Here is a 70,895-nt window from a genome sequence, read left to right on the forward strand (position 1 = left end):
GTCTGGGAACCATGTATTTTAATGGATTTGCTCTTCCCTGTTTTAATCAGCAGAGGGCAGAAAAGTAATATAATTAGCAAATTCAACCCCCTATAAATAAGTCCTCAATTTCTGCCATCTATTTCCTGTCTTTGCTCTAGCTTTTTTTTTTTTTTTTAAGTGAGCTCTACACCGAAGGTGGGGCTTGAACTCATGACTCATATCAAGAGTCACGTGTTTACTGACGGAGCCAGCCAGGTGCCCCTTTGCTCTGGCTTTTCTCTAGGCTAAAATTCCCTACCTGCAATCCCCTTCTGCATTTGTCAAAAACCTACTCTCTCTGACTACCCATAACAAAAGCAGCCCTTCTTCTTTAATTTAGATGGATTCACTCTCTCCTTTCAGTTTCCCTGTGTATTCTGTTGATATCTATGGGAGTTATCACGTTCTTCCTTTCAAAACAGCTATTGATTTAATTATTGTTCCAGGAGGCCTTGGTCAATTACCCATATTAATCACTGCATAATTATTATTTTTTTGAAAGATGAAAATATAGGTTGTAACTAAACCAATCATTTTCAAGTAAGGTTCCAAAAGATCTGTGTGTCAGAAGATAAATTTCACATCACTGCAACAAGACAAAGGTGATGGTTGCAAAATATATGATAAGTTTTTGCCCTAAAACAATGGTACCAGCTTGCTGTTTAATGTTGCTAAGCAAACAATTAAACAGAAAAAGTAAGAGAAGGCAGGGCTCCCGGCAGACCCACGGATCTATCTTTCCAACAGTGAACAGAACAGACCCAGGGACACCCCTTCTACCAGCCTCTGACCACCCTCCAAACTTTTTTTCAGTTGCAACCTTGGGAGCCATCTTCTCGGCCACCCTCTGCCTCTGGGACAAGTCAACATCCTGTTTTGAGCTTACCTACCCCAAGTATTCTACTCACAAGCTGAGCACAGAAAACTCTGTGATAATACTTGAAGTGCTTAATATTGTTTTGAGTAGAGAATAAATTGGTGAGAAAATAACCCTTGAATGACCCTTCGTGTCCTGATATTTATGTCTCATTTCCTATTTTAAAAGAAACAAAATTAAGGCCTGACTTGATTTTGGAATGCATCATTTTATGGCAAACGACCAAAGGCAGACACTGTGGCTTTCTACCTTTCAAGGCCTTCAATGAGCATCGAATTGAATTGAAATGAATTAAACTGATGGTGAAGTTTCAAACCAAACTGGCCTGTAAGTGAGTGGACAGACCTGCCAATAAATAAGATCACTGGTCTTGAAATGCTCTGAAATAGCCATACGACCCATCGGTTCACAATCTATTTATATTTTGGAATAAGAAGTCCTCCCCTGTGCCATCCTGCCCAAATCAGAGCATATAACTTGACTTACAGGGCACATGCCTGTTTGTAGACCAATTTGTCAGACATTAAATGTTCTAGTAGAGAAAGAGGATAATGTGTGTCCCAAAGCCATGAAGCCAGTAATGCATGTTCTTCTCTAGCCCTGGGCATAATGGCCCCAGGAGAAAACTTGATTAACTGGGGAGTGAACAAACCTGCCAACAACAGAACTGCAAGCAGAAGGAAATAGCTACCCTTTTAATAGTTTTAAATAACTTTTTAAAATAATATAGGGGCGCCTGGGTGGCTCGGCCCATTAAGCAGCCAACTCTTGATTTCGGCTCAGGTCATGATCTCAGGGTTGTGGGATGGAGCCCTGTGTTGGGCTCAGCATTCAGCAGAGAGTCTGAGATTCTCTCTCTCCCTCTTTCTCTGCCCCTCCCCCCTAAAATAAATAAATCTTCTAAAAAATTATATAAATGTATTAAGCACAGAACCCACATCAAAATTCTTAGTGGACTAGCATAACAATTCCATTCAATTCAGAAGTAAATTAGCAATGCAGCCTCAGGAATCATGGTCAGTTGGGCTTTTGATATATCTTGGCAATGAGCCCAAAGAGCTCAATGTGTTCAGTAAGAAAGGCTAGGAAGGGAAGACAGATCCTCCACAGGCTGGTGATCGGAGAGCAGGAGCATCGAAGTCAATGCTGTACTCAGTAAACAGGAGCCAAGTCAGGTCCCAGGAAAGTCTTCAATAAATCATAAGCATCAAGGCTTTAGGCAACCACGAGCTCCTTGAGGAAGGTCACGCTCTGCATGTCTCAGGTCAGTGGGCTGCAAGCTGTAAGGAGATTTAATTTTGGCTACATTTCTCTTGTCTTTGTTCTCCTCATCAGGAGGACAGATTTGGGGACCTGAAACAGAAATTCATATATATATGAGTGGACTGATGTACTGGCCTTTTTCATACAGCTGACCAGCTTCAGCTTTGTTCCTGTTCACTGGGTAACAGCTCTCACTAGACTCTTGTTTTCTTTTTTCTTTTTTTTTTTTTTAAAGATGTTACTTATTTATTTGTCAGAGAGACAGAGAGAGAGGACAGGGGGAGCGGCAGGCAGAGGGAGAGGGGGAAGCAGGCTTCCTGCTGAGCAGGGAGCCCGATGCAGGACTCCATCCCAGGACCCTGAGATCATGACCTGAGCCGAAGGCAGACGTTTAACCTACTGAGCCACCCAGGTGCCCCTAATTACTACTATCTCTGTTCTAATATTTTAATGCCAGCTGATTTAAAGAATCCATTTTGATTTTGTGTATCTCTCTTCTAAAATCTCAAATTATCTCCTCAACACTTTTGGATCAGATTACCTTTTATACCAAAAGTAGTCCTTACAGTAAATTTCTATTTACATAGAACTCAATCAAGTAGAAGATTGAATAACCAGGTTTTATCCCCCAAATACTGTATAAGTTATTGTTATGCTGATACTAAAGTTCAGTAAGAATATTTTATAGTATCAAAAAATGATAGTGTATAAAAATAAATATCAATTCAATGAAATAAAACTGTAGAGATAATTTAGTTCAGAAATAATCTGCACTACAAGTTGATTTGTTTTTGTTTTTTGTTTTGTTTTGTTTTGGGGGGGTTTTTTGGCAGCAAAGCAGGTTTATTGAGCGATAGTAAAGTGATGGTACAAAGCTCCCGAAGAGGGAGGATACCAGAGAGGATTGTCACTACAAGATGATTTGTAATGTTTTTCCAACATGATTTGGGATCATCCCAATCAATATGAGCAGCTTATTTACTCAATAAAACAAGCTTAGCATGTGATATTATAAATAAGAAAGCCATTATCCAAGCAAGCATACTGTTGCCTGATTAAAGAATATTAATAGCAGGGTATGATCTGAAATGACTAGAATTCCTCTAGTATCTGGACCTGGAGGTTAATCAAACTTGCCATTTAGATCATTTAACTAATTCGCTTCCTCTGATTTCCCTATACATATTCTTATGATAACTTGTTTTCGATGCGCACTTTTCCATCAAACATACAATGCTGGCTAACCCTTTTCACTTGGCATCTTATTGTAAGCCCATACATTGATGACTGGTTTGCAGGTGAAATTTTATGAATTTTGTTTATGCTAATCAGACTCACTTGTTCAAGGCTGAATGCACTACCAAGAATGCTGGGACGGCAGTAAGCCCCCCAAAGTATTACCACCTTTACTGAAACAACCATCTATCTTTCTTCTGTGACATTGATTTCTTAGCTCTTTCTTCAACAAATACAATTTGAAAGTGCTTCTGTAAATGTATTGACGTAGGTTATTATTGTTGGCAACATCCTGATTGTTCCACTAACTTGTTCTAAATGATATATCTAAAGCCAATCTCCCCCTGATGTCTGTCAGAACAGTGTTTCTGGTTCAAACAATGCATTGGACAAGGTGCTTTTTATAGATCACTTTTGTTTGTGTTCAAGGATATGCAATCAGAGTTGCTACAAGTTCTGTAGCCTTTTCTCCATTCTCCTTATAAATTACCTGCTCATTGCTGTGCTACATTGAAGTCCTAGCTAGAGGAGGAGATTGCAAAAAAGATTTGTGTCCATCCTATTGAAATGATTGTAGCAGTTTGTTTGAATGCCCTCAGTGTTCAATAGCACATAAATCTACTGTGAAATATACATGTAATGGATTACTACCCCAGCAGTGGAGGGGGAAAAATCAACTATATCCCTATCTGTATCAACCAGTAAGAATCTCTGAAATAATAGAGGGGAAAAAAATGGTAGAAAAATATACTCCAATATTGTTTCTATAAAGTTTACATATTTATGCAGCAATGCTTTATACTATTTATGGTTCTAAACATATGTAGTAAAATTATCGAATGGGAATGGGAAAGACGCATCAACTTCAGGATGGTGGTTTCATTTGAATGGGAAAAGAGACTGGCATCTTTATGTGTATTTATAATATAGTTAAATTATAATAATCAACATTTTTAAAAACCTAAAAATAAAAACAAAAATTAGGTTAAAAGTTGTGGCAGGGGCGCCTGGGTGGCTCAGTCATTAAGCATCGGCCTTCGGCTCAGGTCATGGTCCCAGGGTCCTGGGATCAAGCCCCACATCGGGCTCCCTGCTCCGTGGGAAACCTGCTTCTCCCTCTCCCACTCCCCCTGCTTGTGTTCCTGTTCTCGCGCTCTCTCTGTCAAATAAATAAAAATAAAAATCTTAAAAAAAAAAAAAGTTGTGGCAGTAATCCAGGTGAGAGTGGTGAAGTTGACAGAAGACAGTGACAAATGGCATTAAAGAAAGGACTAAATAAAACAGTGATTCACAAACTTCCACTTTAGCTCTCCCAACGGGGGAAATAAGTGAACTCATACTTCCAGGTACAACCCAAAGTATCCTACCAAATCTAGAGTTTTGTATTTGAAGTCTGTATAAATTTTGCATTTTATCCCATATCATATGCATGTTTATTTTAATATCAATATATTTTCTATTGATTATAGAAGTCAATTTATACCTTTGACTCTGTAATTCCATCTCTAAAATTTTTCTAAGTCAGGACAAAATATCGACTGACATATGAACAGAAAGTCGTAACACTATTCCACCATGAAAACTGCAAACAATATAATGCCCAATGATAAACACTCTCTTAAGTAAAATATGTATCTAAATATTCGTATATAATACAGCCTTTAAGTGAACTATGTAGATGTTGGTGATTTGAAAAAAATTCCTATGGTAACATCGAGTACAGAAAGATACAAAATTATATATACAGTGTGATCTGAGCTATAAAAATCATATGTAACAACAATAAAAGACCAGAAGGAAATGTAGATATCAGGTACTGTTTTGATAATATTTTTCATATTATTTTGTATTATCGCAAAATAATTTTTTGAAGATTTATTTATTTGAGAGAGAGAAAGAGAGAGTGTGTGAGTGGGGGAAGCATTTATTTGAGAGAGAGGGAGAGAGAGAATCCTTAAGTAGACTCCCCGTTGAGCGTGGAGCCCGACTCGGGGCTCGATCCCAGAACCCTGGGATCATGACCTGAGCTGAAATCAAGAGTCCACCACTTAACCAACTGAGCCACACAGGTGCCCATCAAGATAATTTTTTTTAAGTAACATTGTTACCCTGTGAGATCTGCCAGGGAAAGTTGATAAATTTAAGGAAATTTGTTATTTCCCTTCTCTATGAAGTATTTCATAAATAATAAGGCCTACCTCAAGAAACAACCTGAAATGATGTTTATAAGTAACACATAGAATAATGCCTGCCCATCCTAGGCCACCAATAAATGCAATTCTTCTATCTAGAGTCTAATATACTGTCAAGTGCATCATGACTGTTAGATTATTAGGGCTGGTGTGTGTGTGTGTACTTAGGGAGATCATTAATCATGATGGATTTTCCAGGAAGACAAATTGTGAACACAAATATATTGATATTGCAGATCCAAGAAGTCATAAACCACGTTGCTAGTTTTATTTATTTATTTATTTATTTATTTATAGAAGGTTTACTCTGAGAACACCGCTCCTATTTTTTTTTAATTTTTTAAAAGATTTTATTCATTTATTTGACCGAGAGAGACACAGCAAGAGAGGGAACACAAGCAGGGGGAGTGGGAGAGGGAGAAGCAGGCTTCCCGCGGAGCAGGGAGCCCGATGCAGGGCTCGATCCCAGGACCCAGGGATCATGACCTGAGCCGAAGGCAGATGCTTAACAACTGAGCCACCCAGGCGCCCCACCCCTCCTATTTCTAACAGCCTACGCACATCCACATTCGTCAACCACCATGTCTTCATAATGTCGTAAAATGACATTGTCATCATTGTCCTGATAGAGCATGGAAATGGGAGACAGCTTGGTGGGGATACAGACAGCCTGGGGGATCTCTGGGTCAACTGTATGCATCAGTGCTTGCATGAAAGCATAATTGGAACTGTTGAGGGAGGTGGTCATCGAGAAAGGACAATCTCCATGGCAATAGTTTGCCATGAACCCTTTGGGGGCAATAATCCACTTGTGCCAACCTAAGTCCTGGAAGTTGATGAATAGCTGGTGATGATGGCAGAGGTTTCTGCAAGAAGCCTTAGGGGCCAGAATGGCTTCCCTCCTTCTTCGGGATGAAGGGTGGCATTGCTCAGGGTTGAGACTCACCACCAGCAGGGAAGCATGGAGGGACTGTCTCAGTCTGGCACAGGTGTCCTGAAGCTGAAAATTCACCCCCCAGTCTCTGGCCCCTTTGACCAGTATCTCTAGCAACAAACCTAAGTTCTTCTGGGGGTTGTTATTCCAATCCTTAGCCACGTCCAGCAGGTTGAAATGCACAACACCTTGAGGCCATGGTACTGACTGTAACACAAGTATTTTACCTGGTTTGGGGGTGGACTGGCTCCACACGTGAGGCTCCTGAACCAGGGACAGAGCCAACTCCAGTTCTGGTCCCTGCTTATAGTGAGTGTTGGGCCCCAAATCCAGGCTGAGCTGGGCCATTGTTAACTGCTCCTTATCGTGAATGGCGGACAGGTTAAAGTAGAGCCGCTTCTGTAGGCAGGAGGCTTGAGCAAGTTTCTCGGAGTAAAGAAAGAGACCTAGATGGGAACAGAGATGTGAGAGTCACCAAAACATATTTCACTTCAGATCCACCTATATGATATAAATGTCAAATGTTATATGACATCTACATATGCAAACTAAGGGCAGGAAATTATCATCTATACTCTAAACCCTACCACTGGGAGGATTTGTTTCTCTCACTCCTCATTCAAGGCCAGAGGTCCTTATCTTCACATCTGCTGGTTCCCAAGGGGTCCTGGATAGAATTTAGAAGGTCCATGAATTTGGATGGGAAAAAGAATTACATCTTTATTTTCACGGAACTCTAAATGAAATTTAGCATTTCTTTCAACTATGAATATGGGCAACAAATCCCAATAATATTTTCAGGGCCTATGACACTGTTACCAATAAAAATCCTAGGTGTGTTCATAGATTAAGCTGTTACAAATATCTTAAAATAACATTTACACTCACGCTACTTTGAATTTATGGTAAATATAGTCCCATCCCTGGATCTTGTTATTTGTTGCATTAATAAATGCATCCGTGTATGTCACTGTACACACATTTGGTTTAAAATATTTTTATAAATGTATTTAAATATTTAAATGATTTCCTTGGAAATCATATTTTATTTTATTTTTCTTTTAAGATTTCATTTATTTGACACAGAAAGACACAGCGAGAGAGGGAATACAAGCAGGGGGAGCGGGAGAGGGAGAAGCAGGCTTCCCGTGGAGCAGGGAGCCCGATGTGGGGCTCTATCCCAGGACCCTGGGATCATGACCTGAGCCGAAGGCAGACACTTAACGACTGAGCCCCCTAAGTATTTTATTTTAGTCATGTAAACCATTACTCTGAGAAGGAGTCCATCACCTTCAACAGAATGGCCAAACGGCACAAAAATGTTTAAGAACATCCTAGACAGTCAGGTGTTGCTCGCCAAAAATCTAACTACTTAGATTGACTTCAAAACAAACTCTTATCATCTAGCCAAGACTGGCCCTCTGAAATCCCATATGTTTCATCCTTAGATGATTCCTTATCTAAAGCCCCCAGCTGTCAATGTCAACAATTTCTGGTCCGGGGTCTCTGCAAACATCATCTCCCACTTCACTGAATATTGAAGTGCAGTGTGATCCTCCAGTTTCTCCACATGGACCCCTCTCTCTTATCTTTTGCCATTGTAGATGTAGTCTCCTTATTTTCAAAGCTGACTTCTCTGCCCAGATTTTCAAACCTTACCTATTCCTTTACAAAAAGGCCCAGTAGAGCTTATTTTTACCTTTTTATCCCCCCAGCTTCCATTTCTCCCTCTCCGCAAATAATTTCTTTGGCTTAATGCCACCATATTGTTAGGTAGGGTGTCTCCACCCTAGGTAGGGATTTTTTTTTAAAAGATTTTATTTATTTATTTGAGAGACAAAGAATGAGAAACAGAGAGCATGAGAGGGAGGAGGATCAGAGGAAGAAGCAGACTCCCTGCTGAGCAGGGAGCCCGATGCGGCACTTGATCCTGGGACTCCAGGATCATGACCTGAGCTGAAGGCAGTTGCTTAACCAACTAAGCCACCGAGGTGCACCAGGGATTTGGGGTTTTTAGGGGAAGTGGGGGGCAGAGGGAGAGGGAGAGAGAGAATCTTAAGCAGGCTCCTCACCTAGCACGAGCCTGACGCAGACTCCATCTCACCACCCTGAGATCATGATCTGAGCCGAAGAAATCAAGAATCAGATGCTCAACCGACTGAACCACCCAGGTGCCCCAACCCTAAGTAGGGATTTTCTAAGACCATTCAGCTTATGAAGAAATTACAACAGAAACCCAAACATTCCAATGGTGCCTGGCTGGCTCATTCGGTAGAACACGCGACTCCTGGGTTGTGAGTTCAAGCCCCACATTGGATCTGTGGAGATTACTTTAAAAACAAAACAGAAAGAGCCGCCCCCCCCAAAGACATCCTAACATTCTAACCATTCCCCCTTCATTCTCAAGTCTCATTTAAAAGACAATAAAATTAAGAAGCATTTGAAATTACCCAGCATATTCTTCAAGACTACCTTATCATCTTTCTCTTTCTTTTCATTGACCATCTTTTGAAAACGTAAGTCTATATTTGCTGTCTCTACCTCTTTATATTCTTCTGTTATTTTCCAACTCTTTACCCCTCACTATTCCACTGAAACATCTTTCTTAAAGGTTGGCTAACTGTCAAGTGCAGAGATGTCTTCATAGTACTTATCTTCTCCACTTCTCTGAAAAGTTGACCTCTCCTGTTCCAGGCTAGAATTCTAACCTATCCATCTCCCTTCCTCTTCCTAGCACGAAAATCAGATTCCTTAAGCATAAAAGAAAATCCAAAAGCCAGAATGGAAAGGATGGACAGATTTGAGAGCATGAAGATAAAAGAACTTCTATATTCAAAAGACATCATTTTTTTTTAAAGATTTTATTTATTTATTTGAGAGAGAGAGAGAATGAGAGATAGAGAGCACGAGAGGGAAGAGGGTCAGAGGGAGGAGCAGACTCCCCGCCGAGCAGGGAGCCCGATGTGGGACTCGATCCCGGGACTCCGGGATCATGACCTGAGCCGAAGGCAGTCGCTTAACCAACTGAGCCACCCAGGCACCCTCAAAAGACATCATTAACAAAATTTAAAACCACAAGGAACAACCAAGAAAACTTATAATATTCATGAGTTTAAATTCATAATTAGAAAGAGCTTTTACAGATGATCAAGAGGGCTTACAAATCATTAAGGAAAGGAAGACTCCTCAGTAGAAAATGGCCAGTGTGTATAAATAGGCAATTGTTTGAAGAAAAAAAAAAAGAAAGATTCATTATCCCTTTAAAAATGCATTCCACCGTATTAAAGAAATAAAAATCAAAACAATGAGATCATGTTTTGCTACCAGAGTAACAAAAATTAAAAACTAAAGAGTATTGTTACTCAATGGTCTTCACAGAATGAAATACTGTAAGCAATGAGAATGAGCTACAGATACACACATCATGGATAAATCTCACAAATACAATGTTGAGTGAAAGAAGCCAGATAGAAAAAAAGGACACGTTTCACATTTCCATTTATATGAAGTTCAGAAATAGGCAAAACTGATATGTAATGTTACAGGATAAAAATTACTCTTGCAGAGGAGTAGTGATTAACCAGAAGAGGGCATAAGGGATCCTCTGAGGGTTGTTGCTCTGTTCTGTTTAGGATCTGGATGCAGATTATTCTGTGAAAATTAACTGAGCTATTCTCTATGATTTGTGCACTTTTCTGTATGTATGTTATACTTCAATAAGTTTCTATAATATTTCTATAAAGATTGTTGTCAAATTGTGGGAGAGTGAGAATTCTTTTTTTCTTTTTTTAAAGATTTTATTTATTTACTTGCCAGAGAGAGAGAGAGAGAGAGAACACAAGCAGGGAAGCGGCAGGCAGAGGGAGAAGCAGGCTCCTCACTGAGCAAGGAGACCGATGTAGGAATCAATCCCAGGACCCTGGGATCATGACCTGAGCCGAAGGCAGACACTTAACTGACGGAGCCACCCAGGTGTCCCAGAATTCTTTTTTTTTTTTTAAGATTTTATTTATTTATGTGACAGAGAGAGACACAGCGAGAGAGGGAACACAAGCAGGGGGAGTGGGAGAGGGAGAAGCAGGCTTCCCGCGGAGCAAGAAGCCTGATGAGGGCCTCGATCCCAGGACCCTGGGATCATGACCTGGGCCAAAGGCAGACGCTTACAACTGAGCCACCCAGGCGCCCCGGAAAACTAGAATTCTTATATATTCATGGTGGGGTATAAATTTTGGAAGACACTTGCTATATATAAAAAGTATGATTGTGTCTGTCAAATAAATAAATATAATATTAAAAAAAGAAAAAAGAAAAAAGGTTATTCTGTTTAATTGGTTTTTTTTTTAAGATTTTATTTATTTGACAGAGAAAGACACAGCTAGAGAGGGATACAAGCAGGGGGAGTGGGAGAAGGAGAAGCAGGTTCCTGGCTGAGCAGGGAGCCCGATGCGGGACTCAATCCCAGGACCCCGGGATCATGACCTGAGCCGAAGGCAGACACCTAACGACTGAGCCACCAGGCGCCCTGAAAAAACGTATTTTGTATCCTGACTTTGCTCACGCGCTCCTGATCTTGAATAGCTTATGGGTTAATCTACTGTCTGAGTCTGACTTTCCTTAATTGTTAAAAGCTGATAAGAATACCTGCCTTTGGAATCTCGGGATGTGGCCAGGATCATGAGACAAAATATGTAAAAGACCAGCACAAGGCCTTCTACAAACCCCTCGGTAATTGTTACCTTCCCCTTCTTTTCTTTCTTCATGCCATCGAATTAGCACTCTAATTTCCTTACCTTGATCCAGGAGAAGTCTCAGTATGTTCCCACGGGTACCAAGATCCTTTATGTAGCATAAATCTTGGGAGTCCCCACTGGTTGCCGCTGCCTCTCGATCCCAGAAAATTTTCTTCAAAATAGAAGGCACAGGTTGGAACTTCTGGGGTGAAGGCACTTTGTCTAAGCCCAGAAATTGGAGAAAGACATGTTCTTGAAATTGGAATGTCTGGCCCAAAGCCACAGTGACCAGAAGGCGGAGAGCCAAGGCAGTCAGGGAAGGAATCATGGCCTCTGAGCGGAGACAAAGCGGGCCAGTCGGGCTGGAGAGACGTCGGTGGCCTGACTGCCTGGCAATTCAGACGCCGCCAATTTATCTGATGGAAGATAATCAAGTGTGAATTGCTCTCTTCCCAGCTCCTCAAAGGCAATTGGATGTCAGAGGACATAGAATTTTTTTCTCTTCTTTTGCTCTGCTCTTCCCCTCAAAAAGTTCACAAAGCAAAGATTACCAACGCATAGACTTAACTACAAAAATCTGAGGTTTGTCTGCAGTAGACAGACTGGAAAGGAGACATGCATTTATTCATGTAACAAACATTTATTAAGCATCTATTACGTGCAAGGCTCTGATAGAGGTGCTAGAATAGTAATGAAAAATGCAGAGTCTTGTCACTGACAGTCTATTTAGACAAATACATAGGCAGATTTCTGTTAGACTGTATCCACAGTGCTGTGGGAAGCCAAACCAGGAAGAGAAAACTCCACCCGAGGAATTCAATCTACACTCTGTTTTCAGCTCTAAGAGGGACTGAATTTTATTCACCTAACTTTGCCCTTCCTTTTTATTTAAAGTTGTATTTATTTAAGTAATCTCTACATCCAACCTGGGGCTTGAACTCACGACCCCAAGACCAAGAGTCCCATGTTCCTCAGACTAAGCCAGCGAGGTGCCCCTAATTTTGCCCTTCCTGATTAAAAGTCAAAAATCAGACTGACTGGGTTACTTCTGATTCTACTACTTTTTAGTTATATAAAACTGGGCATGTCACTTAACCTTCTGAAGTTTTTGTTTTCTCAACTGAAAAGAAAAACTGACCTTTTAATTTGCTATAGGAATCTGATAAGATGATGTATTTAAAGTGCTCTGCATGCCTGCCAAATGGCAAGCACAAAGTGTTCGCAGAGGAGAAAGCTTCAAAGTTGAAGTAAGTAGACGTTTTTCGGTAAGACAATCGCGCGTTCAAGGCTGAAGGAACTGATGTGGAAAGGCATGGAGGTTATTGAGAAGTTTATGGCAGCATATATCAATTTCTGGTTTTGCATTTTGTTGTTTTACCAAACTCCTAGAAGATTTCCAAATGCTATAGAAGAATTAGCTGGTTTCTTGCCAAACTAATTTTCATGCTTTTTGAAAACAGGGACTTTTTCATTTTACATTCTTTTATACCACCTATTCTAAGACCTTGTTTCCCCCAAAGGGAAAACAAAATATTGTATCTAATATATAATAGTTTCCCATCATCTACAGCATAAAGTCAAGACTCCTTAGCTTGGCATTTCTTTTTTTTTTTTAATTTTTAAAAGATTTTATTTATTTATTTGAAAGAGAATGATGGGGGCAGGGGAGGGCAGAAGGAGAAGCAGACTCCCTGTGGAGCAGGGAGCCTAACGCCGGGCTCAATTGATCCCAGGACTTCTGGGATCATGACCTGAGCTGAAGGCAACCACTTAACCGACTGAGCCACCCAGACACCCCCTTAGCTTGGCACGGAAAGATTGTATTGATCTGGCAGTCATATTGTTGCAGGATTGCAGGGTTCTTGTCCCATGGAGTCGAAGAATGAATCGAATGAATCTTGCGGACACAAAAGGGTAAAGTGAAGTGAACGTTTATTAAGTGAAGGTGAGAACAGAAAGGAAAGAAAAAGCTCTCTAGAGGGAGATGGGTCCCAAATGGGTGCCACTGAGGGCTGTTAGTGGCAGTCTTATTGAAAACTTGACCGGGAAGCTTGTGGCCTTGAGATTCTTGTGCCGTCTTGGTTTGTTTCCTCATCTCTTATTCCACTCTGTCTCAGCATCTCCACCTGCCGGAATAGTTCCGGAACCTGGTCAGGGGAGGCAGGGGGCCTCCTATCTCTCCTGCCTATTCCTTAACCCCTTCCCTATTCATGGGACGGGACCTGTGGGCAGAAAGAGCTACACTGGATTGTGAGGAGTGACTGATTGCATACTTTTTAATTAGTGGGGGTGGGGGATAGCGCAAGTCTCCAAGGAATCTGGAAGCAAGGCCTTCAGGAACTTGAGGGGCCAGCTGCTGCCAAGATAAGGTTACTTTTTTTCCTTTTTTTAAAGATTTTATTTATTTATTTGACAGAGAGAGACACAGAGAGAGAGGGAACACAAGCAGGGGGTGTGGGAGAGGGAGAAGCAGGCTTCCCACGGAACAGGGAGCCCGATGCGGGGCTCGATCCCCAGGACCCCGGGATCATGACCTGAGCCGAAGGCAGACGCTCAACAACTGAGCCACCCAGGTGCCCCTCACTGTGTCTTTTATCCCTGTCCCTCCCAGACGATATACTTCTGCAGAATGGGAGTCATGTGTTTTCATCTAAATCTCTCCACTGTGTATTTTCCTCTAAGTATCTCCACGGCCCAAGGAAGTGTCTGGCAGGTAGTAAACATTCAGTAGATATCTGTGCAACAAATAAATGTACGAAATGAATTGGTGCTATTTCCAGAGGTCTCATTCTTCTAGATAGCCAAGTTTCCCCCATTCCCATTTCTCCTATGTCCTCCTGCTTGCATCCTAAAAAGCTAAATGTTAACACCTTTATATTCATCTATAGGGGCACCTGGGTGGCTCAGTCAGTTAAGCGTCTGCCTTTGGCTCACTCAGGTCATGATCCCGGGGTCCTGGGATTGACCAGAGCCTGCGTCGGGCTCCTTGCTCAGCGGGGAGCCTACTTCTCCCTCTCCCTGTCCCTCTGCCTGCCATTCCCCCTGGTTGTTCTTTCTCTCCCTCTCTCTCTTTCTGTGTCAAATAAATAAATAAAATCTTTTAAAAGAAAGCTTTAATTCATCTACAATCTTCACCTGTTTTCAACAATAAGTGTGGGTTGCGTTTCATTTTTCCTTATTCAACTTTTCTGACTTCAGAATTAGGGGTACCTGGGTGGCTCAGTCGGTTAAGCATCTGCCTTTGGCTCAGGTCATGATCTTCAGGTCCTGGGATTGAGCCCCACATCTGGCTCCTTGCTCAGCGGGAAGTCTGCTTCTCCCACTCCCTCTGCCCCTCCCCAAAGCTCATGCTCTCTCTCTCTCAAATAAATAAATAAATAAATAAATAAAATCTTAAAAAAAAAAGTCAGAATCAGGCAAACTGGTTTAAATTCAGGTTCTACCACTTACGAGTTGTGTGATCATGACCAAGTCACTCAACTGTAAAGTAACAATAAAACATTCTTTGCTACGGTGCTGAGGAAATCTGATGGGATGATGTGTACGCAATGCTCAGGACAATGTCTGCCATTGAAGCATTTGATAAAGTCCATTACTATATCAGTACCCACAAAATGGAGGCCACCCAAGTAGCCTGATGCCCATGTCACAAAACTAAACCTAACTTAGCCTGCATTTATGGAAACACCTATTAGGAAAATTTAATATACATCAATCACCGTCCTCCAACTCAGCTTTAGCTAGCTCACCTTTCCCTGGAAAATAGGACTTGCTAGCCTTCTAAGGAAATCCCCAACCTAGCCAATCATGCCCTGTTCTCATGTTGCCTCTCCTAAAGCTCTATAAGACTTGCATCAAATAAATCCCTTGGGAACAGTGTCCCTTTGCTGTGAAGCACTGTACTCTCCCAATCCATGGTTGTTTTCTCTTAAATAAAGGACATTTAAAAAAAAAAAAGACATCGGGGCACCTGGGTGGCTCAGTCCTTAAGCGTCTGCCTTCGGTTCAGGTCATGATCCCAGAGTCCTGGGATCGAGCCCTGCATCGGGCTCCTTGCTTGGCGGGAAGCCTGCTTCTCCCTCTCCCACTCCCCCTGCTTGTGTTCCCTCTCTCGCTGTGTTTCTCTCTGTCAAGTAAATAAATAAAATCTTAAAAAAAAAAGACATCAAACTTGTTACTAAATTGTTTTAGTTTTGTCATTTACTAAATTGTTTTAATTTTGTCATTTGACATACTTGATAAAAGTTAGCTGGTATTAATTATTGTTATTTTTGTTTATTAAAAGGGAGTTTAATCAAGGGAAAGAAAATAATTGAGAGTGTTTAATATAGCGATATATATATATATATAGCAAGAAAAAGCACCACATCAAGCAAGAGTCAGAAGATCTAATGTAATCACAGTTCCTCCAATGACCATGTAATCCTGGTTGTTTCACTCAGTGTCAGTGTTTTATGATACCTACCCAAGCATGGAAATTTTTTAAATAGAAAGATTTAAATGGTCTGCAATGTCATAAATTGTTAACCTATCTGGGCCTCACTTTCTTTACCAATAAAATCACAAGATTGAATTGGATTGTCTTTAAGGATTTTTACAAAAATATGTGATTCTGGATTTTCAGCCCAAATCAGAAATTCAAAAGTGAGGCAATATGGGTAAATAGCATAGAATTGGTTCTGTAGTCAAGGACTTAGATTAAAACCCCAGCTCTATCATTCCCTGTCTGGGGAGTCCTGGACAAATTGTTTCTCTGGCTTTCAGTTTTCTAATCAATACAACAAAAAAGATATCGGTCCAACAGAATTATTGTGATCATAAGTATAAAAGATATTTAACCTCAGTAGGGAAAAAAAAGCAGATTAAAGCAACGAAATGTCTATCAATTAGCGAGATGAGAAAGACAACAGCAGAGCACCTGGATGGCTCAGGGGATGGAGTGTGCGACTCTTGATGTTTTTATTTATTTATTTGAGAGAGAGAATGAGTGGGAGAAGCAGAGGGAGAGGGAGAGAGAATCTCAAGCTGACTCCCCACTGAGCAGGGAGCCCAACCTGGGGCTCATCTCACAACCCTGAGACCACAACCTGAGCAGAAACCAAGAATCGAATGCTTAACCAACTGCACCACCCAACGCCATTATTTTACTATGAAGTATATTATTTATTTATAGTTATGTTTAATGGGTGAATGAATGACAAGAACTATAGTCTGAGTAGGACTAGTAATAGAATGTTGGGGGGAAAATCCAGAAGGTAGGGGCGCCTGGGTGGCTCAGTTGGTTAAGCGACTGCCTTCGGCTCAGGTCACGATCCTGGAGTCCCGGAATCGAGTCCCACATCGGGCTCCCTGCTCAGCGGGGAGTCTGCTTCTCCCTCTGACCCTCTTCCCTCTCGTGCTCTCTATCTCTCATTCTCTCTCTCTCAAATAAATAAATAAAATCTTTAAAAAAAATCCAGAAGGTACACAGGGTTAATATTTTTAGTATTTTTCTATATCCTATAAGACCTCATTCTTGCCATTTAACAGTCTGAATATTTTATCATATTGCCAAAAACAAAAGCAAAATAATAATGAATAAAATCCCTTAGAATCACATTAATGACTATAATAATATCACTTTGCATGCACTATATTTTACTCATTTAGGAATATTTTTAATTTTTAGACACTAAATAATTATGCTGCATTTCATCACATGCCAATTAAATTTTATCTGCAGTTCATATTATATTCTTATTAAATTATAAGTCTAATTATTACTTCATTGCACATAAAGACTGTTAAGGGTCTTAAATCTTTTGGACAAATTGTTTTAGATAATGTTTCAGTTTATACTGCCAACAGTTGTGGGCACCCCTATTTATATTCCTTTAGAAATATACAAATATAGAGAATTATTGTTTGATTTGGTTTGTTTTTTTTTTTTTAGATTTTATTTATTTGACAGAGAGAGCAGGCAAAGGGAAAAGCAGACTCCCCGCTGAGCAAGGAGCCCAAGGAGGGAACCTGTCCCAGGACCCTGGGATCATCACCTGAGCTGAAGGCAGCCGCTTAACCGACTGAGACACCCAGGCGTCCCAACTTCATTTTTTTAATGGCAACACCCTATTCAGTTCAATAATTTTTCATGTTACAAACAACTCTGTTTATTAGCACAGACCTCAAGCGGGAATCACACTATATTTCCTGGGTTAGGTCTTCTCCCAGTCTCTTAACATGTTTCTGTCTTTCCTAAAACTTCTATCATCTCTCTCATCCTCACTCTCATCTTGCTCCTTAAGTCCCTTAGAAAACTGAAGGAAGCAAGAGAACTTCCAAAGCCTCTCAAAACCACACCGACCTACTTACCCACATATGCACCCACACACTGTGCCTTCCTCTTACTGTGAATGACTATCCAAAGCCAGTCTCTTGGCTTGTGTACTGACTGCATCCCTCTTGCTTATTCCAGTTCATCACTAAGCTATTCTCTTCTCTCTTCACCTCACCCATTTCTCCCATCTTTACTGGATCCGTCCTAGTGGTATATGAACATGCTATCATTTTTCCCATCTTAAAATATAAAAAAAAATTGGGGGGGAGGGAGGACCCCTGGGTGGCTCAGCCCGTTAAGGATCTGCCTTTGGCTCGGGTTGATTGAGCCTGGCTCAATCAAAGCAGGCTTCCCGTTGAGCAGGGAGCCCGATGCGGGGCTCGATCCCAGGACCCTGGGATCATGACCTGAGCCAAAGGCAGACGCTTAACGACTGAGCCACCCAGGCGCCCCAGGTCTCTTTTCATTTATAATTACATTCACTATCTTGGTGACCGCATCTAGTCTGTGGCTTCTAATACCATATATATGCTGATGAATTTTTGTCTGCTCAGACCTTCTCTCTATTCCAGAACTATTTTACGAAGCTATCTGTTCATCTCCTCTTGGGTGTCTAAAAATCATTGTAAAAGTTTATATTATTCAAAGTGGAATTTCTGATCTCCATACCATACCCTACTTTGCATCACCACATGCAGGCTTTTCTACCTTAGCTAATGCCAACCGTGTCCTTTCAGGTGTTCAGAACAAAGCCTTGAAATTCTCCTTGACTCTGTTCTCTCATACCCCATATTCAGTTCATCAGGAAATTCTACTGGCTCTATCTTCAAAATATTTTCAGAATCTGTACTCCCCTGAAGCCACTCTAATCTGAGACACTACTATTTCTTCTCTAAATTATACCGTAACCTCTAAATTGATCTCTGCCTTTATATTAGAGAGAGAATGCATGTACGTGAGAGGGGGGAGGAGCAGAAGGAGAAGGAGAGAGAGAATCTCAAACAGACTCCCCACTGAGTGCAGAGCCCAACACGGGGCTGGATCCCACAATCCTGAGATGAAATCAAGACCTGAGATGAAATCAAGAGTCGGACGCTCAACCGACTGAGCCATCCAGGTGCCCTACATCAGCCAAATTCTTTAAAAAGTTCAGTTAACTCATTCATTCATCTGCTCAGAAACCCTCCACTGGCTCTCTGTTTCACCTGGGGGAAAAGTGGTGTCTACAGTTGCCTTATCTACTAATGTTGCCCCTTGTTCATTTGGCTCCAGAACAGTGGTTTTGCTTCTACTCTAGTGTGTGTGTGTGTGTGTGTGTGTGTGTGTGTGTGTGTGTGTGTGTATGTGAGATCTCCCCTCCCCCCAAGCTGGTGCTACTCCAAATTCTCTATGTACTCACTGCTCCCGCTGCCAGGAAGACTCTCACTAGATGTCCCCATGTCTGACTTTCTCACCTCCCTCAAGTCTCTACACATTCTTCCCACTGTCCTTAAAGCGTATTCTTACCATTCCATTTTACTTTCCCACTTTGCTCTTCTCCCACACTTGCAATCTCCTTTGCCCTGTTCACAGCATGTATTTTTTTTAACATACTAATAATTTCATTCATCTGTTCAACGGATATTTGTGCCAGGCATTGTTTGACACATTTGGGATGTACAGGTGAACTAAGGATAAAAATCCCTGACTTCAAACAACTTACGTTCCAGTGCGGCAAGACAGTCAGTACACAATAAATATAATAAATAAGTAAATATTATTTGTTGAATAAATAAATAGAAATGTCTTAGGGCACTTATTCAAGTACTTCTACAGAACAGTTTTCTAGAAGTGGAATTGCTGGGTCAAAGAATATGCATACTGTAAGTTTTTGTACAATATGGCCAAATTGCTAATCAATAACCAACAGGTAGGGGCACCTGGGTGGCTCAGTAAGTTAAGCGTCTGCCTTCGGCTCAGGTCATGATCCCAGGGTCCTGGGATGGAGTCCTGCGTCAGGCTCCTTGCTCCGTAGGGAACCTGATTCTCCCTCTGCCTGCTGCTCCCTTGCTTGTCCTCTCTCTGTCTCTCTCTCTTTCCCTGACAAATGGATAAATGAAATCTTTAAAAAATAATAACAATAACCAACAGGAAAAAATTGAGTCAGGCACACTTATATATGCACACATATATGCATATATTCTTACCTAAGTATTTGTCATCTAAGTACTAGCTGTCTTTTCTAGGTGTGGCCTGCAACTTAATCTGAGAACATGTCTCTCTTTTATATTTTATGAAGTGATAGTGGGAATAAATGGTGGTATTTTTTCATTAATTGTCTTACTGGGGAAAAAAATATTTGGAATGTTTTTGTGTGTAGAGAAATGGGAAATGATACTGGTTTTTTAAGTCATAAGGTCTGAGAACCACTGACTTAGAATACTTGGTATTACCAATCTTTCTCTTTCATAATTAAAATGAATTTTAAAAATGAAGACTACTGGGGCACCTGGGTGGCTCAGTCGTTAGGCGTCTGCCTTCGGCTCAGGTCATGGTCCCAGGGTCCTGGGATGGAGCCCCGCATTGGGTTCCCTGCTCGGCAGGAAGCCTGCTTCTCCCTCTCCCACTCCCCCTGCTTGTGTTCCCTCTCTCGCTGTGTCTCTCTCTGTCAAATAAATAAAAGCTTTAAAAAAAATAAGACTATTTAATCTTTTTTTTTTAAGGATTTTATTCATTTGAGAGACAGAGAGAGAGAGAATGAGCAGCGGGGAGAGGCAGAGACAGAGGGAGAAGCAGGCTCCCCGCTGAGCAAGGAGCCCGATGCAGGACTCCATCCCAGCATCCTGGGATCATGACCTGCACCGAAGGCAGACACCCAACCAACTGAGCCACCCAGGCATCCTTAAGACTATTTAGTCTTATCAATGAAATTGCTACCTTAAATCCATAAATTTATATACTCAGTAGATTTTCATAATTAGAATGGCTTACCTCAAAGTATTTGTAAAAACTAATCTGGAATAAAAATAAATATAAACATATAGCAATAATCAATTATATATTTTAGATAGGATAAATATAATTAATAAATAAAATAAATACTTAACAGAGTTGAATAACCTTGTAAATTAAAATTAGGTGAGAGATAAATGATATTTCATTATGAAACTTTATATTTAATATTTTGTACATTATGATTAAGAAATTGCTTGAATGGTTATTTAAAATTTAAATAAATGGTGGGCGCCTGGGTGGCTCAGTTGGTTAAGCAACTGCCTTCGGCTCAGGTTATGATCCTGGAGTCCCAGGATAGAGTCCCGCATCAGGCTCCCTGCTCAGCAGGGAGTCTGCTTCTCCCTCTGACCCTCTTCCTTCTCATGCTCTCTATCTCTCATTCTCTCTCTCAAATAAATAAATAAAAAATCTTTAAAAAAAATTTTTAAATTTAAATAAATGGTTGTGAACAATTTCTCTTCTGGATCTTTTTGGTTTCTCCAAGTCAAGGAAAGTAAAATATTAATACTATGTCTAAACTGTGGATTTTATCTAAAACATTACCCTGAATGTCTGGGCCTAGAGCAAAGAAAACAAAAAATAGTCTTCCTTTCCTCTAAGGGTAAATATTTGCAGTTGATAAAGGTCACTGGGGTCATTCTTATTGCCTTGGATAACAGTATTTTCTAAGCCTTGCATTCTTAGATAACAAATTTTTATTTTTATTTTTTTAAAGATTTTTTTATTATTTATTTATTTATTTGACACACAGAGAGAGATAGCGAGAGAGAGAGAGGGAGAGAGCATAAGCAGGGGGAGCGGCAGGCAGATGGAGAAGCAGTCTTCCTGCATGAGCAGGGAGCCCGATGTGGGGCTCGATCCCAGGACCCTGGGATCATGACCTGAGCCGAAGGCAGCGGTTTAACCAACTGAGCCACCCAGGTACCCCTTAGATAACAAATTTTTAAAAGTATTCTTGTTTAAGAGGGTCAGATGATAATAGAAAAGATGTTGCTCTTGACCTTTACTCTTAGGATTAACCTCTTTAACCTGTTGAGATTCAGGAGCTCCAAGTTTATTTTTGTTGTTTCAAGAGTAGTAGCAGAATTTACAAATTTTAAGGGAGAAGAAGAAAGAACAAAAACCAAAACAACCTTGAAAATGAATGTATTCGTTCTTTGAATACTTGTGATTTATTATATATGAGTATGAAATATACGTGGCAAATTGAATTAACAATGAACAAATGGTTAAACAGATATTATGATGTCTTGACTTTGTTCCAGGCAAAGCACTAGGTGGGTGTTTTTCAACCTTTGAGTCATTAATGAATAGCAAAATAAATTTGTGTGTCAGCATTGAAAAAAAAACAAAACTATAGATAATATCAGAATGCATTGTACAATGGCTAATGATTTTTTCCTGACATTTTTAGCTTTTAATATTTATCTGGATATGTTACTGGGTATATTTCTTTTCTCTTTTGGGGGGGCGCTTTCAATTTTTTATTTTTTAAATTTTTTTTTTTTAAGATTTTATTTATTTATTTGAGAGAGAGAATGAGAGAAAGAGAGCACGAGAGGGAAGAGGGTCAGAGGGAGAAGCAGACTCCCTGCTGAGCAGGGAGCCCGATGTGGGACTCGATCCCGAGACTCCAGGATCATGACCTGAGCCGAAGGCAGTCGCTTAACCAACTGAGCCACCCAGGCGCCCTATTTTTTAAATTTTATACTGAGTTTATTTCTTCTTTTTCTTTCTTTTTTTTTTTTTTGGAAGATTTTGTTTTTAAGTAATCTCTATACCCAATGTGGGGCTCGAACTTACAACCCTCAAAATCAACAGTCTCATGCTCTACCAACTGAGCCAGCCAGGCACCCCTATATTGGGGTTATTTCTTAATGTGGGTCACTGGCAAGACAGTGTGAATGCCACCATACTAATGATGTTCTTGAACGACTCCTTTCTTTCATGGAGTTTACACTCTGGTGAAGGGACTGATAAGGAACCAACAGTGATGATGTGATAAGGTGAGTACAGCGGCGGGGAAAGCAATGTGAAAAGCGCCTTACCTAGAAATGAGAGATCAGGGCTGCTTCCTGGAAGAAATGTCATTTCACTAAAGCCTGGAGGAGTGGCTAAGAACACGTACTCTGAAGACACACCGCCTGGATCCTTCCAGGGCACCATCATTTTTGCCATGTGACTTGGTGCAAGTTACTTAACCTCTATGCCTTAGTTTCCTTACTGAAGAAGGAAAAAAAGAAAGGTCCCTATCCTATAGGGACATGGTTAGGATTAACTGACATAATAACAGTAAAGTGCTCAGCCTGACTCAGCCGTAACAAGTATTTACCATTATGTCATGGGATCTGGGGGACCGGCGGGGCAGGAGGGAGAAGGGCACATGTGCCCCCGCGTGTGGGGCCTGAGGGCCCCTACAACTTGGGATGGGGCTGAGAATGGAGCAGAGCATAAGACAAACCCTGGGAGGGGGCGCCTGGGTGGCTCAGACGTTAAGCGTCTGCCTTCAGCTCCGGTCATGATCCCTGAGTCCTGGGGTCGAGCCCCGCGTCGGGCTCCCTGCTCCGCCGGAAGCCTGCCTTTCCCTCTCCCACTCCCCCTGCCTTTCCCTCTCCCACTCCCCCTGCCTTTCCCTCTCCCACTCCCCCTGCTTGTGTTACCTCTCTCGCTGTGTCTTTCTCTGTCAAATAAATAAAATCTTAAAAAAAAAAAAAAAAGACAAGCCCTGGGAGAAGTGATAAGGTGGTAAAGTAAAAGAGAGGTTAGAGTATGAAAGGCCTTGTAAACCATATGGAAAATGTGGACTTCAATCTTCGGACAATGGGGACTTTGAAGAGTTTAAAGCAGGCCTGAAGGAAGACAGGAAAGAAAAAGAAAGGAAGGAAGGAAGGGAGAAAGAAAGAGAGAAAGAGAAAGAATGAATGAAAGAAGGAGGTGTTTTTTGTAGGCAGGGTCTTAACGCATGTTCAGACATATTCATGGGAAGGAACAGAGTTGAAGACACAGGAGGAGCGGGGGCAGGAAGGGGAGGGGCTTATACGGCTTGCCCTCTTCCCTTGGTCATGGCTCCCCAATCACTTCGCCTTTCTGCCCTCTGCTTCTGTTGTCACACGGTTTTCTCTGTGTGACCCTCCAGCCTCCCTCTTATAAAGACCTTTATGATTATCTTGGGCCCACCTGGATTATCCAGGATCATCTCCTGATGTCCAGAATCTTAATCACATCTGCAAAGTCTCTTTTGCCATGGAAGGTCACATATTCACAGGTTCCAGGGAACAGAATGTGCACATCTTTCAAGGGCCATTATTCAGTCTGCCACATGTGACTTCAGAAAGACCTCACGCCCTGCAAAATTATGTGTGTGCATATGCACACAAGCAGAAACACACACACACACACACACACACACAGTCATTACGGAGAATATAAGGTAAAGGGACAAAAGCACTCAAAGTCTATGAAACTGCACAAAACATTAAGAATTCTAATATAGGGGCGCCTGGGTGGCTCAGTCGTTAAGCGTCTGCCTTCGGCTCAGGTCGCGATCCCAGGGTCCTGGGATCGAGCCCCACATCGGGCTCCCTGCTCGGCGGGAGGCCTGCTTCTCCCTCTCTCGCTCCCCCTGCTTGTGTTCCCTCTCTCGCTGTGTCTCTCTCTATCAAATAAATAAACACAATCTTTAAAAAAAAAAAAAATTCTAACACAAACAGGGGTGCCAGGCTGGCTCAGACGGTAACACATGTGAATCTTGATCTTGGGGTTGTGAGTTGGAGCCCCATGGTGGGTGTGGAAATTACTTAAAAATAAAATCGTAGGGCGCCTGGGTGTCTCAGTCAGTTAAGCCTCTGCCTTCAGCTCAGGTCATGATCTTGGGGTCCTGGGATTAAGTCCTGCATCCTTCCCCAGGAGCCTGCTTCTCCCTCAGCCTACTGCTCCCCCTTCTTGTGCTCTCTCTTTCTGTCTGACAAATAAATAAATAAAATATTTAAAAATAAATAAATAAATAAAATCTTCAAAAAAGAATTCTAATATAAATATACTATCACTGTTGGAAAGATATACAAAATTCCTAATAAAGGTGAAGGTAGCCTGAGGGAAACAAAGGTAGAGAAGGCTGAAGCTGCTGACTTTACATAAAGGATGAAAAGTCAAACCACCAAGAGCTGTGCCCTGGCTGGAATAGACCTCATTTGTTTTCTAATAGCTTTAGATTTATAGGAAAATTGAAAAGCAAATACCGAGTTCACATATGCTCCACCCCTGGTGTCCCCTATTACGATCTTGTTTTAGTATGGTATATTTGTTAACATTAATAAACCACTATTAAGGGGCGCCTGGGTGGCTCGGTGGTTGAGCGTCTGCCTTCGGCTCAGGTCATGGTCCCAGGGTCCTGGGATCGAGCCCCGCATCGGGCTCCCTGCTCGGCGGGAGCCTGCTTCTCCCTCTGCCACTCCCCCTGCTTGTGCTCTCTCACTCTCTCGAATAAATAAATAAGATATTTAAAAATAATAAACCAATATTAATACATTATTGTTAAATACAGTCATAATTTATTTAAATTTCCTTTAGGTTTTTGGTGTTTTTTTTAAGATTTTATTTATTTATTTGACAGAGAGAGACACAGCGAGAGAGGGAACACAAGCAGGGGGAGTGGGAGAGGGAGAAGCAGGCTTCCCGCGGAGCGGGGAGCCTGATGCGGGGCTCGATCCCAAGACCCTGGGATCATGACCTGAGCCGAAGGCAGACACTTAACAACTGAGCCACCCAGGCGCCATGATTTCCTTTAGGTTTTACCTAACTTCCTTTTTCTCTTCCAGGATCCCATGCCAGATACCACATTACATCTAGTCGTCGTGTCTCCTTTATCATTCTCTTGGTTGGGCAATTCCTCAGACTTGCCTTGTTTTTGACGTCCTGGAGAATTCTTTTTAAAGATTTTATTATATATTTATTTGAGAGAGAAAGAGAGAGAGAGCAGGAGCAGGGAGAGGGAAGAGGGAGAAGGAGGGGGAGGGAGAGAGGCAGGCAGAGGGAGAAGCAGACTCCCCACTGAGCAAGGACCCCAACTCTGGATCATGACCTGGTATCATGACCTGAGCCAAAGGCAGATGCTGAACTGATTAAGCCACGCAGGCGCCCTGACAACCTTGACAATTTTGAGGAGTCCCGGTGAGGTGTTTTGTAGGATACCGCAGTACTGGAATTTGTCTTTATGTCTTTCTTGTGGTGAGAGCAGGGTTATGGGTTATTGGAAGGAGCCCACAGAGGCAAAGTGCCACTTTCATCATAACGTATCAAGGGTACATGCTACCAATGTGACTCATCACTGTTAATGTTGGCCGTGATCATCTGGCTGAGGTAATGTTTGTTAGGTTTCTCCCCCATAAAAGTGTCCTTTCTTCCCCTGCTTTCCACACTGTACACTTTGAAATGAAGTGACTATGTGCAGCCCATACTTAAGGAGGGGGAGATATGCCCATTCTCCTTGTGGAATGGGTGAAAACAAAACTTATTTGGAATTCTTTGCATGAGAGATTTGTCTCTTCTCCTCCATTTGCCAATTTCTAGAATCAGTTATTTTTATCCATAGGGACTCATGGATATTTATTTTATACTTTGGGTTAGAATCCAATATTACTTCATATTTTCCTTTTACATGCCCCTACCAATGTGTGCATTGTGTTGTTTTTCTTTTTTCTTTTTATTTTAAAGATTTATTTATTAATTTGAGAGAGAGAGAGCACATGAGTGGGGTGGGGGGCAGAGAGGGAGAGACTCTTAAACAGGCTCCGTGCCCAGAGGAATCCGACGTGAGGCTTGCTCTCATGACCCTGAAATTATGACCTTAGTCAAAACCAACAGTTGGATGCTTAACTGACTGAGCTACCCAGATGCCCCTCTTTTTTTTTTTTAAACACTTCCTTACTTTCTGGCACTACAAAGTGCTCAGGATTTATTTTATATATTTCCTGCCGCAATCCTAGAAATAACCATTTCCCTGAGGAGCCTTGGTTCCTTTTCTATAGAAAATGGTATTAGAAACCAAGATCCAGGGGCACCTGGGTGGCTCAGTTAGTTAAGCGTCTGCCTTCGGCTCAGGTCATGATCTCAGGGTCCTGGGATCGAGTCCTGCATCGGGTTCCCTACTCGGCAGGAAGCCTGCTTCTCCCTCTCCCACTCCCCCTGCTTGTGTTCCCTCTCTTGCTGTCTCTCTCTGTCAAATAAATCAATAAAATCTTTAAAAATAAAAATAAAAAAAGAAACCAAGATCCAGGCATGAGGCATGCTCAGTGCTCATTGACATTAGAATTCTACAACACTTGCATCCCATGGGTCCTGATGTTTCTTCTTGGGGCAAATAAATAAAATGGAATAAAAACGAATTGAAATCAGAAAAGCATTCAAACTATACAGCTGGCTTGTGAAATGAGGATAATGACACGAGAAAGACAGAGCTGGAGGGAAAAGACAAGGAATCATGGAAACTGTACTATGGGAAGTTGAAAAGCATTGGTGTCCAATCTTCCTGCCCTGTTGTCCTTCTGGAACAGGGGATGGGGGCTTGGTACCAGGGCTGAGGCCCTCTGCCAGCATTTCTGAGCATGCGGCTGGTGAAAGGAGACAAAGTAAATAAAATCTGTAGGGTGAAGTGCCTCCTCTGGAAGTCCCTTGCCGCCTGCCCCCCAAGTCAGATATCCTCTTTAACAAGGAACAATGGACTGCACCAGAGGTTCTTCACAGGTAAACAAAGGAAAGACAACAAGCCTTTGTGTCTGGGTTCCTTTTCTCAAAAAGAGAAGTCAAGGCAGAAAGTCAATGAAACAACAGGAACAAAGACACAGGCATTCCTTTGATCTCCGGACTGGGTTTCCAAAGCTGAAATACAATGTTCCACTTGGTTTGTGCCTCACCAGCATTACCTCCTTGTCTTTCCTGAAATCTCGTCTTTAAGCAAACTTGGGAATGCCGGCAGTATTTGCTCCTCTCTTCTGATAGGCCTAACTTACTAGTTAACCAGTACTTTCATGAGTCCCATATCTTCATTCAAACCACAAATGTTGGGAAATTTACGGCCCCAGCGCATACTGAGCTCTTTCCATCAGAACCCCGTCTGGGAGGCTGCTCTTTAGCCGACTCTCATATTGGAAAGTCGTTAAATGTTTTCCACTAAGCTGTTCAATAATTGATCATAGACCCAGGATTCGACCCCGGGGAGTACTGATTCTTCCTTGTGGAATTTCAAGAACTAAAGTGGATTCGCGGAAAGGAAGGCAACGGCAGTCGGTGCGGGGAGAGAGGCAAAGCGCAGGGCGCCTGGGCGCTCGGCAGGCGCATGGGGCTGCAGAGAACCTCGGTCCCGAGGTGGGTGCAGGTGCTGGGCACCCGACCATTTGTCCCCACCCCGTGTGTCAGGCCTCAAGGCCCGACTCCCGGGCAGATGGCCCTAGACGCCAGTGGAAACAGGCTTCTGGACTCGAGGCGCAGTGGAGAACCTGAGGGAAGGCAGAGGAGACACACTGGCGGGCACGGGGGTGCCGCCCACGGGGCAGAGGGACCAAAGCAAGGACAAGGGCCGCAAGGGGAGACCCGCCCCACCAGAAGCGAGCCCAGAGCAGTACATCGAGTAATTCATTAACTGTGTGTTTGGGAAACAGCAGCTTTCCCCTCTCCTTTACCAGGCTTTACCTCTCTTTGGAATATGTTTCACTACCTACCCTACCCTATATTTTGGATCTGCGGTTTGTTGTCTCCATCCACCAGAATGTTTGTGCCCTGAGGGGCAACACTTTAATTTTGCCTGCGGCTCTGTTGCCTGACCTGAAACCAACCTGGCACAGTTGAAGGGAAAACACTTCTGAGCTAGAGAAGCCACCTGGAGGGAAAAGGTGGGCTCCACAGATCAGAGAGAAAGGACAGCCAAGATTCCAGCTTCATCAGTTCAACCCCTTGGGGCAGATTAGAATTTTAAAAATTCCATTCATCCGATCTTAAAGACTCCATGTAGATGAAGACCTCCAGTAGATGAAGCTATTTCACTGTTTATCATCCCCCTTTCCAGAAATGAGTCTGGGGACTGGAGCGTCCTGTACTGTTAAAGCTAAGCTTGGGCGGGGCGGGGGAATGGGGTGGCTGGGTGATGGACACTGGGGAGGGTATGTGCTAGGGTGAGCACTGTGTATTGTGTAAGACTGATGAATCACAGACCTGTACCCCTGAAACAAATAATACATTATATGTTAATTAAAAACAAAACAAAACAATAAGCTTAAGCAAGCAGTGTGGGGCAGTGGATGCAGACCCGGCTGTGGTGCAGGGTAGCAGAGGGTGCTGGACCCGCCTGGGGGGCTGCCCGCTGCGGGGTTGGCGGAAGGTGGGACAAGCGTTGGGCCCCACCTGCCTGACTCCAGAACTCGCACGTGCCCTGCACTGCGGCAGTGGCCCTACTGAGCCGGCGGAGGGGCAGCCAGCTTGGGGCGCCCGGAGTCAGGCACTGCATATCATTCTGGCCCTAAATTTGACATCGATACGCTGGTTTTGCTTTTGAGACTAGAAAATGCAAGAGACGTTTGTGAGATTAAGGGTCCAACAGAAATGAAATATACAGATTACTTCGTGATTGGTAGTAGAAAACCCTTTCAAGTAGAGAACTTCTTTTCACATTGTGAAAACGTACAAATGCCCGAAATATAAAAGTGAGTCGCATAGTAAGAGAAGGGAAAGACCCTGATGATTGGCTCTGTGTGGACTTTGGCAGCATGGTGATTGATTTGATGCCTCCAGAAAAGAGAAACCTCTGAATTCGAGGAATTATGGACTCTACCTTCTTGTGATGACCAGTTAGCTCAGGTAGCACCTGAGATGTTACCTGAAGACTTCATTCTTGGAAGGAAAGATGACACTTCATCACTGACTCCAGTGGAGCTCAAATATGAATAAAATGATATGAACTGATTTAGTAAAAAAAGATGAATTTAGGCATATTAAAATGTGTAAGAGTTTATTTGAGCAAAACTCAGTTCAAACGGGGAAACATCCTATCTAGCAGATAGAAAGGAGCTCCAAAGGGCTGTATAAAATGAAAGACTTTCAAGGCAAAAGGGGGCAGGAACAGGACATTATACTTAGGCAAAAAGCAGATTGGTTATGGCAAGGTTATTTACCCATAGGGGATAGCAAGAGTCTATCAGATTACCTAACTAGTGCTGATCAGGTGATCCCTGGTTGACTGGTTTGAGATTCTGTTTCTAGGGAGAACCAAAATTGTAATTAATTTTTGGTTTGGCGAGGTGGGGCTTAGCACAAGTGAGTCCATTTTGGGCCTGTTGTCTTGTTCTTAGCGATGCATAGTTAACATAGTTTAACAATGTTGTTCACCCTTAACAAATTTTCCCTTTGCCCTCCTGTTTTGCTACAAGAAGGACTTATACTCCTGCTTCCGGCTTGAAGAGCTGTACTTATATTCCTCCTTCAAGGACTGGAAATTAATACAAAGAATATGACATTTCCCATTGTCAAGACAGGGGTTATCATGGGGCACCTGGGTGTCTCAGTTGGTTAAGCGTCTGCCTTTGGCTCAGGTCATGATCCCCAGGTCCTGGAATCGAGTCCCATGTCAGCCTTCCTGCTCGTCAGGGAGCCTGCTTCTTCCTCTCCCTCTGCCTCTTCCCTGTTTGTGCTCTCTCTCTCTCAAATAAATAAATAAAATCTTAAAAAGAAGAAGAGGGTTATCTGGCTTATCTCTGTCTTGTCAAAAAGAGGTTTATCGGCTTCTCTGTGTCTTCCTGTTAATTTTCTTCCCTGCCCATCTGTGAATACTCCAGTTCAAGGTAAACTTCTATGGTGGGTCCATGGAGCTCTAGTCACAGCTTGAAGTTCCACCTAGATCTGAACAGATCTAGGTCTGGCCTCCTCCCGGAAGTCCGGAACAGAAAGATGATATTTTGCTTCAAGTTGATCTGAAAAGAACTTCAGCTCAATTAGAGCAGACTTCCAGTAAAACGGTAGGTGGGACTGTCCTAGAAATTCAATTCTTACCTCCTTTTAGCCTATCAAGTAAACCTATCTGCCAGTCCAATGAAAAATAAATGAACCATTGACTGAAATAATTAGGTGGGTGGGTATTGAGATTAAATTAGAACTGATATGCTTCCAATTCCATTCTCTCACCAAAAAAAAAAAAAAAAAAAAAAAAAATGACAGCTTCTACAATTCTTTTGGATAATTTATTTATTTATTTATTTTAAAGATTTTATTTATTTATTTGAGAGAGAGAGAATGAGAGATAGAGAGCACGAGAGGGAAGAAGGTCAGAGGGAGAAGCAGACTCCCCACTGAGCAGGGAGCCCGATGTGGGACTCCATCCCGGGACTCCAGGATCATGACCTGAGCCGAAGGCAGTCGCTCAACCAACTGAGCCACCCAGGCGCCCCTCTTTTGGATAATTTAAAGAGCCTATCTTTTCTAGTTGTATCTCTTAGAGATTGCCTAAAAATCTCCCTGCTCTGCAAGCTAGGCCTGAGTGTTACAGGACCAAGGGAAGAATAATGGCAACCGTCCCCAACACATAGAAAAAGTTGAAACCAATCGGGATTGTTTCTTTTTTTGGGGGGGGCAGTGGTGCACCTCAGGTACATTTATTCATGCCACGGGGACACAACACGTCTACAAGTGTATGGCAGTGCTCCACGTTCCCATCTAACAGCGCGCTGAGATTTACAGACTGATGCTCCATGGGACATGTGCTCCAAGTACAGCCGGTCAATGATGGCCATGAGCAGGCTCAGGACTGGAAGCTTTCAAAGCTTTACTTCTTTTATCAGCACTCCTGATTTTATAAATGATGACAGTCATCAACCCCATTCCTAACCAAATCTCCTGGTAAACCTGGGTATAGTAGGGCTTCATGGGGATCCAAACATTTTTAATAAGGCTTTGAAGCATCTCGGCGCAAGAACCCCGGCTTGGCCCGCCGCAATACCCACTGCCAATGACTTGGAAACCAATTGGGACTGTTTCTATCCACTGAATGGGACGCTGTCCCATTGCGTGGATCATTGAATAAACCCAATATAGATCTTTAAATTTTACTCAGTCGAATTTTGGTTTTTAATAATAATTGTCTAAGTAGAGATGTTGGTATGATGTTTTGATTCACTCAAGCGTTTCATGTCCATGGTTCCGTAATGTGTTACGCACTAGAGATAACACGAATTTAACGGTTTACCTGATCTCAAATCTCATGTTTTGTATGTATCTATTTTAAAGCTCTTAATATCTATTTGCAGACAATATTTCAAAGATTTGGCTCACAGCTACCAGCTATAGCTGCCAACTATAATCTCACCATACATCTTTCCTAGTTTTTCTATTTTAAAATTGCCATGCAAAAGTTTAAAAGCTATCTTAATTAGGGTTTTAAAACTCAAGTAGAAGTGAACTGTTTTATATGTTACTTTACTCATATTTCCTCAAATGAGAAATCTTTGCTTTTTTTGAAATTCATCTAATGGATTTTTTTTGTTTTGTTTTATTTATTTAAGTAATCTCTACACCCAACATGGGGCTTGAATCCATGAGACCGAGATCAAGAGTTGCAGGCTTCTCCAATTGAGGCAGCTGGGCACCCCCTCATGGATTTTTATTCATTAGTATTATTGTATTCTTTATTGGACATATATATGCTGCAAGTTCCTTTTTCTTTCTTTTTTTTAAGATTTTATTTATTTATTTGAGAGAAAGAGAATGAGAGAGAGAGAGAGAGAGAGAGAGCATGAGAGTGAGGAGGGTCAGAGGGAGAAGCAGACCGTCCACTGAGCATGGAGCCTGATGTGGGACTCGATCCTGGTACTCCAGGATCATGACCTGAGCCAAAGGCCGTCGCTTAACCAACTGAGCTACCTAGGTGCCTGAGATATGAGCTTTTTAATATGGTCTGTGAGCCTTTCTGTTTCATGACCTTAGGAGTAGTTGCCTGGTAGTGTTCTTGTATCAAGTTAATTCCCCACAAGACAAAGGAATCTATCCTGGTGGTGACATTTTTGAGAAACTGAGTATCTGGGAATGTTCCACACTTGCTCAATAGTTTGACTAAATATAGATTTCTAGGTTGGGAAGTATTTTCCTTCAGAATTTGGAAGGTGTTTTTCCCTATCCTCTGGCATTCAATGTTGTTGAGGAATCTGAGCCATTATATTCCTGATATTAAATGCTCTTCTTATATTTTCTCTATTTTATATCTGTTTGTGGTTCTGCTTTACTTAAGAGAATATCTTCGATTTTTGTCTTCAAACAATTTTTTTTGTTTGTTTCTAATATCAAATGTCTAAATCCAGGTACTCTTTTTTTTTTTTTTTTTGCTCTTTTCCTTCTTTAAAAGGGGCATCCTGTTTGTTTCAAAAATATTACAAATGATTTCTTATCTCTTGAGACATTAGGTATCATTTTCTTGATGCATTCTTTTATAGTCTGCGTTGTTTTGTTTTCTTTTTTTTAAAAGATTTTATTTATTTATTTGACAGAGAGAGAGAGAGAGCACAAGCAGGTGGGAGTGGCAGGCAGAGGGAGCGGGAGAAGCAGGCTCCCCACAGAGCAGGGAGAGCCCGATGCAGGACTTGATCCCAGGACCCTGGGATCATGACCTGAGCCAAAGGCAGTCACTTAACCAACTGAGCCACCCAGGCACCCTGTTTGTTTTCAAGTTGCTTCATTCTGTTTGGTTTTTTACCTCATCTTTCATACGATAAAGAGAAAAACATGTTAACTAGAAAGCTGTTATAACTTTTAAAGATTTTTTATTTTATTTTAGTTTATTTTTTTTAAGATTTTATTTATTTGAGAGAGAGAGATAATGAGCACAAGCAAGAGGGAGAAGGAGAAGCAGGCTCCCCACTGAGGAAGGAGTCCGATATGGGGCTCGATCCCAGGACCCTGAGATCATGACCTGAGCCGAAGGCAGATGCCTTCTGTTGGCTCAGCTTCTGTCATGTTGAAGAAAACTGCATCTCCACCATCCATATTCCACACCTTCCTGTAAGAATGGCTCTCTCTAAACCTGGATTTTTTGAGTGAGAGTCTATGCCAGCCCTTTTCACTGTCTTACCTCCTAATCTTACACCCCTGCCATCTGATATTTGCCCTCATGTCTCCTGCAGAATTCTGAGAGACGGCTAGGGGACAGGTATCCATGGCAAAGGGGGAACCGCTGAGAACAGACCAGGAGTGGAGAGTTAAGCGTGCCATAAAGCAGTGCTTCTGATTCACCTGGGAGGCCTGCTAAACTGCTGGATGCCTCTTTGATTCAGCAGATCTGGGTTGGAGCTCAGTGCTTTTTTAATTATATCCTACAAGTTACCAGGGGCTGTTGATGCTGCCTGTCTGGAGGCCATATATTTTGAGAACCATTTGAATAAAGTATTGTAACCTAATGTGTATTTATGGCTGTTCTTCATCTCCTACAAAAATATTTCTTAATCAGAACTTCGACTTTTGCTTTTTAGTAAAAATAAGCGAGATTGCGTTTGAGTATTTTCTCATGATTTCCAGCTGAAGCCGGTGTAGGGAAGCTGTACATTAAATAGGAGATGGGAAAAAACATGCATTTTGCCAGAGGGGGGAGGGACTTGTTCTCTACCTCCTGCAGAAATCAGCAGTTAATGTTGGTGCTCGTTGCCAGAGTTCAGTACAAGTATTGGGGTGGGGGTGGGAATTTATAAATTTAATTTCAGCTGCTCACAAAAAATGCAATTCAATTAATAGTCTAGAAAACAAACTAAAATTACAGATCCAAAGCACACGTCCATAAAATATCAAGCTATTGAAGTGTTTCCAACAGACATTTTATTTCTCCTCTCTGTTCCCTTACTAGCATCCACAGGTTTAAGATGTCAGGCAAGGAAAACTTTTAAGGGAACTTTCTCAATTAATTTAATTGGGAATTAATTAGCAGTTGTGGGGGGACCACCCTTCATCTCTCTGCACTAGAACACTGTAGAGCCCAGTTCACAAACCAGTAGCCATTTCCAGAAGTAGTTTGGAAAAACTGATTTTCAAGGCAACCTTAGGGAGATACAACCACAGAGGCTCTTTTAAAATTTTCCAACCTACGTGTAGGAGAGTATGATTGTTTTAATGCGGAGCAGATGAAGCATCACCCTATTAGTCCACTAATAGGGTTACGCCCATTCACCTTATCCCTTTAACCATTAGCATTTACATTAAAATAGGCTGGCTGATTGGCTTATCTGTAGTTTTAAGAGGGAACCTGATGGGAGCTTTGAGGTTTGTTCTTTCTCTTGCCACTCCAAAGGAGTTTGGGTTTTTCTTGCTCCTCCTGGCCTATAAAGTTCTTCCCAGGGTATTTTGTAGCAAGTTGAGTCTTGAGCATCACCTCCCACTGGACCCCGAAGATCCAGGAGGAGCTTCGGTCTGTGACCAGGCTTCCAATGGATTCGCCAAAGCAGCTTTACCCAACCTGGGCCCTGGGGTCATCTCAGATGCCCAGTGAAGAGAATTCCCAGGAAGGCTCGGGTAAGCCAGATGGTACCCTTTCTGATGACAGGGGGTTCGAGAGCGAAGAGGTTGCCCTCCTTCTTATATTGACTTCAGTCTTCCAGGCAGGAGGGCCAAGGTTGTGTAGGTCTCCCCAGTGAAGAAACACGGAGGGCAGGGGGGAAATTGGGAAAGGGGTGTTGAGAGCTGCATCGTTTACTTCCTATGTTCAGGAACACTTAAAAATGTTTTCAGTTCTGTTTCTGGGGAAGAGCAATTGGGATTCTCCTAGGTCGTGGCTCAAAATGTCTGCCTATCAGCAATACATGTCAGGAATGTGAAAAGGAACAAAATACAAGAAACCTAAACTCTTAATTTAACCTAAAGTTTTTCTTAATCTCACCAGCATTTTCTGGATTGGTTTTCCAGTTAAATTTACCCTTTAGGAATGTTAAGCAGGGAGATGGCTTTTCAGAGGAAATTGAAAAAAGGGGAACACTTAAAGCCAGTGAATGTGCTCTATAATGTAAATTAGTAGGACAGACTCTGGAGGGCTTTCTGAGGAACAGTGCTCCAGAAATATTGCCAATTAGGTCCTCTCCTGGCTTCTTCCCATCGCAGAACCCAACCCCAGGCTTGGCCACAGAGAACCACTCAATGGATTTGAAACCTTATTGCTGGGACTAATGGGTGGGGCTGGATGGTGGTGGGTGGCTTTGAGCCAGTCCTCACTGGGCAGCTAGAAAGCTGGGTGGGAAGCTTGCTGATATTTTCTATTCCGTCAGCATCTTCTCCCCCTGCCTCTCCCCAGTCCAGACCTACCTCCCCCCATCTTTGAGGAAAGAACCTGGGTGGATGTATACAAAGGGAAAATTAACAAAGAGAGGGTGTCTGTATAATCCGAACTCAGCTTTCCCTGCCTTAGTACCTGATGATTCCCAACTAGGGATCTTTACATGTGCGCAAGTCCCTGGAAGTCAAATGGATCCTGACTCTTTTACTTAGTGCTTTCACACACGGGCAAAATGAATGTAAACTGCTTTATATGAGTCTTGAGAGTGTACGGGTTATGCATAAGGGTTTGGATCAAAGAGGCAAGTGAGTGGCTGATTTTGGAGTTTGAGTGGAGAGATTTTGTACCACGGAAAGGTTGGGTATAAGTGAAGAGGGTAACAGTCAGTTCAGCTTCTTAGTTCTGTTTAAGGAGAGACGGTTGTATCTGGGGTTTCCTTGTCTATTTCACGGACCTTTACCCCCCTAACCCCACTCCCCCCGCCAAGAAAGTTTAAGAGATTTATAAGTGTTATCAAGTTGAACTGCTGAAAGTTGTTTACTGATTTTTGATTTGCGTAAATGCTTTGTTGTGTGTCTCTTCCCCCCTTCTATTACAAATTAACACAAGTGAAAATAGGAAAACTGCACGTTTTTCCAGGTGGAATCACATGTTTTTCCAGTTGGAATACTAACATTTAGGTACCTTTTGACCCTGTGGAGGGAAAAATGTCTAACCTTCAGAACTACCAATAACAGGAAAAGCGGGAACAATTTTTTCAAGAACTGTTTCCCATCATAGTGGATGATTCTTTTCTTTCTTTCTTTCTTTTTTTTTTTAGGGCTTTATTTTTAGAGAGAGAGCACAAGAGGGAGGAGGAGCAGAGGGAGAGGGACAGACTCCACCCTGAGCGCAGAGCATGACAGGGGGCTCGGTCTCAGGATGCTGAGATCATGAGATAAAGACCTGAGCTGAGATCCATTTGGCTGCTAAACTGACTGAGCCACCCAGGTGCCCCCATCATAACGGATTCTTTTTAGGATTTTATTCATTTGACAGAGCACAAGCAGGGAGAGCAGCAGGCTCCCCGCTGAGCAGGGAGCCCGATATGGGGCTCAATCCCAACACCCTGGGATCATGACCTGAGCCAAAGGCAGGCGCTGAACCGATGGAGCCACCCAGGTGTCCCATCATAGTGGATTCTTAAGCATATTCTCAAACGTACTGTCTCACCACATGCAACATGTTAGGTTAGCAGAGTAGGTAATGTGCTCGCTATGTGTGATCTTCCATGCTGAAGTAACTCCCGTTGTCCATTGTCAACCTGCTTAAGAGCAGACCTACGTGGAGCATGAGACAAGTGACTTCTGGATGATGCAATGCACTCTAATGGATCTTAACTTTTCTCTTTTCTTACAGCTGCCTCTCAAACTATCTCCGAAGTATTAACAAAGAATCTTGGTAAATTGACTCTCGACTCTAGTATCAAACTCCCTTCCCCTCTACCAGAATATCCATCCCAGCAGCAGGGCAGAGAGAAGAAACCACAGGGGCTGGTTGAGCGCATCCTTAGCAGCAGCAGCAGGAGGAGGACTGGAGTAAGGACTTTGTTAACTGCTCGGAAAGAAAGGATGGCAAGGATGATTCGAATGATTCAGTACCAGCGCTACCTCAGCCCGGGGCCCCAGGTAGGTTCATGGGATCTGGGCAGACAGCGCTGCCCCACCAGGGCGCTCAACAGCCACTAGGAATGATAGGCAGCAGTCAGTCAATCATACTGATGAGCGCAGGGTGTGAGTAACACTTGTGTTTTTAAGATTCTCCAACTTTTTACGGTAGATGTAATGTAATAATAATGTTAGTAATCCAACCTTTTTGATAGTTTTCAATAAATATATTTTTTTCTTCCCATAAAGCTTCAAAAAGATCTACAGCAGAAGGAAGCTGAGGAGGTAAAAGATTTTCTCAAACTATACATGTGGGTGGCTGTCTGGTTTCTATTTTTTGGTTTTTGTTTTTGAGAGGAGGAAAGGGGAATTTGATTTTGAATCTCTGGGAACTCTGGAGAAATCAGTTCATGTTTGTAATTTTTAGTTTTATTTTTTTAGAGCAGTTTTAGATTAATGGCAAAATTGAGTGGAAAGTTGAGCGTTCCCATATACCTCCTGAATACACAGTGTCCTCCACTATGAACATTCCATGCCAGTGATAAATTCATACAGTTGAACCTACACTGACACGTTCTCACCTCAAGTCTATTGTTTACATTAGGGTTAACTCTTGGCGGTATATTTGTACTTTTTCAAGTCCTGTCAGAAACATGGTCATGACGATACTCTAGTAAGGGCAAACAACCTTGAGTACTGGGTCCAGAAGAAGTTACATTTAAGGCATTCAGAGAATGACACTGGGATATATTTTACTGGTTGACAATCAGATGTTACCATCACAAAATGACCCACAATCTGATATTCTTTGGTACCCATACATTTCAATCCTGCCTCCTCTTTGCCCTCCAAAATGTATTCCAAAGGCTATTCTAGGGGTGCCTGGGTGGCTCAGTTGGTGAAGCATCCGACTTGATCTCAGCTTGACCTCAGTGGTGAATTCAAGCCCTGAGTTGGCATGGAGCACAACTTAAAAGGTTATAATAACCAAGCCTAGATTTGAGGGTGGAGGCTTGGTTACATCTCATCATGGTGCAATGAATCCATTTTATTTAAATTATTAATGCAATTAATCCATTTCACTTTTTTTCAGGGTGAATCAAGAGTAGAAAGATTTAGATGTCGCTGTCATTATTGCCTTTATCATAAAGATCTTTCTGAGGAAACCAGCATGGAGAATAATTGTGACATAGAGCCAATGTAAACATAAACTTTATTCTTGTATGGTTTCTTCTTAACTAGTGATTTTAGGATCACTTTGCAGCAGCTTGGGAAAGCTGCTCTATGTTAGGGCAAACTATAATATTTTGGTAATCTATGATATTATAAAGTCTTTTGTATCTTTTCTACCTTCATACCAATAATTTGTGAGGAATCCTGTAGTTTGCATTTGAATGACTTCAGTATATGTCCACCTTTTGATTTGACCTAAGAAAGCACTAATAGGTTTTGAGTGTTGCCTGTGTGTTTGAGAGGCCTGAAGTCATTAAGACAAGACCTAACCTCAAAAATTGGAAGCCAAGTAACTTGTGCAGGAGTACACAGAAAACTTTGGGTGGTTTGGTTTAGAGCATGATTAGGGCAGATGTATATGCTAGATTTTGTGGTTTTCAAAAATGGTAATAAAATTTTTTTGTGCTATTTCAATTTTCAGTAGCAAATGTGTGTGTAGAGGATCTTATTAAAATTGACTTATTTGAATACCTCTTAAAGAGTCTTGTTCTTTTCTTAACTTGTTTTTACTTGTGTATTCAGTGAACAAGAGTTCTTATCCTCATGACATTGCTAGAATGTAAACTTCTGGCATTTTAATGTGTGATATTGTCCTACTGGAAAGGCACTTGATACATCTGGGTAAGGTTAGAAAGCAAGGACACAGATACCGGGGTGCCTGGGTGGCTCAGTCGGTTAAGCGTCTGCCTTTGGATTGGATCGTGATCCCAGGGTCCTGGGACTGAGTCCCGCATCGGGCTCCCTGCTCAGTGGGGAGCCTGCTTCTCCCTCTACCTTAACCCCTACTGGTGATCTCTCTCTCAAATCTTTTTTTAAAAAACACAAATACTTGTACATACCACCTTCTGGAAGAGCTCTCGAAAACTGGGAGGAAGATAGAGGTAGAGCATGTGTTCAAAGTGTTTTGTTCACTCACAAGAACGGTATGGAAAGAAGCAACTGGAGACCTGGGTGAAGAACTAAATCCCATGCTGATGAGTACACAGGTATGGAATGATCTGTTAGTCTTCAGAATGGGGTGGAGGCAGAAACAGCATGAACTTGGGAGGACTGGCTGCAACAAATGGCAAGCGCAACAGTGATGTTAGGGAGGGATATTAAATAATAGCCTCTGCTCACTACCAAAGTAGGTCTTCAGAGGTTATTCTACTTAGAACTAGTCTAGCTGTCCTAGTCTACCAACATGGATAAGTGCGGGCAGGCTTGAAGTTTTGTTAAGCTTGCAACAAAACTAGGAGGCATGTATTAGTATTTTTCATGGAAAACCTATTCAAGTGGGTGATGTGAGAGGGAAGTCACTTTCTGCACCGAAGCACATATACCCTATAGCTCTTCCATCTTCCCACTTGAGTTCCTTTCTCAGGTGGGACTGACGTTGGATTTCCTCCCTGATTGCATTATAGGAGAGCTGTCAGTTTCTGTTTTTGTTGCCTTTATTTTACATTTTTATTTTTCAAGATTTTATTTTTAGGGGCGCCTGAGTGGCTCAGTGAAGCATCTGCCTCAGGCTCAGTTCATGATCCTGAAGGCCTGGGATGGAGCCCTGCCCTGTATTGGGCCCCCTGCTCTGCAGGGAGTTGGCTTCTCCCTCTCCCTCTGCTGCTCCCCCTGGTTGTGCTTTCTCTGTCAAAAATACAGAATCTAAAAAACAACTTTTTTAAAAAGATTTTAGTTCACAGCACAAGTAGGCAGAGTGGCAGTGAGAGGGAGAGGGAGAATCAGGTTCCCCGCGGAGCAAGGAGCTTAACGTGGGACTCCGTCCCAGGACCCTGGGATCATGACCTAAAGCCAAAGGCAGATGCTTAACTGAGCCACCCAGGTGCCCCTTAAAGCATATATTTTTTATTTTTAACTCTAAGAAATTTTGAACAAAATTCCCATGAATAGACCAATAAGTATGTATACATCTCAGATATTAGCCATGCTTAACACTTTTTTTTGCTTAGTCAATTACCTTTTTTTCCTTTTTAACATATATATGTACTATTTGTCTCAGGGGTACAGGTATGTGATTCCTCAGTCTTACACAAATCACAGTGCTCACCATAGCACATACCCTCCCCAATGTCCATCACCCAGCCACCCCATCCCTCCCACCCCCCTCCACTCCAGCAACCCTCAGTTTCCTTCCTGAGTCTCTTATAGTTTGTCTTCCTCTCTGGTTTTGTTTTCGTTTTTCCCTCCATTTCCCTATGATCCTCTGCCTTGTTTCTCAAATTCCACACATCAGTGAGATCATATAATTGTCTTTCTCTGATTGACTTATTTTGCTTAGCATAACACCCTCTAGTTCCATCCACGTGGTTGCAAATGGCAAGATCTCATTCCTTTTGAGGGCTGCATAATATTCCAGTGTGTGTGTGTGTGTGTGTGTGTGTGTGTGTGTGTGTGTGTGTGTGTGTGTGTGTGTGTGTACACCACATCTTTATCCATTCATCTGTTGATGGACATCTAGGCTCTTTCCGTAGTTTGGCTCTTGTGGATATTGCAACGCTATAAGTGTTGGAGTGCAACTGCCCCTTCAGATCACTACATTTGTATCTTTGGGCTAAATACACAGTGCAATTGCTGGGTCATAGGGTAGATCTATTTTCAACTTTTTGAGGAACCTCCATACTGTTAGAGTGGCTGCACCAGCTTGCATTCCCACATGCTTAACACTTTTTACTGAGATATTTGGAAGTAAACTAAAGATGTTATAATCCTTCATCCTCAAATATTTTGTATTTTGAATATGAATGTTCTCTTAAATGACAATCAAGATTTATAAAGGAATTGTATAATTTGCCTATTTCTATTCAGCCTTCTGTATCCTCTTGTGTGACTCTTTGATGCAGCAAAGATTTAGGTTTTTTGTCTAATGCAATCTAAAAATAATTCAGTGGGTGATTTTTATCTCATTTTATGCCAGCTATATTTGTGTATGTGTGTAGTTCTTCAGGAATTTAGGAGAATTCAAATTTTCTCTCTAGTGATTACCCATAAAACTTAAACCTCCTTAATAGTCTTATTTTTTCTTTTTTTTTAAAGTATTTATTTGACAGATTTTATTTATTTGATAAATAAAGATTTATTTATTATAAGAGACACAGTGAGAGAGGGAACACAAGCAGGGGGAGTGGGAGAGGGAGAAGCAGGCTTCCTGCGGAGCAAGGAGCCTGATGAGGGCCTCGATCCTAGGACCCTGGGATCATGACCTGAGCTAAAGGCAGATGCTTACGACTAAGCCACCCAGGCACCCCAATACCTTTTACTTTCATTAGTACCTATTTTTCTTTTTTTTTTTTTTAAGATTTTATTTATTCACGAGAGACAGAGAGAGAGAGAGAGGCAGAGGGAGAAGCAGTCTCCCAAGGAGCAGGGAGCCCGATGTGGGACTCGATCTCAGGACTCTGGGATAATGACCTGAGCCAAAGGCAGATGCAGACGCCTAACCATCTGAGCCACCCAGGCGCCCAGTACCTATTTTTCTATGTGAACAGTGATTATTACATTTTTCCCTTCCCTCATCCTTCAGTCTTATCCACCTCTTAATTTGCATTTGAGTCAGTTATCTCTTGGTGTTCAGCTTTGTCGCACTAAACTCGAGTTTGCATAGGAACCAACTATTCTCCTATCTTGTCCCGTCTTCCCCTCAACTTTATGTCATTTCTACGTCATTAGATTCCCACTGCTTGTTCTGTTACTCCTATCTGCTCACTTTTTTAAAGTCCTTTTTCCTCCAGTTATGTATATGTAATGCTCATTGTTAACTCTTTTCCGTAGTTAATCCAGTTACTCCTGACTTGATTTGTTTGTTCTCTAGAGCTTTCTTCAGAAAGGACTCAGAATGCCGAGTTCTTTCATATCTAAAACTTTTTTTCTTCAAATCTAAAACTTTTTTTCTTCAAAGACTTCTCGTCTCACTCTTGCTCATGGATATTGAGAGCATTGTTCTGTTGTAAATGCTGAGTGTCAATGAGAGCCAAGGCCAGCTTGCTCCCCGCCACCCCGCCTCCCCGCCCTCACCCCCAAAGCCTTAAGTGTCTCTTTTTGCCTCACTGTTCAAAAGGGTCTTTTATCTTTGAAGATAGCTCCTCAAATAGCCCTCTGTTTGGACCATTCTGGATCATTTCCTCTTGAACATGGTGTATTCTTTCGGTTTCATTTAGTATCTTTGAGTGCTTTCTTCAGAATGGTTCCGTTCCATTGCTTTTGTTTTCTCTGGGCAGTCCAATGATGTGTATTTTGGATTGCCTTTGCTTGTCTTTATATTTTTTTCTAGAATCTTTTAAAAATTATTTCCACTTAATTTTCTTTGTTATTCTATTTTCTATCTTCTATTTATAGGCATACCTTGGAGTTATTGTGAGTTTGGTTCCAGACCACTGCAATAAAGCCAGTATCACAACAAAGTGAGTCAAATAAATGTTTTGGTTTCCCATTGCATATAAAAGTTAGGTTTACACTATACTATAGTTTATTAAATGTACAAAAGCATTATGTCTATAAATGTAGATGCCCTAATTAAATACTTTATTGCTAAAAATATTAACTACCCTTTGAGTTTTCAGCCAGTGGTAATCTTTTTACTGGCGGATGGTCTGGCCTCTGATGTTGATGGCTGCTGACTGATTAGGGAGGTGGTTGCTTAAGGTGCGGAGGCTGGGCAGGTTCCTGAGACAACAGTGAAGTTTGCTTCCTCGATTCCTTTCAAGAACAATTTATTTTTTTTTAAGATTTTATTTATCCATTTGACAGAGAGAGAGAGACACAGCGAGAGAGGGAACACAAGCAGGGGGAGTGGGAGAGGGAGAAGCAGGCTTCCCGCGGAGCAGGGAGCCCAATGCGGGGCTCGATCCCAGGACCCAGGGATCATGACCTGAGCCAAAGGCAGACACTCAATGACTGAGCCACCCAGGTGCCCCTCCTTTGAAGAACAATTTCTGTGTAGTGTGCATCTATGCTGTTTGATAGCATTTTACCCACAGTAGAACTTCTTTCAGAATTGGAGTCTCCTCCTCTCCAACCTGCCGCTGCTTTATCAACGAAGTTAATGTGATATTCTAAATCCTTGGTCATTTCAACAGTCTTCACAGCATCTTCAGTAGGAGTAGGTTCCATCTCAAGAAGCCACTTTCTTTGCTCTTCCCGTTAGAAGAAACTCTCATGATCCTGAAGTTGCAGCAATTCAGGCACATCTTAAGTCTCCACATCTGATTCTAGCTCTCTTGCTGTTTCAACCACATCTACAGTCACTTTCTCTCCTGAAGTCTTGAATTCCTCAATCCTCCAATGAGGGCTGGAATCAACTTCTTCCAAACTTCTGTTAATATTGATATTTTGACCTCTTAACCCTGAATAACATGTTCTTAATGGCGTCAAGAATAGCGAATTCCGGGCCCCTGGGTGGCTCAGTCGTTAAGCGTCCGCCTTCAGCTCAGGTCATGATCCCAGGGTTCTGGGATCGAGTCCCACATCGGGCTCCCTGCTCAGTGGGGAGTCTGCTCCCTCTTCCTCCCTCTGCCTCCCCCTCCCCCTGCTTGTGCTCTCTCACTTTTCTCTTTGTCAAATAAATAAAATCTTTTAAAAAGGGGGAAGAATAGTGAATCTTTTCCAGAAAGTATTCAATTTGTTTTGTCCAGATCTATCAGAAAATTCGCTATCAATGACAGCTGTAGACTTAAAAGGTATTTCTTAGTAAGATTCAAAAGTCTTAAGAAATTACTCCTTGCGGGGCACCTGGGTGGCTCAGTCGTTAAGCCTCTGCCTTCGGCTCAGGTCATGATCCCAGGGTCCTGGGATCGAGCCCGCTCTGCGGGAAGCCGGCTTCTCTCTCTCCCACTCCCCCTGCTTGTGTTCTCTCTCTCACCGTGTCTTTCTCTGTCAGGTAAATAAATAAAATCTTTAAAAAAAAAAAAGAAATTACTCCTTGCTCCATGGGCTGCAGAATGGATGTTGTATTAGCAGGCATGAAAACAGTATGAATTGCAATGGACATCTCCATCAAAGCTCTTGGGTGACCAGGTGCATTGTCAGTGAGCAGTCATATTTGGAAAGGAATCTTTTCTGAGCAGTAGGTCTCAACAGTGGGCTTACTATTCAGTAAACCATGTCATAAACAAATGTGCTGTCCTGCAGGCTTTGCTGTTCCACTTACAGACCACAGGCAGAGTACATTTAGCATAATTCTTAAGGGCCCTAGAATTTTCAGAATGGTGAATGAGCACTGGCTTCAGCTTCAAGTCACCAGCTGCATTAGCCCCTGACATTAGCCTGTCTTGGAAGCTCTGAAGCCAGGCCTGACTTCTCACCAGCTATGAAAGTCCTGGATCTTCCAGTAGAGACCTGTTTCATCTACTTTAAAAAATATGTAGTTTGCAAATACTTTTCCTCACTCTAGTTTGTTTTTTTCATCCTCTTAACAAGGTTTTTCATGAAGCAATAGTTCTTAATGAAATCCAATTTATAGATTTTTCCTTTTATGGATCCTGCTTTTAGTGTCACCTCTTAAGAACTCTGCCTTGGGCTTTCAATTGTGTTCGCAGCCGCCGCCGCGCCACCGTCGCTCGCTAACGCCAGCGCCGCCTCTAGCTCGCCGAGCTCCAGCCCAAGGAGAAGAGGGGTAAGTAAGGGAGTTTCTGTACCATGGCTCGTACAAAGCGGACTGCCCGCAAATCGACCGGTGGTAGAGCACCGAGGAAGCAACTGGCTACAAAAGCCGCTCGCAAGAGTGTGCCCTCTACTGGAGGGGTGAAGAAACCTCATCGTTACAAGCCTGGTACTGTGGCCCTCCGTGAAATTAGACGTTATCAGAAGTCCACCGAACTTCTGATCTGCAAACTTCCTTTCCAGCGTCTGTTGCGAGAAATTGCTCAGGACTTCAAAACAGATCTGCGCTTCCAGAGCGCGGCTATTGGTGTTTTGCAGGAAGCAAGCGAGGCCTATCTGGTTGGCCTCTTTGAAGGCACCAACCTGTGTGCTATCCATGACAAACGTGTCACAATTATGCCAAAAGACATCCAGCTAGCACGCCGCATACGTGGAGAACGTGCTTAAGAATCCACTATGATGGAAAACATTTCATTCTTTAAAAAAAAAAATTTCTCTTCTTCCTGTTATTGGTAATTCTGAACGTTAGATATTTTTTTTCCATGGGGTCAGAAGGTACCTAAGTATATGATTGCAAGTGGAAAAATAGGGGACAGAAATCAGGTATTGGCAGGTTTTCCATTGTCATTTGTGCGTGAATTTTTAATATAAATGCAGGAACATAAAGCATTAATGCAAGTCAAAATGTTTCAGTGAACATGTTTCAGCAGTTCCATTTTATAACAATTATAAATAAACCTGTTAAATTTTTCTGGACAATGCCAGCATTTGGATTTTTTTAAAACAAGTAAATTTCTTATTGACAGCAACTAAATGGTGTTTGTAGCATTTTTATCATACAGTAGATCCATCCATTCGCTGTACTTTTCTGAGTTGTCCTACATGCAAGTACATGTTTTTTTAAAATTTTATTGTTATGTTAATCACCATACATCATTAGTTTTTGATGTAGTGTTCCATGATTCATTGTTTGTGCATAACACCCAGTGCTCCACGCAGAACGTGCCCTCTTTAATACCCATCACCAGGCTAACCCATCCCCCCAACCCCCTCCCCTCTAGAAACCTCAGTTTGTTTTTCAGCGTCCATCATCTCTCATGGTTCATCTCCCCCTCCGACTTACTCCCCTTCATTCTTCCCCTCCTGCTATCTTCTTCCTCTTTTTTTTTCTTAACATATATTGCATTATTTGTTTCAGAAGTACTGATCTGTGATTCAACAGTCTTGTACAATTCACAGCGCTCACCATAGCACATACCCTCCCCAATGTCTGTCACCCAGCCACCCCATCCCTCCCACCCCCCACCACTCCAGCAACCCTCAGTTTGTTTCCCGAGGTTAAAAATTCCTCATATCAGTGAGGTCATATGATACATGTCTTTCTCTGATTGACTTATTTCACTCAGCATAACACCCTCCAGTTCCATCCATGTCGTTGCAAATGGCAAGATCTCATTCCTTTTTATGGCTGCATAATATTCCATTGTGTATATATACCACATCTTTATCCATTCATCTGTCGATGGACATCTTGGCTCTTTCCACAGTTTGGCTATTGTGGACATTGCTGCTATAAACATTGGGGTGCACATACCCCTTCAGATCCCTACATTTGTATCTTTGGGGTAAATACCCAGTAGTGCAATTGCTGGATCGTATGGTAGCTCTATTTTCAACTGTTTGAGGAACCTCCATACTGTTTTCCAGAGTGGTTGCACCAGCTTGCATTCCCACCAACAGTGAAGGAGGGTTCCCCTTTCTCCACATCCCCGCCAACATCTGTCGTTTCCTGACTTGTTAATTCTAGCCATTCCGACTGGTGTGAGGTGGTATCTCACTGAGGTTTTGATTTGGATTTCCCTGATGCCGAGCGATGTTAAGCACTTTTTCATGTGTCTGTTGGCCATTTGGATGTCTTCTTTGGAAAAATGTCTGTTCATGTCTTCTGCCCATTTCTTGACTGGATTATTTGTTCTTTGGGTGTGGAGTTTGATAAGTTCTTTATAGATTTTGGATGCTAGCCCTTTATCTGATATGTCATTTGCAAATATTTTCTCCCATTCTGTCGGTTGTCTTTTGGTTTTGTGGACTGTTTCTTTTGCTGTGCAAAAGCTTTTTATCTTGATGAAACCCCAATAGTTCATTTCTGCCCTTGCTTCCCTTGCCTTTGGCAATGTTTCTAGGAAGAAGTTGCTGCGGCTGAGGTTGAAGAGGTTGCTACCTGTGTTCTCCTTTAGGATTTTGATGGACTCCTGTCTCCTTTCAACCATTTGGAGTCTATTTTTGTGTGTGGTGTAAGGAAATGGTCCAGTTTCATTCTTCTGCATGTGGCTGTCCAATTTTCCCAACACCATTTGTTGAAGAGACTGTCTATTCCATTGGACATTCTTTCCTGCTTTGTCAAAGATTAGTTGACCATAGAGTTGAGGGTCCATTTTTGGGCTCTCTATTCTGTTCCATTGATCTATGTGTCTGTTTTTGTGCCAGTACCATACTGTCTTGATGATGACAGCTTTGTAATACAGCTGGAAGTCTGGAATTGTGATGCCGCCAGCTTTGCTTTGCTTTTTCAATATTCCTCTGGCTATTCAGGGTCTCTTCTGGTTCCATACAAATTTTAGGATTATTTGTTTCATTTCTTTGAAAAAAGTGGATGGTATTTTGATGGGGATTGCATTGAATGTGTAGATTGCTCTAGGTAGCATTGACATCTTCACAATGTTTGTTCTTCCAATCCATGAGCATGGAACGTTTTTCCATTTCTTTGTGTCTTCCTCAATTTCTTTCATGAGTATTTTATAGTTTTCTGAGTACAGATCCTTTGCCTCTTCGGTTAAATTTATTCCTAGGTATCTTATGGTTTTGGGTGCAATTGTAAATGGGATCGACTCCTTGATTTGTCTCTCTGTCTTGTTATTGGTGTATAGGAATGCCACTGATTTCTGTGCATTGATTTTATATCCTGCTACTTTACTGAATTCCTGTATGAGTTCTAGCAGTTTTGGGGTGGAGTCTTTTGGGTTTTCCACATACAGTATCATATCATCTGCAGAGTGAGAATTTGACTTCTTTGCCGATTTTGGATGCCTTTGATTTCTTTTTGTTGTCTGATTGCTGTGGCTAGGACTTCTAATACTATGTTGAATAGCAGTGGTGAGAGTGGACATCCCTGCCGCGTTCCTAACCTTAGGGGAAAAGCTCTCAGCCTTTCCCCATTGAGAATGATATTCGCTGTAGGTTTTTCATAGATGGCTTTTTTGATATTGAGGTATGTACCCTCTATCCCTATACTCTGAAGAGTTTTGATCAAGAAAGGATGCTGTACTTTGTCAAATGCTTTTTCTGTATCTATTGAGAGGATCATATGACTCTTGTTCTTTCTTTTGTTAATGTATTGTATCACGTTGATTGATTTGCAGATGTTGAACCAACCTTGCAACCCAGGGATAAATCCCACTTGATCATGGTGAATAATCCTTTTAATGTACCGTTGGATCCTATTGGCTAGTATTTTGGTGAGAATTTTTGCATCCATGTTCATCAAGGATATTGGTCTGTAATTCTCCTTTTTGATGGGGTCTTTGTCTGGTTTGGGGATCAAGGTAATGGTGGCCTCATAAAATGAGTTTGGAAGGTTTCCTTCCATTTCTATTTTTTGGAACAGTTTCAGGAGAATAGGTATTAATTCTTCTTTAAATGTTTGATAGAATTCCCCTCGGAAGCCATCTGGCCCTGGGCTTTTGTTTCTTGGGAGATTTTTGATGACTGCTTCAATTTCCTTAGTGCTTATAGGTCTGTTCAGGTTTTCTATTTCTTCCTGGTTCAGTTTTGGTAGTTGATACATCTCTAGGAATGCACCCATTTCTTCCAGGTTATCTAATTTGCTGGCATAGAGTTGCTCATAATATGTTCTTATAATTGTTTGTATTTCTTTGGTGTTGGTTGTGATCTCTCCTCTTTCATTCATGATTTTGTTGATTTGGGTCATTTCTCTTTTCCTTTTGATAAGTCTGGCCAGGGGTTTATCAATCTTGTTAATTCTTTCAAAGAACCAGCTCCTAGTTTCGTTGATCTGTTCTACTGTTCTTTTGGTTTCTAGTTTCATTGATTTCTGCTCTGATCTTTATTATTTCTCTTCTCCTGCTGGGTTTAGGCTTTCTTTGCTGTTCTTTCTCCAGCTCCTTTAGGTGTAGGGTTAGGTTGTGTATTTGAGAACTTTCTTGTTTCTTGAGAAAGGCTTGTATTGCTATATACTTTCCTCTCAGGACTGCCTTTGCTGTATCCCAAAGATTTTGAACAGTTGTGTTTTCATTTTCATTGGTTTCCATGAATTTTTTAAATTCTTCTTTAATTTCCTGGTTGACCCATTCATTCTTCAGTAGGATGCTCTTTAGCCTCCATGTATTTGAGTTCTTTCCGACCTTCCTCTTGTGATTGAGTTCTAGTTTCAAAGCACTGTGGTCCGAAAATATGCAAGGAATAATCCCAATCTTTTGGTATCGGTTGAGACCTGATTTGTGACCTAGGATGTGATCAATTCTGGAGAATGTTCCATGGGCACTGGAGAAGAATGTGTATTCCGTTGCTTTGGGATGGAATGTTCTGAATATGTCTGTGAAATCCATTTGGTTCAGTGTTTCATTTAAAGTCTTTATTTCCTTGTTAATCTTTTGCTTAGATGATCTGTCCATTTCAGTCAGGGGGGTGTTAAAGTCCTGCACTATTATTGTATTGTTGTCAATGTGTTTCTTTGCTTTTGTTATTAATTGCCTTATAAAAGTGGCTGCTCCCATGTTAGGGGAATAGATATTTACAATTGTTAGATCTTCTTGTTGGATAGACCCTTTAAGTAAGATATAGTGTCCTTCTTCATCTCTTATTACAGTCTTTGTTTTAAAATCTAATTTGTCTGATATAAGAATTGCCACCCCAGCTTTCTTTTGGTGTCCATTAGCATGGTAAATGGTTTTCCACCCCCTCACTTTCAATGTGGGGGTGTCTTTGGGTCTAAAATGAGTCTCTTGCAGACAGCATATCGATGGGTCTTGTTTTTTAATCCAGTCTGATAGCCTGTGTCTTTTGATTGGGGCATTTAGTCTATTTACATTCAGGGTCACTATTGAAAGATAGGAATTTAGTGCCATTGTATTGCCTGTAAGGTGACTGTGACTGTATATTGTCTGTGTTCCTTTCTGATCTATGCTGCTTTTAGGCTCTCTCTTTGCTTAGAGGACCCCTTTCAATATTTCTTTTAGGGCTGGTTTCGTGTTTGCAAATTCCTTTAGTTTTTGTTTGTCCTGGAAGCTTTTTACCTCTCCTTCTATTTTCAATGACAGCCTTGCTGGATATAGTATTCTTGGCTGCATATTTTTCTCGTTTGGTGCTCTAAAGATCTCATGCCAGTCCTTTCTGGCCTGCCAGGTCTCTGTGAATAGGTCTGTTGCCAATCTAATGTTTCTACCATTGTAGGTTACATACCTCTTCTCCCGAGCTGCTTTCAGGATTTTCTCTTTGTCTCTGAGACTCGTAAGTTTTACTATTAGATGTCAGGGTGTTGACCTATTTTTATTGATTTTGAGAGGGGTTCTCTGTGCCTCCTGGATTTTGATGCCTGTTTCCTTCCCCACATTAGGGAAGTTCTCTGCTATAATTTGCTCCAATATTCCTTCTGCCCCTCTCTCTCTTTCTTCTTCTTCTGGGATCCCAATTATTCTAATGTTGTTTCGTCTTATCATATCGCTTATCTCTCGAATTCTGCCCTCGTGATCCTGTAGTTGTTTATCTCTCTTTTTCTCAGCCTCTTTATTTTCCATCATTTGGTCTTCTATATCGCTGATTCTCTCTTCTGCCTCATTTATCCTAGCAGTTAGTGCCCCCATTTTTGATTGCACCTCATTAATAGCCTTTTTGATTTCGACTTGGTTAGATTTTAGTTCTTTTATTTCTCCAGAAAGTGTTTCTCTAATAACTTCCACGCTTTTTTCAAGCCCAGCTAGTATCTTTAAAGTCATGATTCTGAACTCTAGGTCTGACATCGTACTAATGTCAGTATTGAGTAGGTCCCTGGCAGACGGTACTACCTCTTGTTCTTTTTGCTGAGGTGATTTTTTTCGTCTTGTCATTTTGTCCAGAGCAGAACAGATAAATGAGAGAACAAAATGCTAACAGGTTAACAACGTCCCCAGCAAATATACTCTATACAAATCAGAAAAGACCTGAAACCAGGGGGAAAGAATGGGAAAGAAAGAAAAAAGAAAGAGAAAAAAAAAGAAAAAGATAAAAACAAACAAAAACAGAACAAAACAAAAAAAAACAGAATATGATCAAATATGATCAGGCTAGTGCATAGATCAGTGCCACACACTAGATTTTGGGTGTATTTTGGTCTGTTAGAAGAAAGTGCCTCCTAAAATTTTAAAGGAAGAAAAACTTATATATGTACAAAATAAGGGTTGATACAATGAAGGGATGGAAGATGACTGTAAAGATGAAACTTATAAAAGGTTTTATAAACAGAATTGATAAGAGGTTGTTTGAAAGAAGAAAGAAGAAGATTTCAAAAAAAGAAAAAAGAAAAAAATGGGAGAGACTGTGATTGGGCAGGAGACTAGAACAAAGCCATACACTAGTGATTTAGGGTATATTTTGATCTGTTAGAAGAAACTGTATATCAAAATTTTAAAGAGAGAAGAACTTATATATATATGCCAAAAATAAGGGTAACTACTATGAAGCGATAAAATATGACTCTAAAAATGAAAAATAAAAAATGTTTTTTTAAAAAAGGGATTGATAAGATGTTGGTTGAAAAAGGGAAAAAGAAAAATTCAAAAAAAAACAGTTAAAAAAATTAACTTTGAAAAACTATTGAATCATGGTAAAAAAAGTCATGAATTCTATGTGCAGTATTCCTCTAGCGCTGGAGTTCTCCCATTCTCCTTGATCAGTAAACTTGGTCTTGGCTTGCTGGATGTTCATGCTGATCTTGTGGGGGAGGGGACTGTTGCTGTGGTTCCCAAATGTCTTTGCCGGAGGCAGAATTGCCCCACCCTTGTTGGTCCGGGCTAAGCAAGCTGCTTGGGTTTGCTCTCAGGAGCTTTTGTTCCCTGCAAGCTCTCGGCACAGGTTTGGCGGACCAGGGTGAAAATGGTGGCCTCCCACTCTCTGCTCGGAGGAGCTGAGAACTCGGGGCCCCGCTCCTCAGTGCACCCCCAGAGAAAAGCAGTCACTCCCGTCTCCCCGGTCTCCGGCCGCACTGCGTGCTCACCCGGCCTGTGACCAAGCGTTTCTATCTCTGGCACCCCACCCCGTGTGGAGTCTCCAAACCTAGCAGATCCCTGCAGTGCACTCCCACACCGCTCCTCCTGGGGGAGGAAGGGGAGTCTCCCCGGCTCTGCCGCTTGTTGGGTCCCTGCTGGAGGAGCACTGGCCCAAGTGGGCCGCGGATCACAGTTTATGGCAACCCTGAGCTGCAAGCCCGCGCCTCGGCTCTGTCTCTGCAGCCGGCTTCCCCGCTCCGATACCTGAGAGCTCTGCCGCACTCAGGCACCCCCGGTCTTTCTGTGACCCCGAGGGTCCTGAGTCCACACTGTCCCACGAGGTTTCCACCCCCCGCTTAGCCACTGGAGCGATGTCCCTCAGCGGAGCCGACTTCTAAAAGTTCCGATTTTGTGCTCCGCGGCTCTATCACTTGCCAGAAGCGGCCCACGGAGGCCCCCTCCCCCGCCGTCTATCCTCCCGAATATCGCCTCGGATTCACTTCTCCGCACGCCCTACCTTCCAGTAAGTGGTCGCTTCTCTGTTCAGAGAGTTGTTGCTACTCTCTTCCTCGATCTCCTGTTGAGTTCGTAGGTGTTCAGAATGGTTTGACCCTATTCAGCTGAATTTCTGAGACCAGACAAAATCCAGGTCTCCTACTCCTCCGCCATCTTGCTCCGCCCCCGCAAGTACATGTTTTTAATGTTGTCTGTCTTCTGTGCTGTTCCTGTAAGTTTGCTATTAAAATACATTAAACTAAAAAGAAAGGAAGGAAGGAAGGAAGGAAGGAAGGAGGGAAGGAGGGAAGGAGGGAGGGAAGGAGGGAGGGAAGGAGGGAAGGAGGGAAGGAGGGAGGGAAGGAGGGAGGGAAGGAGGGAGGGAAGGAGGGAAGGAGGGAAGGAAGGAGGGAAGGAAGGAGGGAAGGAAGGAGGGAAGGAAGGAGGGAAGGAAGGAAGGAAGGAAGGAAGGAAGGAAGGAAGGAAGGAAGGAAGGAAGGAAGGAAGGAAAAGAAAGAAAAGAACTCTGCCTTGGGTGCCTGGGTGGGTGGCTCAGTCAGTTAAGTGACTCCCTTCAGCTCAGGTCATGATCTCGGGGTCCTGGGATCAGGCCCCACATTGGGCTCCCTGCTCAGTGGGGAGTCTGCTTCTCTCTTTCCCTCTGTGATCTCTGTCGCTCTCTCTCTCAAATAAATAAAAATCTTAAAAAAATAATATAGCACAAAAAAAGATAATATATTAAAAAAACAAACAAACAAAAGGAATTACCTGGACTTCAGAACAGAATTCAGTGCTCAGGATAGTGAATTCTGGAATCGTTTTCCTCTCCCTTGGTATAATACTTTTTTGTTTGTTTTAAGTTGTATTTATTTAAGTAATCTCTACACCTAATGTGGTTCTGGAACTCATGACCCCGAGATCAAGAGTCACATGCTCTACCAACTGAGCCAGCCAGGCACCACTCAGTATTCCACTTTTGAACTATTGTGGCTCATCTTCATTCCCTGATTTCTCTGTGAGTGAAAAAAAGTCTCATGTTTTGTTCATTTAGCTTATCTTCAAGAACTTAAGAGAAGATTTAAAAAATATCTACCCTAAGGGAACTTGGGAAAGATTTGGATATCCCACATTCATAAACACAAAACAGCAGTAACTCAAATCTCTCACTAGACCACACAAGATGCCACTCTTTTCTCAGAACATCAAAGAAAGAGAACACCACTGCTCAGATACTCCGGGTTCATCTTTGTGTTTCAGTAGTGCGCTCTGGACGACACTGTGTGAAAGAGGGCAAGAAGTACATGCTGAGCGGCGCTTTAATATAAGTCCTCAACTTTTATTGATGTAAGGCCCTTTCTGCTATTTTGGAGGTGTGGAGACCTGCTGGTGACAGGACTTCTAAAACAAATTTGTCTGGAGGACTATGGGCAAAGGCCATTTTTACTGGCTATAAGTGGTGTCTCTGAAACCAAGGGGACCACACAGCTCTTCTTAAAATTGAAGGTAAAAAAATAAAAATTAAAAAAATTAAAAATTGAAGGTATTTATGTTAGAGAAGAAACTGAATTCTATCTAGGCGAGACATGCTTATATGTGCAAAGCAAAGAACCCAGTGACTCCTGGTGGCAAACCGAACAAAACCAGAGTAATTTGGGGAAAGGGAACTTAATGCCCAAGCAAACAGTTGCATGGTTTGTGCCAAATTCCTGCCAAAGCCATTGGACGCAGAATCCATGGGAGGCTGTTCCCCTCAAGGATTTAAACGTTAAAAAGTAAGTACATAAGGCACAGTCAGTTAAGCAACTGCCTTTGGCTTGGGTCATGATCTCAGGGTCCTGGGATCGAACCCATAGGGGCTCCCTGCTCAGGGGAAGCCTGCTTCTCCCTCTGCCTGCCACGCCCCTCCCACCTCTGCTCATGCTCTCTCTCAAAAGTAAACAAAAACAATACCTATTCTAGGCCCATCTCCAGACCAATTAAATCTCAGTTTTCCAGGGCAGGGTTGAGGCAGGGCCTTCGGCTCAGGTCACAATCCCAGTATCCTGGGATTGAGCCCCGCATCGGGCTCCCTGCTCAGTGGGAAACCTGTTTCTCTCTCCCTCTCCCACTCCCCCTGCTGTGTTCCCTCTCTTGCTGTGTCTCTGTCAAAAAAATAAATAAAATCTTTAAAAGGAAGAAAGGAAGAATTTTTTTTTTTTTTACTCCCGGCTGATTCTAACCTGTTTCCCAAGTTGGTGACTACTGCTGTTGATTCTCTGCCAATATCTGTAAAGCCATTCCTACCTGAGGTTTCACGTCTGAATTTCGTTGTCAGGAAAGGTAAAGTGATTCTAGGGAAAACCTTGTATGTAGTTCGCATCTCTCAAATCCCCCAAACCTTATAATTTTTAAATTCTTTTTACTCCCAATCCCTCTCAAACTGAGAAGACAGAGTCACTATGATATTGAGGACACCACATACTAAAGCTCGGACAGATTATAAACCAGTAGTTCTCAACTGGGGCCATTCCCCTCCTCCCCTCCCCCCCCAAATTTGGCAATGTCTGGAGGCATTTTTTTTTTTTTTTTTTTTTTTTTAAAGATTTTATTTATTTATTTATTTGAGAGAGAGAGAGAGAGCATGAGAGGGGGGAGGGTCAGAGGGAGAAGCAGACTCCCCGCTGAGCAGGGAGCCTGATGTGGGACTCGATCCCGGGACCCCAGGATCATGACCTGAGCCGAAGGCAGTCGCTTAACCAACTGAGCCACCCAGGCGCCCCGTCTGGAGGCATTTTATTGGATGTCACAATTGAGGGAGTGCTACTGACATCTAGTGGGCAAAGGGGGTAAAGGCCGGGGATGCTGCTAAGCATCTGCCCCGCCAGAGGATAGCCCCCTAAAGCAAAGAATTAATCTGATATAAAATGTCAATAGTGTTGACCATATTTTCCAGTGTCCTCAAGTCCTGAATCTTTTAATCCTTCATGTTCCCTGGATAAATGAAGCCTAACACTTCCAGTACTCTATTTTTACACATTTAATACCATGATTAATTAGAAAATGAATAGATGATCACTGAGGATCAAATTAAGAGAGATAAGGGCAAAAATAAAATAGTATGTTTATGTTGAGGGAGGAAAGGATGGGGACATGGATGGATATTGGTATGCTGCTGAGCTCTTATATATCCAGAGTTGCTTTTACATATTTACTGTGAGTTTATGGTAGCAGAGAAATAAAAATCTCCTAAATAGCAGAGGAATAGGAATTATCACATTTGTATCCTGGTTTATTCACTTATTTGGAGAAAACAGAGTATGATTTCAGAAACCTTTAAAAAAAAAACTTAAGAGTGATGGAACCCAGCCCTGGGAAGGGCCTGGCATAGGCTTGGACCCTTCCTCCAAAGTCACAGAAGGAAGATGAGGTGATTTGATTGCCTTTCTTTTCAATCAGTGGCGCATTTCCACGATATGAATTCGAGTAGGGCAGCTGGATTATTCAGTGGGATATAATGAACTGAAACCACGCTGTGATAATTGACAACAAAAATATAAAGAGCTTGGATCGGCCAGCCACTCTCTCTCTCACACCAAGAGTTCTGAGTCTGGCTTCTCTAAATCCTGGGACCTCTGTGACAGTTTGGGAAAACCAAGCTTTGACTTCCTGTTCAACCTTAAGAATGCAGAGGCAGAGACCCCTGAGTTCCTCTGGGTTCCAATTTGAAAACCTGCACAGCAGGATTTAGGCGAGCCAAACGTCTGCCTTAAAGGCTCTACAGCAGCACTTCTCCAGTATGATTGTTCTCACAAATCCCCTTAGAATCTGCTAACACATGGATTCAATTGGTCTGATATTGGGTCTGCCTCCTGGTGATATTAATGCTGCTGATTGGTGGACCACTTTTTGGCTGGCCTAGAGAAAAAGGTTAGGGCCGGAAGGGGTCCTGCTGAGTCACTGTCTTTTTTTTTTTTTTTTTTTTTAGGATTATATTTACTTATTTATTTGACAGAGAGCTCAAGAGAGCACAAGCGGGGGAAGCAGCAGAGGGAGAGGGAGAAGCAGGCTCCCCACTGAGCAGGGAGCCCCATCCGGACTCGATTCCAGGACCCTGGGATCATGACCTGAGCTGAAGGCAGCTGCTTAACCAACTGAGCCACCCAGGCGTCCCGTCACCGTCTTGACAATAATTCAAAAGGTCTGGAGAACTCATTAAAAGGTGGCCTTCTGAGACCATTCTGCACTAGAGTATAGTGGGACTACACGGTGGGTCAAAGGGAGAGAAACCCACAGGTGAGAACTGGGCCTTATGCCCACCTACCAGGGAGAATACTCCATTACCCCTAGAACGTAATTGCGAAGTGTGATCTTTCTCTCCTTACATGGTGTTCAGGTCAATACACCGCTTCATCAATCTTGCCTTATCATCACTAAGTCTAGCACGATGGAAATGTTCACAATTCAAGGTATATAGAATTCTAACTAACGTAGAAGTCTTCTTTTTTCTTTTTTAAAGATTTTATTTGGCAGAGAGACACACAGCGAGAGAGGGAACACAAGCAGGGGGAGTGGGAGAGGGAGAAGCAGGCTTCCCGCCGAGCGGGGATCAGGGCTCGATCCCAGGATCCTGAGATCATGACCCGAGCGGAAGGCAGACGCTTAAAGACTGAGCCCCCCAGGTGCCCCTAGAAGTCTTATTTAAATATTTAGCCATTATTTTATGGGTTTCCTGTCCCAAACTGCCCTTAGCTGACTCAGATGCTGAAAAGTAAAATGGTTTAAGTCACCTGGGGACAGAGAGGAGAGAAGAATATGACAAATAGAATCTTGATAAAGTGCTTTGAAACTGTGATTTCCTTCAGGAATGTAAACTATAAATGTAAGTATATAAATAAATATAAAAATTAAGTTATAGCGGCCAGAACGGAGGGGTAGAGCAGTCCTCGGAGGCCCGGGGCGGGGGGGGGGGGGGTGTAGTTGGTCCCGGGGCCGCGCGAGGCACAGACGCCACCCGGGGCCTCCCGGAGGCCTCCCCGCGCCCACGCCCGGGCGCCCGGATAACCTCGCGCTTTGTTTCCGCAGGGCTCCGCCGCGGCTACTTTGTAGCGGGTTCGGGGGGGGGGGCGGGGTTCGGGGGGGGGGCGGGGTTCGGGGCCGGCCCGCCTGCGGCTGCGGGAGCCCGGCCCGGCCTGACCCGGGGACCGGCAGTCTGTCGCCAACGTGGGCGGGGCTGCAGCGGCCTGAGCTTTACGCGCAGGTTGAATACTACAGGTACAAGCCACAGAAGCTGGAATATTCTGATGCTGGTATTTTTACTGACTTATACCAATTCTACAGTTTACAGTACACACTAATGAGGTCAAATAGTCTTCCATAACTTGTAGCAGCCATGTGTCCAGCGCGCCCTTCACAGGCCTTAGCTGCAGGACAGTGCTGGTGGTGACCGGGCAGCATAGCAGGTGTTTTACCTTCATCTTGTCATTCAGTTCTGACAACTCTGAGGTCGGTACTATTCCCTTGTTTTACAGATGAGGCAACAAAGTGGTTAGGTACTGGCTCAAGGTCCCACCACATGTGTAGCCCTGAACAAGGATCCTCGTGTAACTTTCTGGCCATGTGACCTCTTGGAAAGTCACTTCTCTTGGCATTTAATGTTCAAGTGGAGCTGTAGTAATATTGAGACACATGAGGCCAATTTGGGCAGGGGAGACCACAGCAGAGCTATTAAGAATATAAGGTCTTCATAGTATTTAATTACATCAAACCTATGGAAGTTACCAAAATTTGGCACAAAGGGGGCATCTGTCAGCATGTTAGGTGTTTTTGATGAATGAGCATAATGAGCTGTGATGGGATTTGAAGGATGCAGGGGTGCTAGATTGTTAGAATATGAAAATCTTCGAGGTGATGGGGGAAGTTTTCATATGATAGGAAGAAATGAGACAGTGAAGCAAGATGAACAGAGCCTAGTATGTGCTAGTTGTTCATGCTGACCAGCCCTGAATGTCTGCAAATACCTCATTTTCCAGAAGTTTTCAATAAAGATTTAATATTCACCTTGCAGGGCGCCTGGGTGGCTCAGATGGTTGAGCATCTGCCTTCGGCTCAGGTCATGATCCCAGAGTCCTGGGATCGAGTCCCGCATCGGGCTCCCTGCTCCTTGGGAGCCTGTTTCTCCCTCTGCTTCTCTCTCTCTCTCTCTCCCTCTGTCTCTCATGAATAAATAAATAAATAAAATCTTTAAAAAAAAATTCACCTTGCAAAAAAAAAATTAAGTTATAGAAATATACCTGCATATTCGCTAATTCATTAAATTACCATGGGCAGGAGATTTTAGGTGCTGGGGAGACAGCGGTGGGAAAAAAAAGAGACAAATCCAGAGAGAAAGCTCTGTCCTATTAGAGCTTATGTTCTATCCGGGAGAGAGACAATAAACATAATAAGTAAAATATAGAGTATATGATGAATGCAGCATACAAAATAAAGTGGGGGAGGTGGATACGGATTGTTGACCAGAGTGTCTAGATAGAGTAAAGTTAGGGAAGGTCTCAAGTGACTTGAAGTAAAAGTCAGAAGAAGGTATGGATGGGAGGGATCATCAAGGGAATGGTATGTGCCAAGGCCCTGAAATGAGAGTGTGCTGGGAGAGCTTGTAAAGGAGCAAGGAGGCCAGCGTGGCTGGAATACAGTGAAGGAGGCGGAAGGAAATAGTTAAGGTCAGAGAGGGAACAGGCTCTGACGAGTAGATATGAATTCTCTATAGCAGTCCATAGGCTCCCCTATTTGCATTTAAAATTCCTTAGGAAGACACCAGTAGTCTAAAGGATATTATCTATTATTTTTCATTTATAGCCTCAGTGAGGGTTAATTAACAGTGATTTCCAAATATGATAGCACAGTTTTAATTTTTTCTGACTTGAAAGGGTGAGTTCAGAAAATCATAAGGCATACAGTTACTCAGAAGAAAGCTGTGGTGGAAGGATCTGGAATCATTGAGACAGATAGTGGCTAGGATTAGTTTCCCCAGAGGAGCCATCGGGGAATTTTTCTCTCTTCAATAATCATTAAGTATGCCTTTTCTGGAAGCAACTGGAACATCCCGAACACATTTGAATGGGTATTTGAAACCAGTTTGCACGGTATGCCAATGACCTATTAGAATTGATAGCTTGAGAATGTGAGATGTCCCCAGATTAGTCATCTTATCAACTACCCGCCTTCTTGAATTTTGAAAAATGAATGTTGGGACCAAGTTAGAGCGTTTTCTTGGTTTTTAGTTATTTGCTTGTTTGTTTTACTTTGGCTTCTTACTTTCTGAAGAACCACTTGTCCTGTTTTGTGTTGACCCCGTCAAAGATTTTGTTTGGTATAAAAACATAGAAAGTGACTTTGAAATTATTCCATTTGACTTAATATTCCTTAGCGTGAGGGATTGAGGAATATTAAGTATTTTTTTTAAGATTTTATTTATTTATTTGTCAGAGAGCGGCAACACAAGCAGGGGGAGCTGCAGGCAGAGGGAGAAGCGGGCTCCCCGCTGAGCAGGGAGCCCGATGCGGGACTGGATCCCAGGACCCCGGGATCATCACCTGAGCTGAAGGCAGAAGCTTACCCGACTGAGCCACCCAGGCAATCCCAGAATATTAAGTATTTTTTAAGCCAAGTATTAACTTAAATAATAAGTTGAGTTAAAAATTCTGTTTAACTTGGGGCACCTGGGTGGCTCAGTTGGTTAACTCTCTGCCTTTGGCTCAGGTCGTGATCCCAGAGTCCTGGGATCGAGTCCGTTGTTGGGCTCCCTGCTCAGTGGGGAATCTGCTTCTCCCTCTACCCCTCCCCCTTGCTTGTGCATGCTCTCTCTCTCTTATACTCTCTCTTTCTCTCAAATCAATAAATAAAATCTTTTTAAAAATTCTATTTAACTTAATATTCCTCAATCTCTGCTGCTTCCTCCATGGATCCACCAACACACAGCATAAATAACTTAATATCTACTATGGAGAAAATTGAGGATTTTGTCAATCTAGGGAGATAATCCAACGAGAGAGAAGAGATGATGGAAAGCATAAAACCAAATGAGATTCTTTACAAGATGCTCCAGATAAAACAAGATAGCTCAGAAAAGAGAAATGTTAACAAATCTGGAAACTAATGCATCACAATATCAGAGCCAATTTCTTTTTTTGTTTGTTTATTCAATCTTATTTTTTGTTTTTTGGGTTTTCTTAATTCTTTAATTCTTTTTTATTTTTTATTTTTCTCAGAGCCAATTTTGATTATTCCTATCAAGTTAATTTTTGGATAAGTGATAATTGTAAACCAGCTGACAGAGAAGATCAGAGGGGACTGATATGTCTCTTTTCTAAACAAAACTCCAATATGATAACCTTCTTGGGGTATCTTCCTCTTAATATTTTAATGTGTAAAAGATTTCTGAGATTATAAATTTGGCTTTTGTGGAGGAAATGTTTTCATTAATATCTGTTTATTTTTCTTTTTAGACAACCTATTTGTAAAATACATAATATGTGTGCTGGAGGTCAAATAAGAAGCCAAATATTTTAAAATTTTTCTTGGCAAGGGACACCTTGGTGGCTCAGTCGGTTAAGCATCTGCCTTTGGCTCGGGTCATGATCTCAGAGTCCTGGGATTGAGCCCCGCATCGGGCTCCTTGCTCAGCAGGGAGTCTGCTTCTCCCTCTCTGTCCTTTTGCCTCTTCCCCTGCTCTGCGCTCTCTCAAATAAATAAATAAAACCAGATTTTATTTATTTATTTGAGAGAGAGAGAATGAGAGATAGAGAGCACGAGAGGGAAGAGGGTCAGAGGGAGAAGCAGACTCCCTGCTGAGCAGGGAGCCCGATGTGGGACTCGATCCCGGGACTCCAGGATCATGACCTGAGCTGAAGGCAGTCGCTTAACCAACTGAGCCACCCAGGCGCCCATAAATAAAATCTTAAAAATATAAAAATAAAAACAATATTTTTCTTGGAAATGTGTGGGTATCTTACATATGTTTTTTTTTTTCAGAGTTCTCATACATGGTTTATTCCTGGGGGGAGCCCTGGACCAGCATCCCTCTTTGTGCTCTAGGTTTTTACACTTTTCTAAACATTTTCATGAACATCAGTACATATGAATTTCATAATAACAGTGTACTGTAACTAGGACAGGTATTGTCATGTAACAAATCAGAACGTAATACCAAGAGATGATGTGACTCTGTCAGGCCCTTGAATGAGTTAGTGAAAGAGTTAATGACAGGGGCGCCTAGGTGGCCCAGTTGGTTAAGTGTCTGCCTTCAGCTCAGGTCATGGTCCCAGGGTCCTGGGATGGAGCCCCGCATCGGGCTCCCTGCTCGGCGGGGAATCTGCTTCTCCCTCTACCCCTCCCCCTTGCTTGCGTGCTCTCTTCTCTCTCTCATTCTCTCTCTCTCTCTCAAATAATTAAAATCTTTTTAAAAATTCTATCTAACTTAATATTCCTCAATCTCTGCTTGTGATCTCTCTCTCCCAAATAAATAAAATCTTTAAAAAAAAAATTTAATGACAGGGATTCTAGGAGTAGCTGATGAGCCACATAAAAGCCCTTTCCCTCCATACCTTTTTTCATCGCCACTCATACTGTTGTTAGGGTCCCTGAAATACAGTAATTTCTGTGTAAACGACATTATATGTAAAGGCTTGGTTTCAGGTCCAAACACTCATTTCTGTTTTTAATTTTTATTTTTCAGAGTGGGACAACAGATGGAGTTGTCAAATACGAATCTAAAAACTGCCCATTCCGTAGGCTGAACACGCAACATAACTTTACAGTGTGGACCAACCAGTGGTAGCAACCAAACTTCAGGCAGCAAGATTCAAAATAGAGTAGTTCCACAGGCCTGATGATCTTGAGGCCAGTGGCAGGAAATCACCCTGTTGAAAGACGCATGTGGAATTAGCTCCAGTGAAAGCAATATGTCCTGGATGACAGGGTTTTTAATGTCCCACAATACTCAGCTGATTACTTTTATTTACTTTTTGAAAGATTTTATTTTTAAGTAATCTCTATACCCAACATGGGGCTTGAAATCACAACCCCGAGACCAAGACTCTGGTGCTCTACCGACTGAGAGCCACGCACGCCTCGCTGACTGCTTTTACGTTTAATTCATTTGTCTCGCTACTTCTTGATTCCTCAGCAGGCAACATTACACATTAAACTCCCACTCTGATTATTATGACTCTGAAATTTATTAAAAACTGAAACGTTTAGGAGCAGGAAGATGGCGACAGCAGAGGGGGACCCTAGGCTTGCCTCCTCCCACGAACACAACTAGAAAACTATCAAATCATCCTAAATACCCCAGAAATCGACCTGAAGACTGACAGAACAAACTCCATAACTGAAGAAGAGAAGAGGCCACATTGAGGAAACAAAAGCAGTGAAAATATTTCTGTAAAAATCAGTGAGGGAACTTACACGTGAACAAAAGGTTGTAAAATATATATAAAATATACCTACAAGGGAGAAGAGGAGAAAAGAATGGGTTCAAATTTGAATGACCATTAACTTAATGAGCACCGGGTAATGTATGGAAATGTTGAATCAGTATATCATACACCTGAAACTAATATTACACTGTATTTTAACTAACTGGAATTTTTTTTAATTTATTTTATTTTATTTTTTAAGATTTTATTTATTTGACAGGGAGAGAGAAACAGCAAGAGAGGGAACACAGCAGGGGGAGTGGGAGAGGGAGAAGCAGGCTTCGCAGGGAGCCCGATGCAGGGCTCGATCCCAGGACCCTGGGATCATGACCTGAGCCGAAGGCAGACGCTTAACTGACTGAGCCACCCAGGCGCCCCAACTAACTGGAATTTAAATAAAAACTTAAAAAAAATAAAGGTGTTAGAAAATGAAAAAAAAGAGACATGTACCAAAATACGATTACTTTCCTTTTCTGCATAACTTTTATCTTCTCAGGAATTAATTTTTTTTAAAGATTTTATTTATTTATTTGACAGACACAGTGAGAGAGGGAACACAAGCAGGGGGAGTGGGAGAGGGAGAAGCAGGCCTCCCGCCGAGCAGGGAGCCCGATGCAGGGCTTGATCCCAGGATGCTGGGATCATGACCTGAACCGAAGGGAGTCACTTAACCAACTGAGCCACCCAGTCGCAGTTCAGGAATTAATTTTTTTCCCTACACTGTTTTATCAATGCTGATGATCAGTAATTCAACTCCACATTCTTGACCAGTTATCCAAATTCCTCCCTGGCGCTTTCTGAGCACATATGTGGGTTTTTCACTCTCTGTGTGTATGTACACCTGTCACTGTGGAGTTACCTTCACCATCATCTTGGGGTGATATGTTAGATTGCCATTTTCCTGATCTCAGGCTCATTTCCTTTTTTTTTTTTTTTTTGGTTTCCTTCCCTGTTTTGATAAATATCTCCTTTGCAGCTTCCTATGAAAGGAAGCTTGCCTATCTGAAATATCTTTATTTTATGCTCGCCCTATAATCACTTCTGTTATCATATGACCAGGAGCTCTGAGAGACCCTCCCTCTGCATAACTAGACCCTTGGTAAGACACAGTCCCCGGTGCCTGGATGGATCAGTTGGTTAAGCATCCCACTCTTGATTTCTGCTCAGGTCATGGTCTCGGGGTCTTGAGATCAAGCCCTACCTCAGGCTCCTTGCTCAGCAGGGAGTCTGCTTGGGATTTTCTCTCCCTTTGTCCCTTCCCCCCCCCCCTTGCTCTCTCTAAAGTAAATAAATAAATCTTTAAATAAAAAAGGACACAATCTATGAGGCATTGTTGTTTCTATAGGAGGTATAAGAGGTCTTCAGTTGCCTCACTCTCACAAATAGACCAACAAACCTGCTGTTCTCGAAGTATCTGGGTGCAGAGTAAGGTAAGGCTACATAGGGCAGAAGCTAAACCAGAATCAGGGTTGGAGCAGCAGGGAATCAGAGCACTTTACACATCCTTCTGTTTCCTACGTTATTAAAAACGTTCTTTAGTGAAAGGGGCGTTTATTTTGACTCTGCGTGCAAGGTATACAGTAACTGTTAGCATGGTTTGGTGCCACTGTTTCAAGTCAGGGGAAGGCACCAGCAGTCCTACCCACCATCGCTTTTGCATCCTCAGCACAAAATATCAACACGATTGTTACAGGATAACCATGAGATTGAAAAAAAGGTATTCAGTATTTTGAATATTTCAGCACCATGGTAGTTTGTTGTTGTGCTTTGCTACTCACTGCCCATCTCAAGCCAAGTAAGTGGATGCTTCAGACAATCACTCAGAGAGTGAACATGTGTTCTCTAGAGTTTGGGAGACAGGTACCTGTCTCATTTTACTTAAAAAGAAAGATCTAGGGGTGCCTGGGTGGCTCAGTCGGTTAAGCGTCTGACTCTTGATTTCGGCTCAGGTCATGAGCTCAGGGTCGTGAGATCGGGCTCCGTGCTGGGCATGGAACAGGCTTAGGATTCTCTCTCTCCCTCTCCCTCTGTCCCTCCCCCTGCTCTCTCTTTTTCTCTCTCTCTGTCTCTCAAAACAAATAAATAAAAAATAAAAGCAAAAATCTAAAGGTGAGTGGTCCAATTATGTTCCTGTTTGTTCTCAGCTCCGTTTCATTCTCCAGTGGAATGGAAATGGAACGCCTACCCTCGTGCTCTGCTCTGTTTTGCAGAGGACTGGACGACTACAAATTGCATTTCCTGGAATCCCTGGGCAGCTGGCTTCTAGTTGTGTTTGACCAAATAGGGGAAGCACTGGGGGAGATTGGAAGGCAGGAAAAGGGGAGAAGCCATTGTTCTATCTCTGTTTCTGGAAGCCTCTCCTGTAGCAATGCAAGGCTGCAGGCTACAGCCTTGGGCAGTTTCAGCAGCAGAAATTCGGGGTTCTGGCAATAACTGCTGGTAGGGAGTGTGTTCTGTGCTCAGAATCTCCCAGCCCTGGGTACGGGACAACTGCCTGCAAACACTGAACTTTGGGGTGCCCTCCCTTCTCATTTTGCTCAGTGAGCTCTTCAAATATTTTCATAACAAATCCTCTTCCTAGATTTGCTATGTTTGAACTACCTAGTGTGGTTTCGGCTTTCCTGTCTGCACCCTGACTGATAGAGTATTTGGAACGGGGTAGTGTCTAGACGGACGCCTGGGTGGCTCCGTCGGTTAAGCGTCTGCCTTCAGCTCAGGTCATGGTCCCAGGGTCCCGGGATCGAGTCCCACTCAGCAGGGAGTCAGCTTCTCCCTCTGCCCGCTGCTCCCCCGCTTGTGCTTTCTCTCTCTGTTGAATAAATAACTAAAATCTTTTTAAAAAGAAATGAGCTACTGTGGCTGAACAGAGACAGAGGGCTCTGTTGACAACTGTCAAGGCATTGGTCCAGAATTAATCTGCCTCAATACCAATCTAGTAAGTGTGTCAGGTTAGTGGGTAGGCATAGAGGTTTTTCTGTTTTTAAAGGGGAAAAGTAAGTATTTTTTATTTATTTATGAGAGAGAGAGCACGAGCGGGGGGTGGAGGGCAGAGGAAGAGGGAGAAGGTGACTCCCTTCCGAGCAGGGAGCCCGATGCGGGGCTCGATCCCCGGACCCCAAGACCATGACCCAAGCCAAAGGCAGACGGTTAACCAACAGAGCCACCCAGGCACCCCCATATAGAGGTTTTTAAGTGTGTTTCCCTTCCTTTGTCTTTCTTTTATTAGAGAAGACAGTATAATATGGGAATAGACTTAATAGCATGCCTTCTGGTAATACATATGCTTTTCGAGGCTGCTCCTCCACGTTACATCCCAATAGAAGTTATATAAATGGATAGGCTGACTGTTTAGGGAAAGTGAGTCATGCTTGGTTTAGAAGGGTCTACTTAGGAGAGCAACCTTCAGCTACTGACAAGGAGCCCCAGAGAACATATCTGCACCTTGAAAGCCACAGAATTATAACCTCAGGAGCAACAGTAATTGAGATGTGAATTTAAACCTATAAAATTTAGGTTTTAATTATTTACTTAACAGGTATTTATAGAGCAACTATCACGTGCCAGGTCTTGTTCTAGGAACTTGTAACACAAGTAGAAACCAAGTGGCCCAAATCCCCACATTCTGGTGAACAGGGAGCTTTTCCTGCATTTGAAACTTCTGAAAAAAAACACAGCTATAATTAGACAAACCCAGGGGCTGCTGGTTGATTCAGTTGGAAGAGCATGTGACTCTTGATCTCATGGTTGTAAGTTCAAGGCCCACACTGGGTGGAGATTACTTAAAAATAAAATCTTAAAAAAAAAAAAATCCAATGCAAGATTTTAAAGGTCTGTTATGTTGGGATCTTTTCTTAAACATTCTGGTCAGCAGGGCGCCTGGGTGGCTCAGTTGTTAAGCGTCTGCCTTGGGCTCAGGTCATGATCCCAGGGTCTTGGGATTGAGCCCCGCATCGGGCTCCCTGCTCGGCGGGAAGCCTGCTTCTTCCTCTTCCACTCCCCCTGCTTGTGATCCCTCTCTCACTGTGTCTTTCTCTGTCAAATAAATAAAATCTTTAAAAAAAATAAACAAAAAACAAAAAACATTCTGGTCAGCTCCTCAAATTCTGGTAAGAGCTGTTGGGTTTCAATCCTCCCTGCCCCACAAAAGCAGAAACACTGATGATGTGTTTTCACATAGGCTGGTGAAAAGTGCTTGTTGTCACAGATGCTGGTAGCTTCTGTTTGAGGAATTACTACAACATGAATCCCCTGAGATCAATCATTTTTTAAAGATTTTATTTATTTATTTATTTGACAGAGAGAGACACAGCGAGAGAGGGAACACAAGCAGGGGGAGTGGCAGAGGGAGAAGCAGGCTTCCCGCTGAGCAGGGAGCCCGATGTGGGACTTGATCCCAGGACCCTGGGATCATGACCTGAGCCGAAGGCAGATGCTTAACGACTGAGCCACCCAGGTGCCCCATTTTTTTTAAGTAATCTATATACCCAATATGGGGCTCGAACTCACAACCCTGAGATCAAGAGACGCACGCTCTACTGACTGAGCCAGCCAGGTGTCCTCCACCCCCACCCCAGCTGAGACCATTTTATAGAGACTACCCCAGTGGTTTGATGATCATGTGGAGAAGGAAAACTTTGAGGAAAGGAGGAAAAATCCTTCAAAAACTCATTCACTGCTGAAATGTCCCCATCTGGTTCCCTAAGAAAGTTTCCTGCTTTAGTAATGGGAGAGGTCCTGGGTTGCTACACTGAATGCAAATGCACGGATCTGCTAACCCATGAGGATGCCCGCATAATTTCCCTTGACCCTGGAACACATCCTTTCTGGTGAGAATTGGACTGTGTTGCTCAGTGGTTCTGAAGGTGGTCCTTGGACCAGCCGAATCAGTTCCTTGGGAACAAGTCCGACATGCACATTCTTGGGCCTCACCCCAGGTTTAGCATCTGCAGGGTGGGGGGGAACCCAGCGATCTGTAGTTTAGCAAGCCCTCCAGGTAATTCCAATACCCCCTGAAGTTGGGAGCTGCTGGTACAAAGCAGATGTTTCAAATGCCCCTGACCAGTCTCCCCTGTTTTTCTAAGGCCCCTGTGATGACCCCAAAATGCATGTGGCTATGCAGGCATCATTTACATTTATTAAGAGAAAAAAAATTGTTTTAATAAGAAACTTTTTTTTTTTACTTGTATCAGTTCAAGAATTTCACCTCTAGCATTACGAATGTCCCCAGCCATCCCTCTTAATCATGGTCTCCGGGGCGCCTGGGTGGCTCAGTTGTTAAGCGTCTGCCTTTGGCTCGGGTCATGATCCCAGGGTCCTGGGATGGAGTCCTGCATCGGGCTCCCTCCTCGGCAGGAAGCCTGCTTCTCCCTCTCCCACTCCCCCTGCTTGTGTTCCTGCTCTCGCTATCTCTCTCTGTCAAATAAATAAATAAAATCTTAAAAAAAAAAAAAAATCATGGTCTCCGAACCGAAAGCCATCAGAGGAGAATTACAGCTCTAGTCCACTATTTTTAGCTGTGGTATCCAGGTGGCTCTGGTCTGCTTTGAACACTCTAACTTTTTCAAAGTAAATGCTTTAAGCATCCAGGGACACTCCACTAAGAGCGTGCAGGGGGCATCAAGAGGCGGGCGGGCGGGTGGCAGAGGCTCTCCTCTGCCTTGCTAGCACCCCATCTGCTCCTGAGAGCCAGGTGTGAGCATTTCAACTGCTGCAACTTCAATAACCTCTGTTAGAGCTAGAATTACTGTGGCGCTGGCACCAGGCTTGCCCTCCAACAGATCCTCATTAAAGGACTGAAAGTGGGTGCATTCCAATTATAAGACCTTGAAAGGGTCTTGTATTGCTACTTTTCATCATTGCTGTTTCCTGGGGAAGAGGGGGCAATTTGCACACCTGCTTGCCTTCCTTGGACGGGGTAGCTGTTTGTCATACTCCCTTTCCTGAAAGGAGCTCTGATTCCCCATCACCTGTGGTCCCGTGGTAGGGGAGACAATTTTAAAAGGCCGGAGGAAAAGAAAACATCCACAGGGGCGCCTGGGTGGCTCAGTTGTTAAGCGTCTGCCTTCAGCTCAGGTCATGATCCCAGGGTCCTGGAATCAAGTCCCACATCGGGCTCCCTGCTCAGCGGGAAGCCTGCTTCTCCCTCTCCCACGCTCCCTGCTTGTGTTCCCTCTCTTGCTGTCTCTCTGTTAAAAAATAAATAAAAAAGGGGGTGGGGGGATGGGTTAGCCTGGTGATGGGTATTAAAGAGGGCACATTCTGCGTGGAGCACTGGGTGTTATGCACAAACAATGAATCATGGAACACTACATCAAAAACTAATGATGTAATGTATGGTGATTAACATAACAATAAAAAATTTAATAAATAAATAATCTTTAAAAAAAAAAAAAAGAAAAGAAAACATCCACAGGGTGCACCTGGGTGGCTCAGTCAGTTGGGCCTCTTGCCTTTGGCTCAGGTCATGATCTCAGGGTCTTGGGATCGAGCCCCACATCAGGCTCCCTGCTCAGCGGGAAGCCTGCTTCTCCCTCTCCCTCCTGCTTGTGCTCTCTCTCTCTCTCTCAAATAAATAAATAAAAATCTTTTAGGGGCGCCTGTGTGGCTCAGTCGTTAAGCATCTGCCTTCAGCTCGGGTCATGATCCCACGGTCCTGGGATCGAGCCCCTCATTGGGCTCCCTGCTCCGTGGAAGCCTCCTTCTCCCTCTCCCACTCCCCCTGCTTGTGTTCCGTCTCTCACTGTGTCTCTCTCCCTGATAAATAAATAAACAGATAAATAAATATTTTTTAAAAAACAAACAAAAAACAACATCCACAGAAACTCATTTCATGTGGTTGGATTTTTTATTTTGTAATTTATTTATTTTTGTCTTTGTTCTTTATGTATGTTTTTAAAATCTTCTACAATTACATGAAATATATTAAAGGGAATGAAAACTTTATGTTAAAGGCATTTGCTACAAGTTGATAGATTTAAATGTGACCGCTTGTAGGAAATACCGCGTTTACAAAAAGACAGGTGTTTTGCTCCTTGGTGAGAATATATTCGAAAGCAAGGAAGTGCTGTTACCACAATAAAAATAAATAAACACCCAGCAAATTCCCTGTGTTTGGGAAAGGAGGAGGGTAACAGTATTATAAATGTGATTTTTTCAGTGTCCATGGACTCACTGATTCACATCAGTGTAGTAATTGCTCAGTCATCCTGTGAATAAATGAACTTACAGTTTTGTAATGATTCTGTTGCCCTAGTGAGAACCACTTCGAAGAGTGTGTTAAAGCAAAGAAAATATGTCCCAGATTCCTGCTTTGATATTAGGGTTAAAAATAGATTGGAGTCACAACAATGTGGACATACTTAACACTACTGAACACTT

General features: G+C 42.6%; 4 protein-coding genes and 1 pseudogene across 4 annotated transcripts; 3 read left to right on the forward strand and 2 right to left on the reverse strand.

Moving 5' to 3' along the window:
- Positions 1 to 2,105: 2,105 nt before the first annotated feature.
- GDF3 (growth differentiation factor 3) lies at positions 2,106 to 11,581 on the reverse strand. The gene is made up of 3 exons (XM_027594239.2): positions 11,314 to 11,581; positions 6,751 to 6,969; positions 2,106 to 2,251 (listed from the first exon to the last, which is right to left on the reverse strand). The coding sequence occupies exons 1-3, from the start codon at positions 11,579 to 11,581 to the stop codon at positions 2,106 to 2,108; spliced, it is 633 nt and encodes a 210-aa protein (XP_027450040.2).
- Positions 11,582 to 27,896: 16,315 nt separating this feature from the next.
- Positions 27,897 to 29,500, forward strand: LOC113922272 (annotated as a pseudogene).
- Positions 29,501 to 31,251: 1,751 nt separating this feature from the next.
- On the reverse strand, positions 31,252 to 31,537 carry LOC113921983 (ATP synthase subunit ATP5MPL, mitochondrial-like). Its single transcript, XM_035729267.1, has one exon. It carries the CDS (start codon positions 31,502 to 31,504, stop codon positions 31,322 to 31,324), a length of 183 nt encoding a protein of 60 aa, XP_035585160.1. The 5' UTR covers positions 31,505 to 31,537; the 3' UTR covers positions 31,252 to 31,321.
- Positions 31,538 to 35,004: 3,467 nt separating this feature from the next.
- Positions 35,005 to 38,714, forward strand: LOC113921982 (developmental pluripotency-associated protein 3). The gene is made up of 4 exons (XM_027593591.2): positions 35,005 to 35,089; positions 37,242 to 37,510; positions 37,739 to 37,774; positions 38,583 to 38,714. The coding sequence occupies exons 1-4, from the start codon at positions 35,005 to 35,007 to the stop codon at positions 38,691 to 38,693; spliced, it is 501 nt and encodes a 166-aa protein (XP_027449392.2). The 3' UTR covers positions 38,694 to 38,714.
- A 6,526-nt stretch (positions 38,715 to 45,240) lies between these two features.
- LOC113922846 (histone H3.3A-like) lies at positions 45,241 to 45,804 on the forward strand. Its single transcript, XM_027595180.2, has one exon. The coding sequence runs from the start codon at positions 45,350 to 45,352 to the stop codon at positions 45,758 to 45,760; it is 411 nt and encodes a 136-aa protein (XP_027450981.2). The 5' UTR covers positions 45,241 to 45,349; the 3' UTR covers positions 45,761 to 45,804.
- Positions 45,805 to 70,895: the final 25,091 nt, after the last annotated feature.

Source organism: Zalophus californianus, chromosome 9, assembly GCF_009762305.2.
Source record: "Zalophus californianus isolate mZalCal1 chromosome 9, mZalCal1.pri.v2, whole genome shotgun sequence".
NCBI classification, from domain to species: domain Eukaryota; kingdom Metazoa; phylum Chordata; class Mammalia; order Carnivora; family Otariidae; genus Zalophus; species Zalophus californianus.

Bases quoted from the DNA above. Each gene is read 5' to 3' on its own strand.
- LOC113921982 (XM_027593591.2), top strand. From the start codon at position 35,005: ATGGATTCGCCAAAGCAGCTTTACCCAACCTGGGCCCTGGGGTCATCT. The intron at 35,090-37,241 runs GTAAGCCAGATG...CTTTTCTTACAG, and splicing joins GAATTCCCAGGAAGGCTCGG to CTGCCTCTCAAACTATCTCC. The intron at 37,511-37,738 runs GTAGGTTCATGG...CTTCCCATAAAG, and splicing joins ACCTCAGCCCGGGGCCCCAG to CTTCAAAAAGATCTACAGCA.
- LOC113921983 (XM_035729267.1), bottom strand. From the start codon at position 31,504: ATGCTTCAAAGCCTTATTAAAAATGTTTGGATCCCCATGAAGCCCTAC.
- GDF3 (XM_027594239.2), bottom strand. From the start codon at position 11,581: ATGATTCCTTCCCTGACTGCCTTGGCTCTCCGCCTTCTGGTCACTGTG. The intron at 6,970-11,313 runs GTAAGGAAATTA...GTTCCCATCTAG, and splicing joins GAGACTTCTCCTGGATCAAG to GTCTCTTTCTTTACTCCGAG. The intron at 2,252-6,750 runs GTAAAATACTTG...TTTCTGTTTCAG, and splicing joins CCAGTCCACCCCCAAACCAG to GTCCCCAAATCTGTCCTCCT.
- LOC113922846 (XM_027595180.2), top strand. From the start codon at position 45,350: ATGGCTCGTACAAAGCGGACTGCCCGCAAATCGACCGGTGGTAGAGCA.